Genomic DNA, 72,089 nt, shown 5'->3' on the forward strand with positions numbered 1-72,089 from the left:
GAGCGCGCAAGAGCGAGCGCGACAGAGAGAGCGCAAGAGCGAGCGCGACAGAGAGAGCGCAAGAGAGAGCGCAAGAGCGAGCGCGACAGAGAGAGCGCAAGAGCGAGCGCGACAGAGAGAGCGCAAGAGCGAGCGCGACAGAGAGAGCGCAAGAGCGAGCGCGACAGAGAGCGCGAGCGAGCGCGACAGAAAGAGCGCGAGCGAGAGACAGAGAGCGCGAGCGAGACAGAGAGCGCAAGAAAGAGAGACAGACAGACAGACAGACGGAGCGCGCAGAGAGACAGGTCTAAACGCAGAGATTATAGCGCGTTCCTCCCTAACTCCGCCCACTAACGCATCCGCTCGCCCCACATAAAACACACTTCCATGTCCTTGTAACGAACACAGTTACACGGAAAAGCCTGAACACCAAGTAAAAGTCGTTCCTCACTGAAATGCGCCCTAAAAACACGTCCTCTACAGACCACGCGGCTAAATACGGCACTTCACCGCAGTTTATTCATTTGCAGAGATAAAATTAAGCAGATAAATAGTAACTGTGTATTAATAAAAGGTAAGAGAGCATCAAAAAGCACTGATGTCACACAATCGCGCCACAACTTCCGAGTTCACTTCGCCGGGGAAGTCCGTCACGAGAGAAAGCCAAAACATCTCAAAGCCAAAGTTTAGGGTGACTCCTGGCTTAGAACCATGTATTCAGGTAGATTAAGTCTGGTTCCACTGAGTTCCACTGACTTGCATTAAAAGGACAGTGTGGTTTTTTTTCCATTCTCCTGTAAAGTTTTTTTTTTTTTTTTTTTTTTTTTTTTTTTAGAGATGAGCAACGACACGCTTCCATTTCTCGTTAGCTACATTAACCTCGTAGCTCCAGCGCTAAAACTAAAGAAGCAAAACTCGTCTTGGCCACTCGACTACATTTAAAGAGAGGAGCACTGTAAATAAACTTAGTTAAAAAAAAAAAAAAAAAAAAATTATATATAAATATATAATAATAATAATAATAATAATAATAATAATAATAATAATAATAATATAATATATATATATATATATATATATATATATATATATATATATATATAAAAATTCTCCTCGCAGAATCACCTTTTTTGTCGTCTCCCGTGGCAACCTCCGCCAGGTACCGGTAGTAGTCTCCCTTCATCTTCAGGTAGAACACCTGGCTCTCCGCCGGAGACGTGGTGCGGATCAGAAACTTGTCCAAGAGATGCTGCAGATGGAAGAACACAAACCAAGTCACCATAAAACAAGAGTCTAAACTGCGAGTAAACAAAAATTTACCTTGTTTTTATTTTTGATAAAAGAAGTAGAGTTAAAGTCGAGTTCCTCCCTTTAGACCTCCACTTGAGTAAAAGTACTAAAGTATTTCCCTTCAAATGTACTTAAGTATAAAGTAAAAGTACTAAAAGAGGAATTCTGGCTCTGATGTCCTGTTATCATTTTTATAACCAGACTGGCTTCATGAACTCATTTCAGGTGAAAGTCCTCCAGCGTCTCTCTTGGTAAACCAGTCTTTTAATAGAACGTCATTAATTAGTGACGCTGACGTCTATTAAAATGATCAGAAGCACAAAACACTGAAGGTAAACAGTTTCCATCAGGGAGAACCGAGTGGCTCTGAAATCACTTTTTACACACAAGCAAAGTTTCAGTTTCAGATTTATTTACAACTTAGTTCCAAGTTTAAGTTGAATAAAAACTGGCTTTAAACTCAGGATCACAGATGAGCTCCTTTTCACTGCCTGATGACTGAGACGCTGTTTTATGAGAGTTTAGAGAACTTCAACTCCATTCATGGTGGAGGGAGACATGCAGGGCGCTGTGCGGCAAAATAGTCCCCAAAGAAAACTCATTATTCCAGATTTTCCACTGTTCTTCATCATCAACATTCCATATGAGCTCAGAAGACTCGTGTAGGTTCTCTGGTGGTTCTGGATGGTAAATAAAGTGTCTATATCTGTGTTGTAGTCATGGCGACGCCTGGTTCCCATCACCACCACTGTAAAGACGTCTGGACCAGTTCACACTAAACCCTCTGAATCTCTGTTCACAGCTCACACTGAGTTACAAAGTTTTTAAAAATTAATGCGGTTCTGATTTAAGTAGTTAATTTTTTTTAGTTTTATACAACAGTGTGTAGCCATCTGTGCGTAAGGAAGACTTTACACCCCACAGCAGAGCGGCGCCTCTGACCTCTCGTGGGCTTTATTTGCATGCTTATGTAAGAGAGAGGAGATACTGGCAGATTACAGAGCTTATAAGGACGCGCAACAAAGCCACAAGCACTTAGACTGTCCTGGTCATTCAGCAACACTGACCGCCCTGTCTCGCTGTTAACAGGGACGCATTCAGCATGGAGGAACTGTTCTGAGTGCTGTTTTGCCTTCAAATGACGCAATAATAAAATAATAATAAAAAATGACCGACATGCCAATCATCAATCATCAATCGTCAATCATAATCTCAAAGTGCAACTTCCTACACAACAAACCTGCAGTGAGAACGGCAGCGATAGTAAATCAGTCAGAATCAGAGTAAGAATGGAGGTCAGGGAACCAGCCTCGTGACCGGAAGGTCGCCGGTTTGACCCCCAGAACTAACAGCACATGACTGAGGTGCCCTTGAGCAAGACACCCAACCCCCCAACTGCTCCCTGGACACCGTGGATAGGGCTGCCCACCGCTCCGGGCGAGCGTGCAGTAAGAAGAGCTGTCAGTGAGTCAACGACTAAACTAATTACGACTGTAGAGTTTATTTTTATGCTTTTATTTTTTCATTCTTTTCACTGTATTTTACTAAGAATGGCGTCAGTGTACTAACGTATATCTATTTTAATCAGTCCAGTTTAATCTGACTGATTTATCAAGATTACTGTCAAAAGGTCATTGTTAACCAAGTGATCTTAACAGGGCCTCATTCATCAATAGCCATGTTTACATGGAGCCTAATAATCCTTTAATAATCAGATTAAAAACTCGCTTGTGTAAACAACTCAATCGGGATAGTCTAGTCTGATTGAGGCCTTTCGGAATGCAGTTTCTATCAGATTGATCGAGGTGGGTAATCCTGTAAATAATCCGTTAAATAGAAGAATAATACCTGTGTAAACGCCTGTATCCGATTACATTCCCTATCGGAAAGTTTCAGTCCGTTCTGCTTGTGCGTCGCGTCACAGTGAGAGTTTATACCGTTCAACACGGCGGAGCAGAAACTGGTCTGCAGAGGAGACGAAGTTCATGCTCTGATCTTTAAAAGACGGCGGTGGGACGGACGTCCAGCTTGTGTCTCAGAACACGACGTCTTCCTCTCGGCCTTCTTTAAGGACGTTTTCCTGAGTCTGATGCCATTTTAAAGCAGTTAGAAACACAATCACTGCTCACTGCTGCTCATCTCACTCTGACTGGACTCGTGTGATGCTCGCTGTCATGGTAACGTCTACAATAAGCGCTACTCCATCAGATTGTTGAGTAGAGTGAATATATAAGTGTGTGCTCACAAGTTTGTATGTGGTGTTTCACTGCACGGATGGGTTTAACGCGGAGGTGAAATTTCCAAATTATGGGACTATTTCACAAAGCAGAGTGTTTACAAACATTTTCCTTGTAGAAAACTTAAACATCACGCCCACAGTGGAAATATCAAGAATTAGTGTGGGGTATAAATGCACTGAAGTGCATCATTTGAGGTTTAACTACATTTTTACCTTCATACTCGATTATAATGAACTGTAATTAATGTTAAGTAAAGTACACAACTGTGCAGAAAGTGTATTTTTCCAGGAGAAACACCACATAAAACAGAATAAACACAAAAAATACAAATTAAGATTATGTGACCCTTATTAGACACACACTAGGGGGCAGTGAGCACACTTGCCCGGAGTGGTGGGCAGCCCTATCCATGGCACCCGGGGAGCAGTTGGGGGTTAGGGGTCTTGCTCAAGGACACCTCAGTAATGGACTGTCTGCTCTAGGGATCGAACCGGCGACCTTCCGGTCACGAGAAGAACTCCTGACTTCTCGCTGCACTTCAGTCATCACATAGATTTGATCAATTCATTCAGCAGCACGACGTGTTCTCCTCGTTTTACCCGTTTCAACCACCAGGACGGATAGTAATGAGCAGCTGCTGGAGCTGAAGCTGCTGAGATAGCGTGAGGAGAACAGCTATACCATCACCACCATCCTGGAGCACGGCTCAGTGCCAGCCACACCCATTACCTCATTACCGAAACATTCAGCACTGCATACTTCTAGTAACACAGTCTAAGCAGCAGCGCGGGAAATGACAGGAATTTCACACGCGTGAGGAATTTTCTTGTGCCATTTTTAAAGCCTCCTCTGAGCCGTGAGTCACTGGAAACAGCGCAGCAGCAGAGAGAAACTCACAAGAGCCCAAGTCCATCTGCACCAGCCTGTACAGTAAGACTGTAGAGATTAAATAACATCAATTCTTTTTTCACAAAGCTCTATAATGTTCATATGATCCACACAGTCGCTCTGACAGACTGTAATACACTACAGGAAGCGTAGGGGGCGATACGGCTTCTACTGTTTCATTTAAAAAGCTCTATAATGTTCATATGATCCACACAGTCGCTCTGACAGACTGTAATACACTACAGGAAGCGTAGGGGGCGATACGGCTTCTACTGTTTCATTTAAAAAGCTCTATAATGTTCATATGATCCACACAGTCGCTCTGACAGACTGTAATACACTACAGGAAGCGTAGGGGGCGATACGGCTTCTACTGTTTCATTTAAAAAGCTCTATAATGTTCATATGATCCACACAGTCGCTCTGACAGACTGTAATACACTACAGGAAGCATAGGGGGCGATACGGCTTCTACTGTTTCATTTAAAAAGCTCTATAATGTTCATATGATCCACACAGTCGCTCTGACAGACTGTAATACACTACAGGAAGCGTAGGGGGCGATACGGCTTCTACTGTTTCATTTAAAAAGCTCTATAATGTTCATATGATCCACACAGTCGCTCTGACAGACTGTAATACACTACAGGAGGCGTAGGGGGCGATACGGCTTCTACTGTTTCATTTAAAAAGCTCTATAATGTTCATATGATCCACACAGTCGCTCTGACAGACTGTAATACACTACAGGAAGCGTAGGGGGCGATACGGCTTCTACTGTTTCATTTAAAAAGCTCTATAATGTTCATATGATCCACACAGTCGCTCTGACAGACTGTAATACACTACAGGAAGCGTAGGGGGCGATACGGCTTCTACTGTTTCATTTAAAAAGCTCTATAATGTTCATATGATCCACACAGTCGCTCTGACAGACTGTAATACACTACAGGAAGCGTAGGGGGCGATACGGCTTCTACTGTTTCATTTAAAAAGATCTATAATGTTCATATGATCCACACAGTCGCTCTGACAGACTGTAATACACTACAGGAAGCGTAGGGGGCGATACGGCTTCTACTGTTTCATTTAAAAAGCTCTATAATGTTCATATGATCCACACAGTCGCTCTGACAGACTGTAATACACTACAGGAAGCGTAGGGGGCGATACGGCTTCTACTGTTTCATTTAAAAAGCTCTATAATGTTCATATGATCCACACAGTCGCTCTGACAGACTGTAATACACTACAGGAAGCGTAGGGGGCGATACGGCTTCTACTGTTTCATTTAAAAAGCTCTATAATGTTCATATGATCCACACAGTCGCTCTGACAGACTGTAATACACTACAGGAAGCGTAGGGGGCGATACGGCTTCTACTGTTTCATTTAAAAAGCTCTATAATGTTCATATGATCCACACAGTCGCTCTGACAGACTGTAATACACTACAGGAAGCGTAGGGGGCGATACGGCTTCTACTGTTTCATTTAAAAAGCTCTATAATGTTCATATGATCCACACAGTCGCTCTGACAGACTGTAATACACTACAGGAAGCGTAGGGGGCGATACGGCTTCTACTGTTTCATTTAAAAAGCTCTATAATGTTCATATGATCCACACAGTCGCTCTGACAGACTGTAATACACTACAGGAAGCATAGGGGGCGATACGGCTTCTACTGTTTCATTTAAAAAGCTCTATAATGTTCATATGATCCACACAGTCGCTCTGACAGACTGTAATACACTACAGGAAGCGTAGGGGGCGATACGGCTTCTACTGTTTCATTTAAAAAGCTCTATAATGTTCATATGATCCACACAGTCGCTCTGACAGACTGTAATACACTACAGGAAGCGTAGGGGGCGATACGGCTTCTACTGTTTCATTTAAAAAGCTCTATAATGTTCATATGATCCACACAGTCGCTCTGACAGACTGTAATACACTACAGGAAGCGTAGGGGGCGATACGGCTTCTACTGTTTCATTTAAAAAGCTCTATAATGTTCATATGATCCACACAGTCGCTCTGACAGACTGTAATACACTACAGGAAGCATAGGGGGCGATACGGCTTCTACTGTTTCATTTAAAAAGCTCTATAATGTTCATATGATCCACACAGTCGCTCTGACAGACTGTAATACACTACAGGAAGCGTAGGGGGCGATACGGCTTCTACTGTTTCATTTAAAAAGCTCTATAATGTTCATATGATCCACACAGTCGCTCTGACAGACTGTAATACACTACAGGAAGCGTAGGGGGCGATACGGCTTCTACTGTTTCATTGAGGAAAAAAAACTTTGTACATTCTTAAAAAGAGGGTTCTTCAAGGCTTCTTTAGCAAAGAAAATGGTTCTATATAGAACCATGAACACTCAGACACTTTGAATGATGGGATCTTCAGACTGATGGAAAACGTGCTTTAGATGGTTCTATAAAGAACCTTTTTTGAAAATGGTCTATTGTTAACGTCAAGCTTGTAATAACAGAAGAGCCCTTTTGGGTTCTATATAGAACCCTTTTCAAAAAAGTTCTATATAGAACTGTCTATAGCACATTCATGCATATTTCCCATCAGTCTAAAGAATCCGTTCACGACGCAAAGAACCATGTAATCATGCAAAGGGTTCTTTGAGTGTTGACGGTTTTATAAAGAACCACTTTCTTTGCTAAAGAACCTTTATAGTACCACGTTCGCCCTTTCTACTACTTTCATTAAATAAATATAAAGAAATGTAGCCTCATGCACGTCCAGGCTTTTGTTGCTTTTCCCCCCCTGGTGTACGCTCACGTTTCCAGGCTGAAGCGGAATTTCAGATTTCAGAAATCCGATTTCCTGCCTTGATGTGGCTCAGATCTGGTGTTTTCAGGGCGGTGTGGACACACATCTGATCTTTTCAAATCCGACCTGAGCCGCTTTCATTTGTGGTCCTAGATCGGACATGTATCCCATTTGTGGCTACGTGACCTTAATGTGACGCTCAGATCGGAATTCATCTGCTTTTCCACTGCGCCATCACTCAGCGTTGCCATGGCAACGGCGCCGAACAGACGTTAAAGCCTGTAAACGATGGAAAAGCAGCTCATCTCACCTTTTTCTCCTCCGTCTGGCTCTAATAATGAAGCTGAGAGCTGATCAGAGTTAATGATCTTCTCAGTGAAGCTCGTTCTGCTCGTTAGTTTGTGCTGATGATGCAGTGATTCAGTCACGTGACGTCACTGAGTAGGAGGAGCTCATGAGGGTCAGTTCAGGCCGGTTCATCACATTAATGACCGATTTGAGTCTCTTACCTAAACGAGTCTGAACCATCGAGTCAGAGAGATCGGATTTGAGCAACGAGGCCTGTAATGTGAACGCAGCTTAATATCAACACTGAACTCACCAGCACGTCTTTGCAGATGGACTGCAGCTCCGACTCGATTTTCTCCCGGTACTCTTTGGCCATCGCCTGCTTGTCACTGCCGTCCGTCTTCTGCTCGATGCTGGAGATGACCCTCCAGGAGGACCGGCGGGCACCTACCACATTCTTATAGGCCACGGAGAGCAGGTTCCTCTCCTCGTCCGACAGCTCCTCTCCCAGCTCCGTCACGGCCTTCATGGACGCGGCCATGTCGTCGTAGCGCTCAGCCTGCTCCGCCAGTTTGGCCTTCTGCACATGCTGACTCTTATCCATCTCTGCTCAGGGTCTACACAGAAGACACACACACACACACACACAAAATTCAGCTATGATTAGGAAACGATGCAGTTCTCCATGCAGGGGAGGGCAATATGACCATCAACTGGCGCAATTTCTGAGCATATTATGGATGTTGCTGGACATTTCGCTCATTTCTGCATAACTACACAGTGGTTCGGTCATCCTCTAGTCCATCAGTGGTCACAGGGCGCTGGGTCTGATCCACTCGTACCAGCGCAACACACACTAACACACCACCACTGCGGTGTCACTGCAGTGCTGAGAATGACCCACCACCCAAATAGTACCTGCTCTGTGAGGGTCCATGGGGGTCCTGACCACTGAAGAACAGGGTAACAGAGTATCAGAGAAACAGATGGACTACAGTCTGTAACTGTAGAACTACAGAGTGCAGCTATACAGTAAGTGGAGCTGATAAAGTGGACAGTGAGGTGGTCATAATGTTATGCCTGATCGGTGTGTGCTCCCCATTAATGATCAGTGCAGTCGGTTAGCGGTTTTAAGTACTGATGACATCAATGAAATTCCCAGAAAAGCATATTATACATCATAAGAGAACTCATCATTAAACCGAGACGTCGTCACATCGTCCTCCGCGCTTCCGCACCTTCAGCTCGTGTGTAAACATGTGGTGACATGTGGATTTAAGCGTTGAGGTAATGGTGACACAGCCGGACAGGAATGTTCCGGATACTGTCGTCACGTGTCCATCATGCTGGCTACAGTCAGAGAACGTCATGCCAGCTCGCACGTTTCCGACAGCCGAGGACGAGACGACACCCTGAACATCAGCTGTTCCGCAGCCCTTCCGTCCGGTTCCTTCTAAATATTCATATCAACTGTTTAATGCAATCGAATATTCATTTGCTTATTAAGAACGGTTTAAGAAGACAAAATATCCTTCAAAATTCACTGGATTCACTCTGCTGTTTATTGTCTTACAGACAAAAACACACCGACTGCCCGAGTAAACGCAGCTGTACGCAAAAGTTTAAGCGCCCCGTCAATTTCCACGTATTTGGCGATTTTCTCAGAGTAAATAAGCCACATATCCACTACAGAGACACGTCTGCACGTTTTAATACACAATTACTGTTTATTTACTGAAATTAAATAAAAACACTAAAAGTGCCCTTTGCAAAAGTTATGACACTTTATGGTTTGCACAGTTCCCAATGCATTTAACTCAGCAAATAAATAGAAACTGCACGATTGATTTGCAGAAAAAGGCCAAGTGTAGCTGTGCTCAGCGTAGCGGACGCGTTCGGGTGCCTTCACACAGAAGACGTCCTACACGATCCATTTTCTCGGGCGTGTAAGACGGTACAGCACTGGATGGGCGTCTAAATCAGATACAATTCTTCTTGCAGGGTTTAGAGCAGCAGCGTCAAAGGAGTCTTACACAACCGCAAGTATAGATCAACAAAACTGGATCACGCCTCGATTTCATTTTCATGTATTTGTGCAAAAACTCAGAAATTTGACCATAAAAATATTATCTAGCCGTTCTAAACGCCATTTCGTCATCGCAACGTTCGTGCCTGTGAAGCCCACAGGAGGAAATTTCTACCTATTAAAATTTACCCATCCCATTAAAGGGCCCGTGTCAGGTGAAACTAGAGGTGGGCGATATGGCAAAAAACTAAATATCACAATATTTCAAGAAATTTCCACAATACATGATGTCAATATTTATTTTTGGAGACGACTGATCCGTTGGAACAGAGAAGTATAATAATCGTATTAATAATAACAATAAAAATATTCAAGATGAGTTTCTCCACTACACTGAAGACCGTAAAATGCATGTTACATCATTTACCAGTGGTTCCACAGGAGGGCAGTAACGACCCAGCAGCGCTACAGTTTAAAAAATACCAACAAAAGTTCTGAAAGGAGCGATTTTATTAAGTATTTGGCCCTAAATCCAGTTAAATTTACTAACTTTGCTCTCGTTATAATGAAACATGCTGTTGGTCAGTGTCCGTGAGGACTGACCTCATTCAGAAACGCATTATATTGATCTAATTTTTATATTATTGACAATCAGAATCACAACATGCACTATATTCCCAAAAGTATTCGCTCGTCTGGCTTCACACACATATGAACCTGAGTGACGTCCCATTCTAATCCATAGGGTTTAATATGATGTCGGCCCACCCTTTGCAGCTATAAAAGCTCCAGCTCTTCTGGGAAAGTTTTCCACAAGGGTTAGGAGTGATTATGGGAATTTCTGACCGTTCTTCCAGAAGAGCATTTGTGAGGTCAGACACTGATGTTGGACGAGAAGGCCTGGCTCACAGTCTCCACTCTAATTCATCCCAAAGGTGTTCTATGGGGTTGAGGTCAGGACTCTGTGCAGGCCAGTCAAGTTCTTCCACACCAAACTGGCTCATCCACGTCTTTATGGACCTGCTTTGGGCACTGGTGTGCAGTCATGTTGGAGCAGGAAGGGGCCGTCCCCAAACTGTTCCCACAAAGTTGGGAGCAGGAAATTGTCCAAAATCTCTTGATCTACTGAAGCTTTAAGAGTTCCTTTCACTGGAACTAAGGGGCCGAGCCCAACTCCTGAAAAACACCCCCACACCATGATCCCCCCTCCACCAAACTTTACACTCGGCACAATGCAGTCAGACAAGTACCGTCTCCTGGCAACCGCCAAACCCAGACTCGTCCGTCAGATTTCCAGACGGAGAAGCGTGATTGGTCACTCCAGATAACACGTCTCCACTGCTCTAGAGTCCAGTGGCGGCACTTTACTCCACTGCATTCCACGCTTTGCACTGCGCTTGGTGACGTAAGGCTTGGATGCAGCTGCTCGGCCATGGAAACCCATTCCATGAAGCTCTCTACGCTGTTCTTGAGCTGATCTGAAGGCCACATGAAGTTTGGAGGTCTGTAGTGATTGACTCTGCAGAAAGTCGGTGACCTCTGTGCACTATGACCCTCAGCATCCGCTGACCGCTCTGTCATTTTACGTGGCCGAACACTTCGTGGCTGAGCTGCTGTCGTTCCCAATCACTTCCACTTTGTTATAATCCCACTGACAGTGGACTGTGGAATATTTAGTAGTGAGGAAATTTCACGACTGGACTTGCTGCACAGGTGGCGTCCGATCACGGTACCACGCTGGAATTCACTGAGCTCCTGAGAGCGACCCATTCTTTCACTAATGTCTGTAGAAGCAGTCTGCAGGCCTAGGGGCTCGGCTTTATACACCTGTGGCCATGGAAGTGACTGGAACACCTGAACTCAATGATGTGGATGGGTGAGTGAAAACTTTTGGAAATTTGGTGCATGTCACTGTTGGCGGATCAAAACCTCGTATCTTTAAAACGGTAACTAAATATACAGCTAAATATAACTGAAGTTATAAGGAGCGTTTCAGCCCAGACTGCTCATTTACATATATCAGGCGTAAAGGCACAGCAACAAAAAACAGCCTGTTTAATTGTAAATGCTAAAAAAATCTGATTATTTTATTTTTTAAGCCAATGAGGCGCATTAAGACTTTAAAGAGACTGGAAAGAAATCGTGACGGTCTTCAAGACGTCACTTTAGTGTTTTACAGATACAACCGGACGTGAATCCTAACGTGAAGCGACTGGCCACGCCCTCTACCACCCACTGAAAACTACATTTCCCACAATTCCTGCCCCCAGCCATCACTTAGAGCCTTTATTTCCTTTTTTAATCACTGTTTAATGTCTAATGATCAACAGTTGAACCTTAATAAACGGGTAAAAATGCTCCTCAGAAAACAGAGACTAACGCATGTTAGTCAAAAAGAGAAAGGTAAGAAAGAAAGAAGTTACCACACTAAAGCAAGAGGCTCGGAAACGGGGCTCTGAAGTGAAAAGCGGCTCATCAGACACTTTTTTTGGTCCGAATAAGAAAGAAAAACTCGGAAAAAGCACAAAATGGTGGCAGTAATGCACCGAAACCGTTCCCAAGTCTGAAGTATGTGGATATGAGTCGGCCCACCACGCCCAGGAGGGTCTACCTGCTGCAACAGGAGAGCCCGACCTGAGGGCAGGGTTGATCCGGGAAACGAACACATTTTGCAACCTGAACCAAACCGAAGGCGCGCCAAACAAAACGACATCAAATCAAATTAAAGGAAAACGTGCTGCGGGCAGATCCCAGCACGGATCCCAGCTGGGCCTCACGGGTTAATCCCGGTCCCTTTCCTTCCTTTACAACACGCACTGCTTTTCCTCCTACGGAAAAGAGCTATGGGAACACTACAGGAATTTCTAGAGGATTCCTATAGGAATGCCTGGGATACTATAAATCTATTTATGAGTGCTACAGATTCCCAAAAAATGAGAATATCATTTATGGATTAAAGCATTCCGTATCACTATAGAATTATTACAGTTTCTTGTAGTACTACACTCTCCAAAAAAGATCCTCAAAGGGAACGGTTCTATTTAGAACCATGAGTTCTACACAGACCCCTCTGCATGCCTGAACGGCTTCTTTGCATCCTGGAATGGTTCTGGACGGAACCAAGAAGGGGTTTTCTATTGTTACGACACCAAGGAAACCTTTTTGGATAGAGCCATTTGAAAAAAGGTTCCATTGAGAACCTTACAGCACACTCTCCATCGGTCTGAAGAACCGTTTCACCACGCTCGGTACCGTATAAGCACGTAAATGGTTGATGGTTCTACACAGAACACTGGAAGAACCTTCTGAAGTGTGCTCCACAGACAGTCTTGTGTGGGTTAGCTGTGTCTGTGCATTGCAACACCACACAGGAATGAATGGAGGGACACTGAGCAGCAAGAAGCAGTGGTTTACAACACAGGAACATAAACAAAGACTGACTAATTAATTAATTGATTGATTGATCACTGTGAATTGGATTAATTAGCTATTTAACAAGGATTCAACTGCCAGCGCAATGTGAAAGCAGACAGAGGAGAACAATGTGGAGCCTGCAGTCAGACCAGACAAGATCAGATCAGATCAGATCATATCGAGGTTCTGGACTAAGACAGAGAGAAAGCAGTTCTCTCCTCTTATAGCTGCGTCTGATTATCTACTGCAACCGACAGCTCGCCAGTCTCATATCTGCATTTTAATCTGATCATCACGCCCAAGAGCAGAGCAGAGCCCCCGCCATAAACCCACCCACACTGAGCTATAACAACCTTACAGGCCTTATAAGACGCTACACACACACACACAAAAGGGAGAAGCTGAAGTCAGCTTCCTATTCACCAGCCACCATTTCGAATTTCCCCGTTCCACCTTAAATGCGGCAGCAGCTATTATAACGCCCGAGCGCCACAACGTAACGCCGCACCGTTTAAGGTGGAACGGGAAAATTCAAAATCGAAGCTGGCGAAAAGGAAGCCAGAAAAACCGAAGACAATAAAAACTGACCCGGGAATGGCGAAGAGAAGCAAAAAAGCGTCCTTAATCCCAAAAGCAGAAGCGAAAATGAGGCGAAATAGCTAGAAAAGTTTGCCCACCTCACAACCAGGGCGTGTATGCGTGTCTGCAGACCTGCTTCCCAGCTGACAGTCACCAAGAGCTGCTGCACGGATGTACGGGGTTTCCCACCCGCTCACCACCGGCTTGTAGCAGGGGCGACATTGGGAGGGCGTTGCTTTCTGCCACACCCGTATTCCGACAGGTCCCGCCTCCTGCACCAGGATTGGCTAAAAATGCGTACTCGCAAGCTGTTCGCCAATAGCGAGCCGATGTGTAGGAACTATAGCCAATCCTAACGCTTGCGAGTACACTTACTATCCAATTAGAGCAAGGCGGAGAGACTTACCTGATAAGGGGCGGGAAAAAATAACGTACGCGCTGCGGGGCCTGACGTCAAACGCTGCCGAGGCAACGGCGCTGCTGATTGGCTGGGGAGAGTTTTAAAAGTCCTTTTTGCTGTAATGTTCGTTTCTGACTGATCTCAGTTTAACATGTTTAAGTAATATTTACTCTTATTTGTTTTACAGTCATCAGGGATTGGAAATATTTAAGTAACTGTACTTCATTATTATTCAAGTGCTGTTCTGGAAACCGAAAGCTACTCATAATTACATTTCCGAGATATTTTTTTACTCTTCAGAGGGGAAATCAGTTTGACAAAGTATCTGCATTAAATGAGGTGTAAACAGAGATTCTGAAAGCGGTTTGGTGTGAAACGGTTCCGACGTCTTTACAGTGGTGGTGATGGGGACCAGGCGTCGCCATGACTACAACACAGATATAGACACTTTATTTACCATCCAGAACCACCAGAGAACCTACACGAGTCTTCTGAGCTTTATGTGGAATGTTGATGATGGGAAATAGTGGAAAATCTGGAAGTTCTCCAAAGTTCTCTACATTTTTCTTATTTTGCCCATGAGGTCCATTTCTAAAGTGTGGTTGTATTCATGATTACTTTCTCACTTTCACAGCTTGTTTTTTTTTGCAACTGCGATTTTAAGACTCATATATGTAAATGATCCCTGGTCTGATAGGCTGTCCATACTTCAGCTCAGAGCGGGTGGGGCTAAACTGCACGCCGAAGGGGCCTGATTGGGCTGTTCGTTTTTGTGACATAACAAAAACAATCAATTCGGGTTTGGTGTGAAGTTTGTGTTGAGCCTGTCAAGTCTTTCTGACCTGATGCAAAGTCTAAAAGATATGCACTGAATATTCTGTAATATTTTGAATTGTGCATTGTGTGTTAGTGTGTGTTGCGCTGGTCTGAGTGTCCACTCACTGTCCACTCTATTAGACACTCCTACCTCGTCGGTCCACCTTGTAGATGTAAAGTCAGAGACGACAGCTCATCTGCTGCTGCACAGTTTGTGGTGGTCGTCCTCTAGTCCTTCATCAGTGGTCACAGGACGCTGCCCACAGGACGCTGCCCACAGGACGCTGCCCACAGGACGCTGCCCACAGGATGCTGTTGGCTGGGTATTTTTGGTTGGTGGACTATTCTCAGTGTCTGATCCACTCAGACCAGCGCCACACACACTAACACACCACCACCACGTCAGTGTCACTGCAGTGCTGAGAATGATCCTCCACCCAAACAGTACCTGCTCTGTGAGGGTCCATGGGGGTCCTGACCACTGAAGAACAGGGTAACAGAGTATCAGAGAAACAGATGGACTACAGTCTGTAACTGTAGAACTACAGAGTCCAGCTATGCAGTAAGTGGAGCTGATGAGGTGGTCATGACATTATGCCTGATCGGCGTGCGTCCCGTGTTTGTGTCGCCCACATGGCGAAATAAAGCGGTTCTCATTCTGATTCTGATAAAGATGATGTTTCTGAGAGCCGCTGGCTTTGTGCCATAAAACCGCTGCCCAGTTGTTGTCATTGCGTCATGCGGACGGAAGGCTGCACAGGAAGGAACGAGTGGGAGCGGAAAAGGCCCGAATGCGATTCAGCACAGCCGACGCAGTAGCAGCTTGTTTTTTTTGTCTTCTTTTTAGGATGTTGTGCGGACTGAAAACTGACCAATCCTTCCTTCCCGTCTCGCAGGCCTCCTGACCAGCCGAAGGGCCACATCCTCTATAGGTCACTCTGATATGAATGGAGTTCCTGCTTCAGGATGAAAGCCACTATCACACACAACATCACTAGAAATGCTAAATTAAGCAGAGGAAACTCGCCCTGCGGCTACAAGGCTAATGCTAACGAGTATTGGAAGCTGACCCCTCAATTAGCATGATGCTAACTGCAGGCCTAAATCATGACACAGCTGCCTCTGACCGTGTGGAGGTGCTCAGTGTCTCTAACAGTCCTGATTACGAGGTTTCTGACCCTGTAAGACTCACTGTGACCTATAAACATGGACGGAAGTACATTAGCAACGGCAACAACAGTAGCAACTACCTGGAAGCCTGAACTCATTTTTATAGACAATGAAAGTTAACGAAGCCAAACAAGCAAATATGCCAGTCATAGTGACAAATTTCAGGAGTTCAAAGAGAAATTCCACTAATCTTTCAAAATTCCTCCATAACTCCGTGTGTGAGGTGTAATCAGAGGTTCAGAGGGTTTGGGGTGAAACGGTTCAGACGTCTTTACAGTGGTGGTGATGGGAACCAGGCGTCGCCATGACTACAACACAGATACAGACACTTTATTTACCATCCAGAACCACCAGAGAACCTACACGAGTCTTCTGAGCTCATATGGAATGTTGATGATGGAAAACAGTGGAAAATCTGGAATAATGAGTTTTCTTTGGGGACTATTTTGCCGCACAGCGCCCTGCATGTCTCCCTCCACCATGAATGGAGTTGAAGTTCTCTAAACTCTCATAAAACAGCGTCTCAGTCATCAGGCAGTGAATTCAGAACCAGTTCATGTAGGAACTTTCTGTGAGGAGCTTTTAGAGGGGGACGTCTGGTTCCTATCACCACCACCGTGAACAGCTCTGACTCAGTGAGTTTATCTAGAACGGAGCGCTTCACCCCAAACCGCTCTGAACGGCTCTGTTTACATCTTAACCAGTTAATTATGCAGAATGTTAAAAATCAGTATGTCTGAGTAAGTTCTGATGGCCACTGTAGCTCAGCTCTGCTAACGTCTGCACTGACCTTGAGATTGTTCAGAGCGCCTAATAATAAATCTTCACTGAAATACCGAATAAAGCAGCACCTCACTCAGACTGGAGGCTCTATGAACCCATGAACCGCACTGTAAAGTGGAAGTGAGGAGACTGGAGATTGGAGGTGCTCGGAAACTGGAGCAGAGGACACTGGGATGCTCTAATAAAAGCACAGCTTCTATTATCTTCTGTTCAGTCTCCACGGGGGGTGGGGTGGGGTGGGGGGGCTGTTCTATTTTTTAACTGTCACATGTTTCCTCCACGGACCGAACTGTTGATGAAGTAACCCATTTTACACACACTGCCACGCTGGCAACTGAGTCAATATGATTTTCCTGCTAGTCAATTCATTAAAGGGCCCATATCTTCCAAAAACAAGTTTTCCTCATTATCTTAGACAACAAGAGCTTGATATACATAGTTAAAGGGCCCATATCATACGTTTTTCTTGTGTTGCCCCACCTCCCTCACCCACCTCAAGGCCCATTCATGATGTTTATGAAGGTCATTTTCAGCCTCTTTTTATCCCTTTAAAAGTGATCTGTCTGGTGTCGGAACAAAACCTCAGATCTCCAAAACGGTGACTTTACAGGAGAAGGAAAAAACCTACTCTACTTTTAATGGAAGTCAATGGAACCAGAATGTTTTACAAGTCACTTTGGGCCGTTTCTTTGGGTCCATTCATCATGAAATGTACACACGATGTAAAGATCAACAGGCATTTTCAAAATATGTCAAAACTAAAAAAACGACAAAAACAGACATGTGAGGTTTTGTCCTGACAGCAGTGATATGCAAATGAGCTCTGATTTATTCAGAAAGCAGTACGGCCTGAAACGCACCTTATAACCTCGGTGTGAGTGGGCGGGGCTAAACTGCTGTAGGCTGAACAGGCAGATGTATGTACAGCACTGTGTGAAAGTCTGAGGCACCCAACACTTATTTTCAAAATCTGCTTATTTGTGTAATTTGTGTTTATTTGCTGAGAAGAGTGTTAATATTAGAATAAACAAAACTTATTAATTATATATATAAACAGTGATGTTCCGGATGTTGGTGTGTTTGTTTACCCATCTCCAAGCCTCTCCTCCTCGAGGAAGTCCAGTATTATATGTAGTTAAAAAGCAGCTCCTGGTTTGACCAATCAGTGCTCAGTAAATTGAGCTCATGATGTAATTGATGATATTAACGAGTCTCTGTGGCGGCTGTGAAGGTGTCCAGGAAAAATATGGACCCGAGAAATTCTTGTTACTGTTTATTGTTTTTCTGTTTATTTGAATTATGAATACGACTTTATTCTAATGGATATTGTGATAAACTCACTGCTGAGGTCAAAAGTTTAAACATTCGCTTAGACGCCTGAAACCTTCACACAGTGCTGATATATTATTCAGTTTTTTTTATGACATCACAAAAATGACGGCTTTCCCAGCTGGGTTTGCGTGTGGTTTAAGGAGTGAGATGTACATTTTGAAACTTTTTTAAAGAGCAAAGACACGTGTCTGCCATGATTATGGGCCTTCTAAGGTTTCAAAACATGGCGTATAGAAACTCAACAGCCTATTGGAGTTGCTGGGATCTAAACAGAACCGTTCCCTTTACTAAAGAACCCTTGATGAACCACCTTCCTTAAGAGTGTAGATAAAAGTGAGTCATACAGAGTTAAAACCACATAAATCTATTAGAGATACTGAACAACTGCACACAGTCTGAGATGAGAGAGTGATGGTTTAGGTATGAAGTTAGTGCCGTGCTAAACGCAGTGGAGGACAGTAACTGAGTAACTGAGTAAATGTAATGAGTTTCTGTACTTTAGTATTTTTGGTGTATCTGTACTGAAGTTTCTCCGTTCTGGGCGACTTTTTCCTTTCACTCCACTACATTTCAGAGTCTAATATCCGACTTTTTCCTCCTACATTTTGAGAAATCTGTCGTTCCTTTTGGTTTCTGTGTGTATAAAAACGTAACATGTCAAAACGAAAGAAGCGCAAAGCCAGAGCACCAATCAGGGCCCAGCGGTCACTTTGTTTAGAGCTGGTTTTGACCTGTTGGTCAGACCGACCCAGTGCAGCACGCGGTTCAACGTCAGCGCAGCAGCGTAAAACTTTGGGAGAGTCTGTTCAACATAAATGATGAACTAACCTAACTTTGTGTAAATAGAGCTCAATATAGAAATATGTCCACATATGCAGTCGAGACTGACGCGGCTTTTTTCTGAATTTCTACAAACACCAGTTCATTTTATAGTAAATGAGTTTGGGCTGGTTTATGTTTATGACCAGACGCCTACAGATCAACATAGTAAAGGAGCTCATCTGTGATCCTGAGTTTAAAGCCAGTTTTTATTCAACTTAAACTTGGAACTAAGTTGTAAATAAATCTGAAACTGAAACTTTGCTTGTGTGTAAAAAGTGATTTCAGAGCCACTCGGTTCTCCCTGATGGAAACTGTTTACCTTCAGTGTTTTGTGCTTCTGATCATTTTAATAGACGTCAGCGTCACTAATTAATGACCTTCTGTTAAAAGACTGGTTTACCAAGAGAGACGCTGGAGGACTTTCACCTGAAATGAGTTCATGAAGCCAGTCTGGTTATAAAAATGATAACAGGACATCAGAGCCAGAATTACTCTTTTAGTACTTTTACTTTATACTTAAGTACATTTGAAGGGAAATACTTTAGTACTTTTACTCAAGTGGAGGTCTAAAGGGAGGAACTTCTACTTTTACTGGAGGAAGATTTTACTTTGGGGGTCTCGACTTTAACTCGAGGACAGGGTTTGTGTTCTTCATCCACTGCTGGCTAAATGATAAGCTCCAGGGTGACTTTTACTCTGAATAATTTAGCATTTTTAATGATATTGATTTTACTGATATTGCTACTTACTAGCTACATTAGCCTCATAGCCCCAGTTCTAAAACTAAAGATACAAAATTTTGACACTAAGCATGTCTTGGCTGGTGGGCTGTATTTGGGTTACGAGGAGGGAAAAACGGGTTAAATTAGATTTTTGCCGTAGCTACTGCTTTAAAACGGGGCTGGGACAGAGCGCAGTATCCGTCTTTTCCCAAATCCAGAGCTTGTGATTCCAGTATTTCCAGGCCGACTGGCAAGAAGTGGCATGAATGTGTACGCAGGCCAGGATGTTACATAAGAAACACAATACGGATCAGAACCTACTTTAAAAAAAAATCCAGCTTCGTGTCTGGATCAGAGTCGAGGGGGAGGGTCTCCGTGTGGATCCGTTGTTTTAAAGGTGCCTGAACTGAAGAAAACTGACTACAGCCCCCTTGTGGACAAACTCAAAAGCAACAGTCCTTTCTCAGTGTTAAAGGGGGACTCCACTGATGTTTCAAAATTCCTCCATAACTCCGTGTGTGAGGTGTAAACAGAGATTCAGAGGGTTTGGTGTGAAACGGTTCAGACGTCTTTACAGTGGTGGTGATGGGAACCAGGCGTCGCCATGACGACAACACAGATATAGACACTTTATTTACCATCCAGAACCACCAGAGAACCTACACGAGTCTTCTGAGTTCATATGGAATGTTGATGATGGAAAACAGTGGAAAATCTGGAATAATGAGTTTTCTTTGGGGACTATTTTGCCGCACAGCGCCCTGCATGTCTCCCTCCACCATGAATGGAGTTGAAGTTCTCTAAACTCTCATAAAACAGCGTCTCAGTCATCAGGCAGTGAATTCAGAACCAGTTCATGTAGGAACTTTCTGTGAGGGGCCTTTAGAGGGGGACGTCTGGTTACTATCACCACCACTGTGTGAACGGTTCTGACTCGGTAAGTTTATCTAGAACGGAGCGTTTCACCCCAAACCGCTCTGAACGGCTCTGTGTACATCTTAACCAGTTAATTATACAGTTTGAAATGCAATTAAAAAAAAAAAAAAACAGTGGAATTTCCCTTTAAACATGCGTTTAAGCTCGTAATTATGATTCCGAAACAAAACGTCTGCTCACTTACACGAGATTAAATATCTTGCATCATGTACTTTACAGTAATTGTTCTGAACCCGTTAACCATCATGGTACCCAACTAGGCCAAAAAGGAGGAAACTCTGTAGACCGCCGAGGTAGAAAGTGTCTTACTAGGCCGTTGCCATGGTAACGGTGCACGGTAACGCCGCCCTAGAAACACCCCCATCCTTCAAGTCCTGAGGACACATTTTCAAACACAGTTAAGGGTCTTTCTGTAGTATAAAGGACGGAGGTAAAGAAGTCACACACTCACACAGAGAAGACAGAACCAGGCCAACACACCGGGCTACGTCCTTTAAAGGGAAGGTCCAGCCAAAAACGTAATTTCACAGCGCCTGCGGCCCCTCGCTTACCCTGAACGCTCAGCCAGCAGGTTTGGAGACGTTTGCCTCTTTGCGCCTTGCCACAAACTACACCCTTAACGAAGATGGTTCTTCAAGGGTTCTTTAGTAAAGAAAAGGGTTCTAAAAAGAACAGTGAAGACTGAAAGAACCCTCTGAATGATTACGGTGCTCTTTGCATTCTAAAAGGGTTCTTCAGACTGACAGAGTGCTCTATAAGGTTCTTTTATAGAAGCCTTTAATCACGCACAAGGGTTTTTCAGAGTTCATGGTTCTATATAGCACCAAAAAGGGTTCTTCTACTGTTCTACAACTGTTCTATCAAGCTTCTACATAGAACCACATAGAGCACTTTCTCCATCAATCTGAAGAACCATTTCACCACACAGAGAACGATTTAGTCATGCAAAGGGTCCTCCCAGTGTTCACGGCTCTATATAGAACCATTTCCAAAAGGGTCCTTCTACTGTTACAAGCGTGACATCGGAGCAGAAGAACCCTTTTGGATTTCATGTAGAACCATGAACTCTGAAAAAACCCTTCGCATGATTAACAGGTTCTTTGCACAATGAAATGGTTCTAATTATTGATGGAGAATGTGCTGTAGATCGATCTATCTAGAACTTTTGAAAACGGTTCTACATAGCACCAAAAGGGTTCTTCTATTGTTATAATGTTAAGCCGGTAACAATAGAAGAACCTGTTTTGGTGCTATACAGAAGCCTTTTTGAAATTGGTTCTATGAACCATATAGCAATCTGATGATCTATTAATCATGCAAAGGGTTCTCTGAGTGTTCATAGTTCTATATAGAACCATTTCCAAAAGGGTTCTTCTATAGCTCCAAACTTGTCATTATAACAGTAGAACCATTATGGGCGCTATATAGAATGCTTTTCAAAAAGGTTCGATATAGAACCACCTACACCACATTCTGAAGAACCTTTAATCATGCAAATCAAGGCTTTATTAAAGAACCCTTGGAGAACCATTGCTTTAGGAGCGTATGCTTTAGTTGTTAAAGGGGATTCCACTCATTTTTCTGAATTTCACACCAACCCACTCTGAATAATGAACATCTTTCCGATTTCGTTACACAGTGTTTGAAACACTGGTGGAATTCCCCTTCAGGTAATCTGTAAGGCTCTGTTCACATTTCCAGACTGAAGCGTCACGAATCCGATTTCCTGCCCTGATGTGGCTCAGATCTGGTGTTTTCAGGGCGGTGTGGACACACATCTGATCTTTTCTAATGCGACCTGAGCCGCTTTCATATGTGGTCCTAGATCGGATACGAATCCAATTCGTGGTCATGTGACCTTAATGTGACACTCGGATCGGAATTCATCTGCTTTTCCACTGCGCCATCACTCAGCGTTGCCATGGCAACAGCGCCGAACAGATGTTAAAGCCAGTAAACGGTGGAAAAGCAGCTCATCTCACCTTTTTCTCCTCCATCTGGCTCTAATAATGAAGCTGAGAGCTGATCAGAGTTAATGATCTTCTCAGCGAAGCTCGTTCTGCTCGTTAGTTTGTGCTGATGATGCGGTGATTCAGTCACTTGTTGTCACTGAGTAGGAGGAGCTCATGAGGGTCAGTTCAGGCCGGTTCAGCACATTAATGACCGATTAGAGTCACTGACCTAAACCAGTGTGAACCATCGAGTCAGAGAGCTCGGATTAGACCAAAACATCTGATTAGAGTAACGAGGCCTGTAATGTGAACGCAGCCCTAATGGTCTCATTACGTGGTTTCCGGCACTGTATGACACACTATGATCTAAAAACACGGAAGTGTAAATTTATTTTTTTGCCAAGCTACTTGTTTTACAGCAAAAGGCGAGAGATGCGCGAAATACAAGTCATTAAACAAAGTTAAACTTTATTAAAACGTTATATTACATTGGTGCAGAAACCAGGTGACAGAAGCATGAATCTTAATCTTAAATATTGATGCAATATCTCTCGTTGAAACATCTCCAGTGATTGATCAGAATTTCTGCAGCGAAAAAAGAAAATTAAAGGATTTACAGTCACTCCTGGCTACGTCCAGTGATTTCAGATAAACACCTTAAAACACCTTAAAGTTTATTCAATCCAATCACCGCTTTGATCACAGAAACGCCGTTATAAACGAGCCTTTACCACAGGAACTTTAGCTAAACCAACGGAGCAATTACTACAACCAAAAAACAAAAAAACTAAACAAAACACAAACGCCTTTAACATCAGACCCACTGGAATCAGCGCAGGGCTGCGGTTAGACGGATAAAGGCTGAAAGCGTGGAGCCGCTCAGCGTTTATCCATGAAATCCACCAGAGACGCTAATAAAGGACAGACTGCAGATTGAGGTAATACATTGATCTGACGTTTTTGCCAAGGCTGGAGCCATCGTTCTCAAACAGTGTACCAGTGAGGAGCGGGCCGGGGGGCTCAGGGTCAACAGTCTTTGATCCGACGGGAGTAGTGCGGGGTCCGGTACCGAATCAGCGGGTTTGCTTTAGGCCTCAACGCCTTCCAGCTCCGGGGGCAGAGGGTTCTTGGGATGTTTGCTCTCGAAATGCTGCTTGAATGTTTTTGGATCGGGCATCTGCGACTAAAACGACAAGAAGACAGGAAGCGTCAGTTCATTCGGTTTATTACACAATGACTCAAACACGCCTAGAACATTAGAACATGCCTGACTCAGAGAATTTACAGCGATGGTTCACCACCCTCACCTCGGTTCCACCACACACCCACTGCAAATGTCAATCAGCCAAGACATCTGGTGTCTGAGGTTTGCTGAGCCAATGCACACAAGGGTTTCTTTTGTGTATATCAGTTACTGCCCTGTCACGGCTCCACAGCTGAATCTGATCAGCAGGTAATAATAAAATAATCCTCCTCTACAGTAAAATAAAGCTCTGTTGATCCTTCAACACAGTTTAACAGTAAATGGTCTTAAACGCTGGAGTTAATGTAGAACTGCTGATTCACCCTTTAACCCTGAAGATCAGCGCAGACGGCTGGTCACCATAGCAACACAGACAACAGCCTCTCCCAGCTAGTAGCTATGAAAGTGCTAAGAGAGAGATTTAAGACGAACATCGATAATTTGGAGACGAATGGGCTTATTAGTGTCTGTAGTCACTCCAGCTGGTTTCCTGATACGTTTAATCTGCAGTGAGAAACGGACAAAAGTCGCAAAAGCTGAAGTCGCTTCTCATTCGCCAGCTTCTTGTTCGAATTGTCCCGTTCCACCTTAAATGGTGCAGCAGTGACATTCTGACATTTAAGGTGGAACGAGAAAATTCAAACACGAAGCTGGAGAACGAGAAGCAACTTCAGCCTCATAAAATCTCAAAAGTTGAGAGACGTTTTACAAGAATCTGCTCTACTGTTGTGGAAGAGTTTCCTGCTGGAGATGTGAGAAAAGCGGCTATAGCTGAGCTGAAGTTTAAAGCAGAGCAAAGTGAGTTATACTTTTAGTCTAAACCACTACATTAACACACACTGACAGATTTAGAGCAACAATGGCAAAATGGACATAAAATGCTGTGGTTTGATTTTTGTTGAAAGGACAAAATGACTTAACATTTGGGTTACTATCCCCTGGTGTAGACAGTGGTTCTACCTGAAACCTTGAGCACTCAAAAGAACCATTTGCATACTCAAAGGGTTCTTTGCACAGTAAAATATTTCTTCAGATTGATGTCGAAGAACCCAAAAAGGGTTCTTCTACTGTAATGATGTCGAGCTTGGAACAAGAGAACACCACTTTCAGTGCTGCACAGAACCCTTTCCAAAAAGGTTCTACATAGAGCCATCCACAGCACATTCTCAATCAATCTGAAGAACCATTTCACCAAGCAAAGAACCATTTAAGGGTTCAGGGTTCTATATAGAACCACTGTCTTTACTAAAGAACCCGTAAAGAGCCAGCTTTAAGAGTGTAGCCAAGTTTGAACTCCACCAATCAGCATCGAGCTTGACTGTGTGGTTTCTGACTCTGTAGGACACACAGATGTTTACAAACACACAATTAGGCGCCGATTTAAAGTCTTTCTTTTTATAACTTCACGTCATCACGACTGCGTGAGATTACACAACTCGACGTGTGATAATTTAGGCCGTTAGCGTCCACAATGCTATTCGTTGGGGTACACACACTTAAAAAGATGGTCCCTTGAAGGTCCCACCCCAGTGACCGTTTCATACCTTTATTCCTGAGAGCGTGTGCTATCAATCCTAAGCACGCGTTAGAGAGAACATCTAATGTTCCTGTTACACTATACAACAGTGAGTTCCGGCCAGGCGAGCTGATTGGTTGAGAGGCGTTCTAACGGTGCTGTTACTTCACCATAACATCACAAACACTGTATCACTCCACTGAGACGCCGTTGCTAAGCAACGACTCTGACAGCTGTAGGAGACGCTCGAGCCATCTGAACGTTTTTACTTCTGACTTTGCCACAAACAGAAAACGGACACTGTTAAGACCACATCTGACCGACAGCCGATTTGGTCCGACTCTGAAGACGAGGCGACACTAAATTCCCAAACTGTCGTCGCCACCGAGCAGCTTTTCAGTCGGCAGCTGAGACAGAAGAACAGCTGAACAACCTGGAATCAGCCAGAAATGAACCCAACACCATTCGCCAAACTAAACGGGCTGTAAGAAGCTTTACAGACCGGCTGGAACAAAACAACATTAATACTGATCTGGACAAACTGACCAAACTGAGCTGAACCTGATATTGGCTCAGCTTTACGGCTCAGTCTGATTTGGTCCGACTCTGAAGATCAGACACGTCTGGCGAATGGTGTTGGGTTCATTTCTGGCTGATTCCAGGTTGTTCAGCTGTTCTTCTGTCACAGCTGCCGACTGAAAAGCTGCTCAGTGGAGACGACAGTTTGGGAATTTAGTGTAAGGAGCTGGAGAACGAACTGCCGGCTGAGCAGCGAGTGGGCGGAGCTCGTTACTCTGACGTGGCAACAAGCTGCTCGTTAAGGAGCTCTAATTAGGAGGAAGGAACTGAACATTAAAACTTCACGGCCAGTTTATTAATTTCTTACTGTATTTATTTAACTGCTGTATTAAAGCAGTAGAGACACTCGAGGAGGGAGTTATCACCAATAACATCACGGCTGTGATGATCTACGGCCACCAGATCACAGCCGGGATGGTATTCCGCGATAATGCGCTCCCCCTCGGGTTCTACTGCTTAAATCATAACTTTTTGTGTGAAATCAGGAACCAATACTCAAAAGTGATAATTTTTTGAAATTCTGACACAGTAAGGATGGCTTTATAAAGCTTTTGATTCACACGTTGGCTACAAAAGGACGAGGATAACGTGCTTTGGTAAGTTCATGAAGTTGGAAAGAGTCTGTGGAGCCCAACTCTACTGTTTTCACCCACACCTCGTTGCATTCAAAACAGCCGAAACTTGAGATTAGCCTCTCCACTCCGGGAGAAGTGAAGGCGTTGGTGCTCAAACATGCTTGATCTTTTCTTTAGAAAGCAGTAAATGTCAGTGAGCGTGTTTACGCACGACTGAGACGCAGAACATGCGAAATACTGATCCTCACCCAAAGGCTGTGAAGACTACGCAAGTACACAGATACTCGGCATTGTTAGAAGTAAATTCCACCAACGTCCAGCTTTTAGACGGTTTTCACTTCAGGAATAAACATGTTAAGAGTCCCGAGTGAAATGCTTTAGCAGTCTGATCGTCTTTCTTAAACATAAATGAAGCTCAAATGCTTTCCCGACCTCACGGTGCATGTTCAGTCTACGCTGTGTAGCTCCAAACACAGAAGTCCATTCTAAACAGCGCTGACAAAGAGAAATAAGGGCTAACAGTCACAATAAACAGTGCTTTTAACCCTTAGAAACAAGATGAAGAACCTCACCTAAACAAGAGGAGAACCTGTTAGGAAAGTGCAGCTTCTAAACTTTTAATCCAGACCACATTTGTGTTTGGAAGTAGAAGAAAATACATTTTATTATTTATTACTTTATTATAAAAGTCAGAATGTAAGTCACTAATTATGTAAATCGGTTTAAATTGTATACCAAAAAGACCAGTACCACAAGAGGGTTCTTTTAGAACCAAAACTAAGACTGTAAGGAAACAGAGCTGTTCAGAGTGGTTTGGTGTGAGACGCTCTGTTCTAGAGAAACAGACTCAGAACTGTTCACAGTGGTGGTGATGGGAACCAGACGTCCTCCACTAAAAGCTCCTCACGGAAAGTTCCTACATGAACTGGTTCTGGATTCACTGCCTGATGACTGAGACGCTGTTTTATGAGAGTTTAGAGAACTTCAACTCCATTCATGGTGGAGGGAGACATGCAGGGCGCTGTGCGGCAAAATAGTCCCCAAAGGAAACTCATCATTCCAGATTTTCCACTATTTTCCATCAACATTCCATATAAACTCAGAAGACTCGTGTAGGTTCTCTGGTAGTTCTGGATGGTAAATAAAGTGTCTACATTTGTGTTGTAGTCATGGCGACGCCTGGTTCCCATCACCACCACTGTAATGACGTCTGAACCAGTTCACACCAAACCTGCTCTGAAAACAATCTCAAACACTGAATTAATGCAGAAATTTATAATTTATTAATTTAATACTGGCGGAATTTCCCTTGAAGTACCAGTGTGTCACACCAAACCATCTGAATCTCTCTGATTACACCTCACACACGGATTATGCAGAAATATTGGAAAAATACATGGAATTCCACTTTAATCACTTAGGCCAAGTTTCTAAGCCTTATCCTACATTCTCAGAAATAAAGGTTCTAGACTGTCTCCAGTTCAGTTCCCCTCTTGTCACTGGGGTGGGACCCTCAAGGCTCCATCTCAGTGCCTTCAGTCAGGGAACATAACTGAACCATAATCCACTGAAATGATCTGTTCTAAGCTGGACTGACTCCACACACCCCGCCTCGCCTCGCCTCCAGGCTTTTACTCTACTGCTCTGTTTTAAAACATTCGGTTATGAAAAGGAACAAATACCAAATTTTCACCTGGAGAACCTGATTTAAGCTCCACAATCAGACCTTAAACCCACTGTTGCAAGACTAGGTTTAATCCATGTGATCAGGTAATCCGGCCCTTAAAATAATTACATTTAGATGCAGTTTTTTAATCTAAAATGTCTTTTTCCATTTCCAAACATCAGAGACCGGATCTCACAACGTACTAACACGATTTCCTAAAGTTAAAAGGTGACGTGTCCTGCTTTTCAGGTGTTTGAGCCAACAATGCATGCCAAATCCTGACCAGTCAGTGTCGTAATGCAGTAGGTTTAAGTTTGTTTCAGAGACGGTGTTTTGATAAACAGAACGAATTCTGGGAATACGACTGCATCACCATCATCAGCAGAACCCGCATCCAACAGAACAGGCTGCCAGACTCATTATACAACCTGCAAAACGCAGTAAATACCCTGTAAAATAACACTGCAGGGGAAACGGAGAACTGGTAATACGTCTTAAGGATAAATTCTTGGCTCTGCTTCTTTTACAGTACAACAGTGGACGAGATCATCCACCACTGAAAAGCATCTATACAGCGCTTTTTACAACAGGCGTGGTCCCAAAGCAGCTTTACAGAACAATCAGAATTACAGAAAGAAAATCCGGGTCCGAGCCCCCATGAGCGTCGCCAGCGGCAAGGAAAATCTCCCTGAGAGTGAGAGGAAGAAACCTTGAGAGGAACCAAGACTCAGAATGGGAACCCGTCCTCTGGTCGACACTGGAGAGCACACATTGTTCGTATAAAGTACGATAGTACAAAGTGGGAAAAACAGGTGGGCACTGGTTAATCTGATTAGTTTATGATTAGCAGCGGCAGCAGCAGCATCTGAGGGTTTGGACTGCACAGCGTCGTTCAGCATGAAGCTCAATGCTGGTCAAGCAGGTCCAGAAGGCTGGCGAGCAGTGTAGAGCAACTTCAGAAGGAGGAGCCACCAGAAGGTCTAATCTGTTCAGAGCTTCCAGACTTGCTAGACCAGGCGTCGCAACCCAAGTGGTAAGAGCCATTTGGACCTTCTAACAGGAATCAAACCACTCCTGGAAGCCACAACATTGAAAGTCCATTTTACCACCGTGGCTGTAAATCTGCCTCAGTGTGTGCTGATGTTCTGGTATAGACTAAAAATACGATATAAGGGGAAACTCAGACTCACCTCACTCTGCTTTACGCTTCAGCTCAGCTACAGCTGCTTTTCTCGCATCTCCGGCAGGAAACTTTTCCTCAGATGTAGAAGAGATTTTTGTAAAATTTTTCTCAACGTTCAGCTTTTTACGAAGCTGAAGTCGCTTCTCACCCTCCAGCTTCTTGTTTGATTACTCCCGCTTCACCTTAAATGGTGCCTGAGGTGCCAGAATGTAACTGCTGCACTATTTAAGGTGGAACGGGAGAATTTGAACAAGAAGACTTCAGCTTCGTGACTTTTTAGTGTTGGTCAGTTTCTCGCTGCACATTAAACGCATCAGGAAACCAGCTGGAGTGACGACAGAGGCAAATAAGTCCATTCACTCTTTCAATCTTTCTTTGCCGTTTCACAGCTACTAGGTAGGCGAGGTACTAGCTAGCTTGTCTGCGTTGCTATGGTGACCAGCCGTCTGCGCTGATCTTCAGGGTTAAAGGGTGAATCAGCAGTTCTACATTAACTCCAGCGTTTAAGATCATTTACTGTTAAACTGAGTTGAAGGATCAGCAGAGCTTTAGTTTACTGTGAAGAAAGATGACCTAATGTTTTTACAGAAAATCTGATTCAGCTGGAGTCGCAACAGCGCAGTAAAAGGGCCGCATGTTGCCGACCGCTGTGATAGACAGAGAAAATCATTACGAATAAAATGGCTTAGGGGGTTAAGCGTTGGCCGTGTCAACAGAAGGTCGTGAGTCTGATCCCTGGTGATGCTACAGTCATCCGTAGCCGGGAGTCCAAGAGAGCACAATGGGCCTCGTTATCTCTGGGAGGGGTGGGGTGAGGTGCCCCCCCCACCCCCTTCTCCCCCAATCACTGAACGCGGTACTAGTCAGCGCAGGCGTCTGTTAGCTGGTGCAACAGATCTGGCGGTTGGCGCTTTCCTCTAAGCGCGTTTGACTGTCCCGTGACGCCGCGTGAGCGGCAGTTCGAAAGAAAGCGGTGGCTGGTTTCACAGGTTCTCAGCGGAAGCCTGTGCTGCCCTCACCCTCCCAGCGCTGATAGTATCATGTAATGGGGGGGTCCTAACTAGTGGGTGGAATTGGAGACGAATAAATCGGGGAGAAAACGGGGTAAAAATAAAAAACAACAAAACACACCCAAACACACACACACACACACACACACACACACACACACACATATATATATATATATATATATATATATATATATATATATATATATATATATATATATATATATAATAAAATAATATTTTTACAAATTTTACAGTTAAAAGTTAAATTCTGAAAGATTTCATAATAATTGCACTTCTTTCGGCTGCTCCCTTTAGGGGTCGCCACAGTGGATCATCTGCCTCCATCTTGCCCCATCCACTGCCTCCATCTTGCCCCATCCACTGCCTCCATCTTGCCCCATCCACTGCCTCCTCTACTTTCACACCAAATGTTATAATAATTGCACACCACTCCTTATTGCAGCCTTGTCTAGTGCATTAGATTTCGTGGGTGTGGGTGGGTGTGGGTGGGTGTGTGTGTGTGGGTGTGGGTGTGGGTGTGGGTGTGGGTGTTTATTTATTTATGTTTTATCGTTTTTGACAGGGAGGAACATTGAGACCACGTTCTCATGGGTTTGTGGGTTTGGAGGTAAGGGGAGACGAGAGCACCACATCAGAAGCCCCTGCAGCAGCTCTAGATGCGAGTGCCACGCTCAGGGACACTGTAACCACAACAGACACTATTCCGGTGATTATTTCAGTCAGTACAGACATTCATTTTGGTGAAATTGTTGTTGTAAGTAGTTCTGTAGCCAATTACTGCCCACAGACAGCTTCTTTTTCCCCGGAGCTTCGCAAACTAATGTTCATGTTTGTCATTAACTACTGCGACACTTGATTAGCTGCTGATTTTTAACATTAATTTCTCATATTAAAAAAAACTTGCAACTCCAAATCTACGGAACATGTGGTACTGCGTGTTCTCACTACAGTAGTCTGCATAATTACATGGTTAAGAGCCGTTCAGAGCGGTTTGGGGTGAAACGCTCTGTTCTAGATAAACTTCCCGAGTCAGAACAGTTCACAGTGGTGGTGATAGGAACCAGACGTCCCTCTCTAAAAGCCCCTCACAGAAAGTTCCTACATGAACTGGTTCTGAATTCACTGCCTGATGACTGAGACGCTGTTTTATGAGAGTTTAGAGAACTTCAACTCCATTCATGGTGGAGGGAGACATGCAGGGCGCTGTGCGGCAAAATAGTCCCCAAAGAAAACTGATTATTCCAGATTTTCCACTGTTTTCCATCATCAACATTCCATATAAGCTCAGAAGACTCGTGTAGGTTCTCTGGTGGTTCTGGATGGTAAATGAAGTGTCTATATCTGTGTTGTACTTTGTTGAACTTCTGGTTTTGGGAGCAACTATTGTGGCATTTGGTTAGCTGCTGATTTTTAACATTAATTTACAAACTCTCGACTGTGGAATTTTGTGCTCCATCTATAGTTTTCTTGCCTTGTCACTACAGTCATGAATACGCTGGACAGGTCTGGGTGGAATAAAAGGAACCCCGTTCTTCTAGTGCAGTTTATTAGGACCAGTGGGAACATCGCTGTTAGAACCATGGAGTGGCCCAAATCCATACAAACAAAAATATAGATTTTTTTTAATTTCTTGACGTTAAAGCTGTAAGCTGCTCGAGGCTCTTTGTTTTAGGTGGGGGGGGGGTCTAAGTTAATTTAATAATAATAATAATAATAATAATCATAGTAACATGCCACTGATTTTACCTGTAAGTGTAAAGGTCACTCCCAATAACGTATCATGAAAAAACATGATAAAAGTGGCATTTAATGCATGTTGGAACTAAACCCTCACAATATAATCTCATTTAAAGTGACTTAATTACATTGTATTTTTAAAAGGGGGTGAAATCGAGCCGGTTTATCTACTGTCTGAGTTTTTCAGGGTTCTTAAAAAAGCCACGTTAACCTCACAGCGTGCTTCTTAATTAGCTGATGGGTTGAATCTGTTTGTACTGACCCTGCAGACCCCGCAGGTGAAGACCAGAGCGGCCTTGGCTGCCGTTTTCTGATCGTGTCCTTTAGACTTCTTGAGCTCCGCCTGCTTCTTGGCATTTTTCTGCTGGGACTGAATCTTCTGGTGTCCGCGGGCCATGCTGACTCTGACAGAGAAACGACAAACAACAGACACTTTCACTGACGAGAAGACGGAGCTTCCGAGCAGCTCCGACCAAGACATTCAAAGGGGAATTCCAACGATCATCCAATGTTTCTGTAAATAATCTGTGGCCACGGCCTAGTAAGACACGCCCCACCTCGCCGGTCTACAGAGCGTCGTCCTGTCCGGCCTGGTTGGTTACAATAACGGGCAACAAGGACTGCACAGATCATCATGCAACATCTTTGATTTCATGTTTTTGAGACATGTTTTGGTTGGAATCGTTTTTATGAACGTAAACAGATGTTTAAAGGAGAATTCCACCAATTATTAAAAAAAAAAAAAAAAAAAAAAAAAAAAAAAAAAAGCACTTCAAACTGCATAACATATATAAATGATTAAGGTGTAAACAGAGACGTTCAGAGTGGTAAACTTACCAAGTCAGAGCTGCTCACAGTGGTGGTGATGGGAACCAGACGTCCCTCTAAAAGCTCCTCTCAGAAAGTTCCTACATGAGCTGGTTCTGAATTCACTGCCTGATGACTGAGACGCTGTTTTATGAGAGTTTAGAGAACTTCAACTCCATTCATGGTGGAGGGAGACATGCAGGGCGCTGTGCGGCAAAATAGTCCCCAAAGAAAACTCAGTATTCCAGATTTTCCACTGTTTTCCATCATCAGCATTCCATATAGACTCAGAAGACTCGTGTAGGTTCTCTGGTGGTTCTGGATGGTAAATAAAGTGTCTATATCTGTGTTGTAGTCATGGCGACGCCTGGTTCCCATCACCACCACTGTAAAGACGTCTGGACCATTTCACACCAAACCCGCTCTGTTTATCTGAATGATGGGGAAATACTGGACGATCTGGTGGGAGTCTGAAAGCCCACCTTCTTGCCTTTCTGTCAGTAAAACCTGCACATCAGAACCAACAGTCTGACAGTGAGACCAACGCTGTGAGCTCATTTCTTCCAGCCAAAGGCCGGCTTATCTCGGCCAGTCGCACAGAACTCCCAGCTCTGCTCTCTCCAGCTTCAGCCAGATTCATTAACCCACCGAAACCTGAAAACAACAGCTGCTTTCCCTGAGACCTTCACAGGCGGTGAGCGTGAGCAAACAGTGGTCTGACTGGGACGGCGGTGAAATCATGGGAAAATCTCATGGTGGTTGGGCTTACTGCTCAAACCACCCAGCTGAATAAGAAAGCTCACAGCAAGGCATAGGAATGACAACAGGAATAACACCGATAACAATCCATTAGTACATAGACTGAAATTCAAAGGTTCTGTATGTTACGTGATTTCCTAGCGGATCTAGAGGTGGGCAAGGCGGCAAAAACACAATATCACAAAATTTCAACAGCTTTTTATGGTAAACAGCATATCACAGCGTCTGGTTTTCCAGACATCTGATCAGTCGGAACAGAGAAAATGAGCCAGTAATGCTCCGCTTTTAAAAAATACTACAGAAAACTGTCAACGTTATTTTTTATATTAAATATTTGGCCCTAAATCCAACTAAACGGGACTAATTTTGCTCTTTTTAATCACGAGACATGCAGCTGGTCGGGGTCTACCAGTACATACAAATAACATATATCGCTGTTGTCAGATCAAAACCGCGTATCTCCGAAAATAGTAACTTTACAGGAGAAGGAAAAAACCTGCTCTACTTTGAATGGAAGTCAATGGAACCGGACGTCTTTCTGATCAATTCTGGGCCGTTTCTTTCGCCCCACTCGCCATGAAATTTACACACAATGTAAAGGGTGACGGGTCATTTCAAAAACTGAAAAATGGAGATACGAGGTTTTGTCCCGATAACAGCAACGTACCTAAAGCTCTCACTGTTGTCGGGACAAAACCTCGTATCTCCATTTTTGACGTTTTTCAGTTTTTTGCATAATCTGAAAGCATCTGTTCTCCTTTACATTGTGTGTAAATTTCATGGCGAATGGGGCGAAAGAAACGGCCCAGAATTGATCAGAAAGACATTCGGTTCCATTGACTTCCATTAAAAGTAGAGCAGATTTTTTCCTTCTCCTGTAAAGTTACTAGAGGTTTTGATCCGACAACAGCGATATATTACTATATTAATATATATGTTAATATTTACCGATACTGATCATATTTTATTGTCATCGTGAACAATTACATCACAATAGGTACCACAGTGCGGTTCTGTAAGGATATCATGGACACTGACGGTACTTTAAAGAACACGGACTGCGTGTTTGATTCCAGACCCCGTTTCCACAGGACCTGCGGCGGCCTAGTGCGTGAAATGGAAACGAGAAATTACTGGACTAGAATACTTTTTAAAGGTGGCGCTGCTGGAGGGTTCTGTCTGTTCTAGCTAATCAAACCCCGATACTATAATACTGAGAAAACATTTTCAGGTATTGTGATATTGCATTTCCATCATATCGTCCATCTCTAGACGGAACATCTGAGCACAGTCTGAGAAGCGCGCTCGCAAAAAAACAAGGTTCTCCACGGGTTTAGTAAAGAGAGTGGTTCTATTTAAAACCATAAGCTCAATGTGGAACCAGAGCATGCTTAAACAGTTCTTTGCACGGAGATTGATGGAGAAAGTGTTGTATATGGTTCTATATAGCACCAAATAGGGTTCTTCTATTGTTCCAAGCTTGACGTCATATCAATACTCCACACTCTGTTCTAGATAGAACCAATACCACACGCTGAGAATGTGTTCTATATAGCACTAAATAGGGTTCTTCTCTTATTCCAAGCCTGAGGTCATATCAAATCAACACTCTGTTCTAGATAGAACCAATACCACACGCTGAGAATGTGTTCTATATAGCACCAAACAGGGTTCTTCTATTGTTCCAAGCCTGAGGTCATATCGAATCCACACTCTGTTCTAGATAGAACCAATACCACACGCTGAGAATGTGTTCTATATAGCAGCAAATAGGGTTCTTCTATTGTTCCAAGCCTGAGGTCATATAAAATCCACACTCTGTTCTAGATAGAACCAATACCACCCGCTGAGAATGTGTTCTATACAGCAGCAAATAGGGTTCTTCTATTGTTCCAAGCCTGAGGTCATATCGAATCCACACTCTGTTCTAGATAGAACCAATACCACACGCTGAGAATGTGTTCTATATAACACCATATAGGGTTCTTCTCTTGTTCCAAGCCTGAGGTCATATCGAATCCACACTCTGTTCTAGATAGAACCAATACCACACGCTGAGAATGTGTTCTATATAGCACCATATAGGGTTCTTCTCTTGTTCCAAGCCTGAGGTCATATCAAATCCACACTCTGTTCTAGACAGAACCAATACCACACGCTGAGAATGTGTTCTATATAGCAGCAAATAGGGTTCTTCTCTTGTTCCAAGCCTGAGGTCATATAAAATCCACACTCTGTTCTAGATAGAACCAATACCACACGCTGAGAAGGTGTTCTATATAGCACCAAATAGGGTTCTGCTATTGTTACGATGTGTATACGATAGAATATGCGATACTGAACACATTCCCCATCAATCTGAAGAACCATTTCACCACGTATGGAACAATTTAAGGGTGAAATGGTTCTATATAGAACTCATGGTTCTAAATAACCACAGAACCCTTATGGAACCCTCTTTTTTGAGCGAGCAGGATTACGCAAACATCAACCTACTGCTCGAAGCAGACGTCCGCTTCAACTTCGCTAGAATTTCCCCGTTCCACCTTAAACAGTGCAGCAGTTCCAGCAACGCTACCTGAGGCGCCAGAATGGAACTGCTCCACTATTTAAGGTGGAACGGGGAAATTCGAGCAAGAAGCTGGCGAAGAGGGACAACTTCAGCCTCGTAAGGAAACTAAAACTAACTTACGTCGCTCTTAAGCAGGTCTGTTGGTTGTTTTAACATTAATGAAGCGAATTTCCATCAATTCGGTACAAAAAAAACACGAGAAAACAGCGGTAGTTTAATTCCTCGACGCGAGTAGTTTAACGTTAGCTGGACCGCTAAGCTAGCGTTAGCTTCACTATCAACAACTTTATTTCGACAAAATTCCGCTTCAGACTGGCTTCCCTTAAAAAGGAATAACAAGGAATAGTCTAATTCGCTTACTTGGCGACCGGAGAGCAAATCCAGCGGACAGTTTTAAAGTTTGAAGGCTGTTTTTTGTTGACAGCTGTTCGCTGTTTCCTGCGGTTTCCCACTCGGGTGTGTTGGTTTAAATCAGCGCCCTGCTCACTTCCCCTAGACACTCCCACTAGGGAAAGTCCACGACGGAGCCTAGATGGGGGTGTTCTCAGTGTTAAAGAGGAAATCCACCAGGATTTATCCCCTAAATTTCTTCATAATTCAGTGTTTGAGAGGTGTAAACAGAGAGATTCAGAGTGTTTTGGTGTGAAATGGTCCAGATGTCTTAACAGTGGTGGTGATAGGAACCAGACGTCGCCGTGACTACAACACAAATATAGACATTTTATTTACCATCTAGAACCACCAGAGAACCTGCATGAGTCTTCTGAGCTTACATGGAATGCTGAAGATGGGAAAATAGTGAAAAAAGTAATAATACACAAACAATATATTTTCTTTAGGGACTATTTTGCCGCACAGCGCCCTGCATATCATGAATCCCTCCACCATGAATGGAGTTTAAGGCCAAAATCTTCTGAAAACTTTCATAAAACAGCGTCTTAGATCATCAGGCAGTGAATTCAGAACCAGTTCATGTAGGAACTTTCTGTGAGGAGCTTTTAGAGGGACGTCTGGTTCCCATCACCACCACGGTGAACAGCTCTGACTCGGTAAGTTTATCTAGAACACATATTACATATTTAGTATTTAATTACGCAGAGATTTTTAAACATTCCCCTTTACATGTGAATTGGGATAACAATTGGCGAGCATCCATCAGTTTGGGCCCGTCTGGCAATCAGAAATAAAACATCGGTTTTAACTGTGCATTTTAAAAATCATTTATTCAGTGGTAACTGATTGTATGGAATTGGGGGGCTCAGTACAGCACTGAGAATTTTGCTGTATCTGACTTCATCAGATGAACTCCAATGGGGAGAAGGGGCACATGGTACTGCTGTATTTTTGCCTGACAAAATCAAGACCAAGGCAGCATGAATACCTGCCTACTCCCAAATCACCACCCTCCTCACTTCCCCTAGACACTCACACTGGGGAAAGTCCATTATGCTGCCTTAATTGGGGGGATCTCGGGGTGTAAAGTTCAGCATGCGCAAATGTGTAATCAAGTGCCAGAAGCAACTAGAATATATTTTTATTTAAATATTAGAAAATATTTTTTTTAAATATTGAAGAAAATATACAAAAAAGTCCACTCACAGTGAAATTTGGCCATATAATTGTGGCTAATTGATCCGGATGTGATCAGATTTGCTCTGGAAATGGTCTTTTTGTTCTACTGGTTCTGCACAAGTACCCTGACTCTTTTTATTATTATAAATAATAAGAAATAAAAGGCAGACTCTGCTGCTGATCCTTTCTTTTTTTATTTTATTTCCTTAAAATGTGTTTTTGTGTGACACTCTGGCCTAAAATCAGCATTTAATATCATTGCTGCTCAAAAAAACTCCATCTCCATTAAAAAGTAATATTTCTTTGTTGATTTTTATGCTTTTAAAACAATGAGGAGAAAGAACAAGAGAAGACAGAAGCAAAAAAGGGGGGGAAATTAATTAAATAAAGTGCTAAAATAAAAATTTAATTATAGCCGGCACAGTAAATATCACAGCAAACAACCGTCCAAGTAATATTTAGTGTGTAATAGGCATACAGTTGGTCGGCGTAAGAGTTTGAGAGCTTTCGTATAGAAGGCTTTTATTAAATGTTGTATGTTTACTGTATGAGGAAAGGACTGTTAGAACATCATAAAAGGATCCCAAGTTTATACAACCCCATTTCCAAAAAAGTGCAAAATGAAAATAAAAACAAAATTCAAAGATGTGCAAATCATTTAAACTATATTTCATTGAAAATAGTACAAAGGTAATGAATCAAATGTTGAAACTGAGAAATTGTATTGTTCTTTGAAAAATATTTGCCCGATTTTAATTTGATGCCAACAACATGTTCCAAAAAAGTTGGGACAGGGCAACAAAAGGCTGAAAAAGTTGTGTTTAAAAAAAAAAAAACACCAGTTGATTGATTGGCAACAGTTCAGGAACATGATTGGGTATATAGAGAACTATTTCACCATGCCAGGAATCACCTAAGCATGCAAATGGTTCTATGTACAACAGAGAACCACTGTCTTCAGAAGAACTATCTTTTTTAAGAGGGTAGTAGACCAGCACTCACCGTTGTTGTGGGCAATGTGATGATATTTTTTTATTAATGTGATGAACTATGTCACAATAAACGGTTCTAAGCTGTTCTAAGCTGTTCTAAGAGTGCAAGTCTGACAGCTTCCTTGATTTTTTCCTCTGGAGGTCCACTTATGACATCTGTCTGCTTTTATGTATTAAAATAGTCCCAATTAACATCCATCCATCCATCCATCCATCCATCCATCCATTTCCTAAGCCGCTTCTCCGTCAGGGTCGCGGGGGGGGTGCTGGAGCCTATCCCAGCAGTCTTCGGGCAGAAGGCAGGATACACCCTGGACAGGTCGCCAGTCCATCGCAGGGCACCCAATTAACATCTACACGATCATTTCCTATCTCTTTTATCATTTAGAACTAACCAAGCTATTTAAGTTACTGCGCCTTTAAATACTGATATATGTAAATGAGCTATGTTCTGATTGGCTGTGCCTCATTCAAAAACAGGTCTGGCCTAAAACTCTTCTCAGTGTAAGTGGGCAGGGCTAAACTGCAAATATGTAAATGTTTTGGTTTTGTGACATCACAAAAAGACTGAATTCAAAACAGCCTGTTTGTGCTTAGTTTTCATAAATGGATTGAAACTTGATTAATGTTCACACTATTAAATTTTTTTTAAGAGCAAAGAAAATTCCATGGTTTTCCATGATATGGGCCTTTTAAAGATCAATAAACTTAAGGTGTGAAATAGAGGGGCTCCTGGGGGGTCCGGAACCCCTAATTAACCTCTTGTTCCCTGAAAATAAATGTAAAATGTTCTGCTGTCCGTTTGGGAAAAATAAACACTCAAATCCAGATTCAGGGAAGCTGATTGTTTATTTGCTTCACCCACAATCAGCTTCTGTCTCTGGCGATCTCAACTACCTAGAGCTGCAGCGCTGCTCTGCCTCAGGGTGGCGCTGTAGCAGACTGGTTCACCCAGTCGGTCCTTCATAGCCTAGAAACCGTAACTGTGCCCAGATTCCTCTGAAACACTTTCCAAAGAGCTGCAGCAGATCTGAAAATCGGAAAACTCGCCCAGTTTCCCAAGAGTTTGGAGCGAAGAGCGACTGTTCCTCATTCCTCACACTGAAGACAGAAGAGGAGACGAGGAAGATCTCAGTTACTGTGAGGAAGAGCGCAGAACCGCACTAGAACAGAGACTCGACAGAAGAGGAGACGAGGAAGATCTCAGTTACTGTGAGGAAGAGCGCAGAACCGCACTAGAACAGAGACTACAGAAGAGGAGACGAGGAAGATCTCAGTTACTGTGAGGAAGAGCGCAGAACCGCACTAGAACAGAGACTCGACAGAAGAGGAGACGAGGAAGATCTCAGTTACTGTGAGGAAGAGCGCAGAACCGCACTAGAACAGAGACTCTACAGAAGAGGAGACGAGGAAGATCTCAGTTACTGTGAGGAAGAGTGCAGAACTGCACTAGAACAGAGACTCTACGGAAGAGGAGACGAGGAAGATCTCAGTTACTGTGAGGAACAGCGCAGAACCGCACTAGAACAGAGACTTTACGGAAGAGGAGATGAGGAAGATCTCAGTTACTGTGAGGAAGAGCACAGAACCGCACTAGAACAGAGACTCCACAGAAGAGGAGACGAGGAAGATCTCAGTTACTGTGAGGAAGAGCGCAGAACCGCACTAGAACAGAGACTCTACGGAAGAGGAGGCGAGGAAGATCTCAGGTACTGTGAGGAAGAGCGCAGAACCGCACTAGAACAGAGACTCCACAGAAGAGGAGACGAGGAAGATCTCAGTTACTGTGAGGAAGAGCGCAGAACCACACTAGAACAGAGACTCCACAGAAGAGGAGACGAGGAAGATCTCAGTTACTGTGAGGAAGAGCGCAGAACCACACTAGAATAGAGACTCCACAGAAGAGGAGACGAGGAAGATCTCAGTTACTGTGAGGAAGAGCGCAGAACCGCACTAGAACAGAGACTCGACACAAGAGGAGACGAGGAAGATCTCAGGTACTGTGAGGAAGAGCGCAGAACCGCACTAGAACAGAGACTCTACGGAAGAGGAGACGAGGAAGATCTCAGGTACTGTGAGGAAGAGCGCAGAACCGCACTAGAACAGAGACTCTACGGAAGAGGAGACGAGGAAGAACTCTGTTACCTTGAGGAAGAGCGCAGAACCACACTAGAACAGAGACTCTACAGAAGAGGAGACGAGGAAGATCTCAGTTACTGCGAGGAAGAGCGCAGAACCGCACTAGAACAGAGACTCTACTGAAGAGGAGACGAGGAAGATCTCAGTTACTGTGAGGAAGAGCGCAGAACCGCGCTAGAACAGAGACTCTACGGAAGAGGAGACGAGGAAGATCTCAGTTACTGTGAGGAAGAGCGCAGAACCGCACTAGAACAGAGACTCTACGGAAGAGGAGACGAGGAACATCTCAGTTACCGTGAGGAAGAGCGCAGAACCGCACTAGAACAGAGACTCTACGGAAGAGGAGACGAGGAAGATCTCAGTTACTGTGAGGAAGAGCGCAGAACCGCGCTAGAACAGAGACTCTACAGAAGAGGAGACGAGGAAGATCTCAGTTAATGTGAGGAAGAGCGCAGAACCGCACTAGAACATAGACTCTACAGAAGATGAGACGAGGAAGATCTCAGTTAATGTGAGGAAGAGCGCAGAACCGCACTAGAACAGAGACTCTACGGAAGAGGAGATGAGGAAGATCTCAGTTACTGTGAGGAAGAGCACAGTACCGCACTAGAACAGAGACTACGGAAGAGGAGATGAGGAAGATCTCAGTTACTGTGAGGAAGAGCGCAGAACCGCACTAGAACAGAGACTACGGAAGAGGAGACGAGGAAGATCTCAGTTACTGTGAGGAAGAGCGCAGAACCGCGCTAGAACAGAGACTCTACGGAAGAGGAGACGAGGAAGATCTCAGTTAATGTGAGGAAGAGCGCAGAACCGCACTAGAACAGAGACTCTACAGAAGAGGAGACGAGGAAGATCTCAGTTACTGTGAGGAAGAGCACAGTACCGCACTAGAACAGAGACTACGGAAGAGGAGATGAGGAAGATCTCAGTTACTGTGAGGAAGAGCGCAGAACCGCACTAGAACAGAGACTACGGAAGAGGAGATGAGGAAGATCTCAGTTACTGTGAGGAAGAGCGCAGAACCGCACTAGAACAGAGACTACGGAAGAGGAGATGAGGAACATCTCAGTTACCACACAGGCCATTAGGAAACTGAGTTTGGCTGAAATTCTGAAATATCCGCCACTAGATGGCGCTATTACGCTTTAATTCTCAGCACTTAAATCCAAACTCCACTGCAGAGCCGAACAGAGAGGCCTAAACAACATACCCTGCTCACTCAGATGCGCTGACGGTACTTTATGTATTTCATGGATTCATGTACTTTTATTTCAAAGGATTTGTACTTTGCTGAGTATTTTTAAGTGATGCTAATTTTAATTTTACTCAATTGTTTTGGTAATTTTACTAATCAGTGGAGAAATCAATTTGCTTATTATTTTAATCAATTAGATTTTTTAGTCATTAAGGTTGAGCTTCTAATTTCTTTTTAAACTTTCAATAGTTTGTAAAAATCTTTTTATGTTTTGATGTATTTATTTATATATTTTAATACTGCTTTTAAATTATTTTGTTATTTTTTCCATTATACATTATTAGAAGCTTAATTTAAGTGTGCGTGGAAAAAAGTCTGTTGAAGGATTCAGACACTGATTTAATACGCTTGCAGTTCTTACATCCACTTCAAATTTACACACATAATACCTCTGACTTTATATCTATAACTATGAACAAAAAAAGTATATATACAAACATAAACATAAATATAAACAAAGCAATGTTTAAAAAACAACAACCATACAGTCCAAGTGAAAAGCGTTCACACACAAACTAATAGATAGATACATAGATAGATAGATAGATAGATAGATAGATAGATAGATAGATAGATAGATAGATAGATAGAGATAAATAGATAGATAGATAGATAGATAGATAGATAGATAGATAGATAGATAGATAGATAGATAGATAGAGATAAATAGATAGATAGATAGATAGATAGATAGATAGATAGATAGATAGATAGGTAGATAGATAGATAGATGTTTTGTGCTTATGATCATTTTAATAGACGTCAGCGTCACTAATTAATGACGTTCTATTAAAAGACTGGTTTACCAAGAGAGAATATCAGAGTATAGGAGAGTATATGAGTGAATATAAGAGTATATGAGTGAATATGAGAGTATAGGAGAGTATATGCGTGAATATAAGAGTATATGAGTGAATATGAGAGTATAGGAGAGTATATGAGTGAATATGAGAGTATATGAGTGAATATGAGAGTATAGGAGAGTATATGAGTGAATATGAGAGTATATGAGTGAATATGAGAGTACAAGAGAGTATATGAGTGAATATGAGAGTATATGAGTGAATATGAGAGTATAGGAGAGTATATGAGTGAATATCAGAGTATATGAGTGAATATGAGAGTACAAGAGAGTATATGAGTGAATATGAGAGTATATGAATGAATATGAGAGTATAGGAGAGTATATGAGTGAATATCAGAGTATATGAGTGAATATGAGAGTACAAGAGAGTATATGAGTGAATATGAGAGTATATGAATGAATATGAGAGTATAGGAGAGTATATGAGTGAATATGAGAGTATATGAGTGAATACGAAAGTATAGGAGTATATAAGAGAGAAAATGAGAGTATATGAGTGAATATGAGAGTATAGGAGAGTATATGAGTGAATATAAGAGTATATGAGTGAATATGAGAGTATATGAGTGAATATGAGAGTATATGAATGAATATGAGAGTATATGAGTGAATATGAGAGTATAGGAGAGTATAGGAGAGTATATGAGTGAATATGAGAGTATAGGAGAGTATATGAGTGAATATGAGAGTATAGGAGAGTATATGAGTAAATATGATAGTATATGAGTGAATATGAGAGTATAGGAGTGAATATGAGAGTATATGAGTGAAAATGAGAGTATAGGAGAGTATATGAGTGAATATGAGAGTATATGAGTGATTATGAGAGTATAGGAGAGTATATGAGTAAATATGAGAGTATATGAGTGAATATGAGAGTATAGAAGAGTATATGAGTGAATATGAGTATATGAGTGAAGACGAAAGTATAGGAGTATATATGAGTGAATATGAGAGTATATGAATGAATATGAGAGTATATGAGTGAATATGAGAGTATAGGAGAGTATAGGAGAGTATATGAGTGAATATGAGAGTATAGGAGAGTATATGAGTGAATATGAGAGTATAGGAGAGTATATGAGTAAATATGAGAGTATATGAGTGAATATGAGAGTATAGGAGAGTATATGAGTAAATATGATAGTATATGAGTGAATATGAGAGTATAGGAGTGAATATGAGAGTATATGAGTGAAAATGAGAGTATAGGAGAGTATATGAGTGAATATGAGAGTATATGAGTGATTATGAGAGTATAGGAGAGTATATGAGTAAATATGAGAGTATGTGAGTGAATATGAGAGTATAGAAGAGTATATGAGTGAATATGAGTATATGAGTGAAGACGAAAGTATAGGAGTATATATGAGTGAATATGAGAGTATATGAGTGAATATGAAAGTATAGGAGAGTATATGAGTGAATATGAGAGTATATGAGTGAATACGAGAGTATAGGAGAGTATATGAGTATATATGAGAGTATATGAGTGAATATGAGAGTACAAGAGAGTGTATGAGTGAATATGAGAGTATATGAGAGAATATGAGAGTATAGGAGAGTATATGAGTTAATATGAGAGTATATGAGTGAATATGAGAGTATTTGAGTGAATATGAGAGTATAGGAGAGTATATGAGTGAATATGAGAGTATATGAGTGAATATGAGAGTATAGGAGAGTATATGAGTGAATATGAGAGTATATGAGTGAATATGCGAGTACAGGAGAGTATATGAGTGAATATGAGAGTATATGAGTGAATACGAGAGTATAGGAGTATATATTAGTGAATATGAGAGTATATGAGTGAATATGAGAGTATATCAATGAATCTGAAAGTATATGAGTGAATACGAGAGTATAGGAGAGTATATGAGTGAATATGAGAGTATATGAGTGAATATGAGAGTATAGGAGAGTATATGAGTAAATATGAGAGAATATGAGTGAATATGAGAGTATAGGAGAGTATATGAGTGAATATGAGAGTATATGAGTGAATATGAGAGTATAGGAGAGTATATGAGTGAATATGAGAGTATAGGAGTATATATGAGTGAATATGAGAGTATATGAGTGAATAAGAGAGTATATGAGTGAATATGAGAGTATAGGAGTATATATGACTGAATATGAGAGTATATGAGTGAATACGAGTGTATAGGAGTATATATGAGTGAATATGAGAGTATATGAATGAATATGAGAGTATAGGAGAGTATATGAGTGAATAAGAGAGTATATGACTGAATACGAGAGTATATGAGTGAATATGAGAGTATAGGAGTATATATGACTGAATATGAGAGTATATGAGTGAATGCGAGAGTATAGCAGTATATATGAGTGAATATGAGAGTATAGGAGTATATATGACTGAATATGAGAGTATATGAGTGAATACGAGTGTATAGGAGTACATATCAGTGAATATGAGAGTATATGAATGAATATGAGAGTATAGGAGAGTATATGAGTGAATAAGAGAGTATATGAGTGAATACGAAAGTATATGAGTGAATATGAGAGTATAGGAGTATATATGACTGAATATGAGAGTATATGAGTGAATACGAGAGTATAGCAGTATATATGAGTGAATATGAGAGTATAGGAGTATATATGACTGAATATGAGAGTATATGAGTGAATACGAAAGTATAGGAGTATATAAGAGAGAAAATGAGAGTATATGAGTGAATATGAGAGTATAGGAGAGTATATGAGTGAATATAAGAGTATATGAGTGAATATGAGAGTATATGAGTGAATATGAGAGTATATGAATGAATATGAGAGTATATGAGTGAATATGAGAGTATAGGAGAGTATATGAGTGAATATGAGAGTATAGGAGAGTATATGAGTGAATATGAGAGTATAGGAGTGAATATGAGAGTATATGAGTGAAAATGAGAGTATAGGAGAGTATATGAGTGAATATGAGAGTACAAGAGAGTATATGAGTGAATATGAGAGTATATGAGTGAATATGCGAGTACAGGAGAGTATATGAGTGAATATGAGAGTATATGAGTGAATACGAGAGTATAGGAGTATATATTAGTGAATATGAGAGTATATGAGTGAATATGAGAGTATATCAATGAATCTGAAAGTATATGAGTGAATACGAGAGTATAGGAGAGTATATGAGTGAATATGAGAGTATATGAGTGAATATGAGAGTATAGGAGAGTATATGAGTGAATATGAGAGTATAGGAGAGTATATGAGTGAATATGAGAGTATATCAATGAATCTGAAAGTATATGAGTGAATACGAGAGTATAGGAGAGTATATGAGTGAATATGAGAGTATATGAGTGAATATGAGAGTATAGGAGAGTATATGAATAAATATGAGAGAATATGAGTGAATATGAGAGTATAGGAGAGTATATGAATAAATATGAGAGTATATGAGTGAATACGAGAGTATAGGAGAGTATATGAGTGAATATGAGAGTATATGAGTGAATATGAGAGTATAGGAGAGTATATGAATAAATATGAGAGAATATGAGTGAATATGAGAGTATAGGAGAGTATATGAATAAATATGAGAGAATATGAGTGAATATGAGAGTATAGGAGAGTATATGAATAAATATGAGAGTATATGAGTGAATACGAGAGTATAGGAGAGTATATGAGTGAATATGAGAGTATATGAGTGAATATGAGAGTATAGGAGAGTATATGAGTGAATAAGAGAGTATATGAGTGAATATGAGAGTATAGGAGTATATATGACTGAATATGAGAGTATATGAGTGAATACGAGTGTATAGGAGAGTATATGAGTGAATATGAGAGTATATGAGTGAATATGAGAGTATAGGAGAGTATATGAATAAATATGAGAGAATATGAGTGAATATGAGAGTATAGGAGAGTATATGAGTGAATATGAGAGTATATCAATGAATCTGAAAGTATATGAGTGAATACGAGAGTATAGGAGAGTATATGAGTGAATATGAGAGTATATGAGTGAATATGAGAGTATAGGAGAGTATATGAATAAATATGAGAGAATATGAGTGAATATGAGAGTATAGGAGAGTATATGAGTGAATATGAGAGTATATGAGTGAATATGAGAGTATAGGAGAGTATATGAGTGAATATGAGAGTATAGGAGTATATATGAGTGAATATGAGAGTATATGAGTGAATAAGAGAGTATATGAGTGAATATGAGAGTATAGGAGTATATATGACTGAATATGAGAGTATATGAGTGAATACGAGTGTATAGGAGTATATATGAGTGAATATGAGAGTATATGAATGAATATGAGAGTATAGGAGAGTATATGAGTGAATAAGAGAGTATATGAGTGAATACGAGAGTATATGAGTGAATATGAGAGTATAGGAGTATATATGACTGAATATGAGAGTATATGAGTGAATACGAGAGTATAGCAGTATATATGAGTGAATATGAGAGTATAGGAGTATATATGACTGAATATGAGAGTATATGAGTGAATACGAGTGTATAGGAGTATATATGAGTGAATATGAGAGTATATGAATGAATATGAGAGTATAGGAGAGTATATGAGTGAATAAGAGAGTATATGAGTGAATACGAGAGTATATGAGTGAATATGAGAGTATAGGAGTGAATACGAGTGTATAGGAGTATATATGAGTGAATATGAGAGTATATGAATGAATATGAGAGTATAGGAGAGTATATGAGTGAATAAGAGAGTATATGAGTGAATACGAGAGTATATGAGTGAATATGAGAGTATAGGAGTATATATGACTGAATATGAGAGTATATGAGTGAATACGAGAGTATAGCAGTATATATGAGTGAATATGAGAGTATATGAATGTATATGAGAGTATAGGAGAGTATATGAGTGAATATGAGTATATATGAATGAATATGAGAGTATAGGAGAGTATATGAGTGAATATGAGAGTATATGAGTGAATATGAGTGAATATGAGAGTATATGAGTGAATATGAGAGTATAGGAGAGTATATGAGAGAATATGAGAGTATATGAGTGAATATGAGAGTATATGAATGAATATGAGAGTATATGAGTGAATATGAGAGTATAGGAGAGTATAGGAGAGTATATGAGTGAATATGAGAGTATAGGAGAGTATATGAGTGAATATGAGAGTATAGGAGAGTATATGAGTAAATATGAGAGTATATGAGTGAATATGAGAGTATATGAGTAAATATGAGAGTATAGGAGTGAACATGAGAGTATATGAGTGAAAATGAGAGTATAGGAGAGTATATGAGTGAATATGAGAGTATATGAGTGAATATGAGAGTATAGGAGAGTATATGAGTAAATATGAGAGTATATGAGTGAATATGAGAGTATAGAAGAGTATATGAGTGAATATGAGTATATGAGTGAATACGAAAGTATAGGAGTATATATGAGTGAATATGAGAGTATATGAGTGAATATGAGAGTATAGGAGAGTATATGAGTGAATATGAGAGTATATGAGTGAATACGAGAGTATAGGAGAGTATATGAGTGAATATGAGAGTATATGAATGAATATGAGAGTATATGAGAGTATATGAGTGAATATGAGAGTATAGGAGAGTATATGAGTGAATATGAGAGTACAAGAGAGTATATTAGTATATATGAGAGTATATGAGTGAATATGAGAGTACAAGAGAGTGTATGAGTGAATATGAGAGTATATGAGTGCATATGAGAGTATAGGAGAGTATATGAGTGAATATGAGAGTATATGAGAGAATATGAGAGTATAGGAGAGTATATGAGTGAATATGAGAGTATATGAGTGAATATGAGTGAATATGAGAGTATATGAGTGAATAGGAGAGTATAGGAGAGTATATGAGAGAATATGAGAGTATATGAGTGAATATGAGAGTATATGAATGAATATGAGAGTATATGAGTGAATATGAGAGTATAGGAGAGTATAGGAGAGTATATGAGTGAATATGAGAGTATAGGAGAGTATATGAGTGAATATGAGAGTATAGGAGAGTATATGAGTAAATATGAGAGTATATGAGTGAATATGAGAGTATATGAGTAAATATGAGAGTATAGGAGTGAACATGAGAGTATATGAGTGAAAATGAGAGTATAGGAGAGTATATGAGTGAATATGAGAGTATATGAGTGAATATGAGTATAGGAGAGTATATGAGTAAATATGAGAGTATATGAGTGAATATGAGAGTATAGAAGAGTATATGAGTGAATATGAGTATATGAGTGAATACGAAAGTATAGGAGTATATATGAGTGAATATGAGAGTATATGAGTGAATATGAGAGTATAGGAGAGTATATGAGTGAATATGAGAGTATATGAGTGAATACGAGAGTATAGGAGAGTATATGAGTGAATATGAGAGTATATGGGTGAATATGAGAGTATAGGAGAGTATATGAGTGAATATGAGAGTATAGGAGTATATATGAGTGAATATGACAGTATATGAGTGAATAAGAGAGTATAGGAGAGTATATGAGTGAATATGAGAGTACAAGAGAGTATATGAGTGAATATGAGAGTATATGAGTGAATATGCGAGTACAGGAGAGTATATGAGTGAATATGAGAGTATAGGAGTATATATGAGTGAATATGACAGTATATGAGTGAATAAGAGAGTATAGGAGAGTATATGAGTGAATATGAGAGTATATGGGTGAATATGAGAGTATAGGAGAGTATATGAGTGAATATGAGAGTATAGGAGTATATATGAGTGAATATGACAGTATATGAGTGAATAAGAGAGTATAGGAGAGTATATGAGTGAATATGAGAGTACAAGAGAGTATATGAGTGAATATGAGAGTATATGAGTGAATATGCGAGTACAGGAGAGTATATGAGTGAATATGAGAGTATATGAGTGAATACGAGAGTATAGGAGTATATATTAGTGAATATGAGAGTATATGAGTGAATATGAGAGTATATCAATGAATCTGAAAGTATATGAGTGAATACGAGAGTATAGGAGAGTATATGAGTGAATATGAGAGCATATGAGTGAATATGAGAGTATAGGAGAGTATATGAGTAAATATGAGAGTATATGAGTGAATATGAGAGTATAGAAGAGTATATGAGTGAATATGAGTATATGAGTGAATACGAAAGTATAGGAGTATATATGAGTGAATATGAGAGTATATGAGTGAATATGAGAGTATAGGAGAGTATATGAGTGAATATGAGAGTATATGAATGAATATGAGAGTATATGAATGAATATGAGAGTATATGAGAGTATATGAGTGAATATGAGAGTATAGGAGAGTATATGAGTGAATATGAGAGTACAAGAGAGTATATGAGTATATATGAGAGTATATGAGTAAATATGAGAGTATATGAGTGAATATGAGAGTATAGAAGAGTATATGAGTGAATATGAGTATATGAGTGAATACGAAAGTATAGGAGTATATATGAGTGAATATGAGAGTATATGAGTGAATATGAGAGTATAGGAGAGTATATGAGTGAATATGAGAGTATATGAGTGAATACGAGAGTATAGGAGAGTATATGAGTAAATATGAGAGTATATGAGTGAATATGAGAGTATAGGAGAGTATATGAGTGAATATGAGAGTATATGAGTGAATATGAGAGTATAGGAGAGTATATGAGTAAATATGAGAGTATATGAATGAATATGAGAGTATATGAGTGAATACGAGAGTATATGAGTGAATATGAGAGTATAGGAGAGTATATGAGTAAATATGAGAGTATATGAGTGAATATGAGAGTATACGAGTGAATATGAGAGTATAGGAGAGTATATGAGAGTATATGAATGAATATAAATTCCCTGTGTGGCCTACGACACGCCTTGACATGCAAACACACCCCTGTTCTCCTCCTCGGACAAACAGAAGCATAAAGTTCCTCCAGTTCTCATTTCATATGACGAGAAGGAACAACTTGGCATGAAAAGAAGCTTTGACGTTTTGTGGATCGAACCAGCTCTATTTTAGGTCTAACTCTGATTTGTGCTTTATGAAACCCCCTGTCTTGGTCCATGAACTAATCCATCATACATCATGACAGCGTAACAGGTTCTCTTTGCCCTGCCTCGTTTTGTTGCACTGTATCCGGGTGGAAATGTTATCATTGTGAGAAAAGTTGTGTCCTGGTGTTGTGTTTCTTTTCACTCCACATCATAAGAAAGGAAGAGAATACGTACAGATCCATTGTTCAGGGTGCAGTTTCTCCAGAGAGAGGTAGGGACATGACTGTAAAAGCAGTACAGGAGTGAATATACAGGAGTATACATTCCTCAGTGCTTTATTCAGGCACACAGATGTGGGGTCAGTGCTATTCCTCTTTAATTCACTGTGTATGTGTATGTGTGTATGTGTGTGTGTGTGTGTGTGAATACGTGCCTGTAGACCTCAAGTGGTGTTTCATTCTTGCTTGGGTGGAGATGTCCAGCCCGCGGCAGTCTGAAAGGAAATCTGAGGCTCAGAATAGCAGGGCGAGAATTTTAGCCTGTCATCTTTTGTCCTCGAATAAAAGCAGGACTTTCCTCAGCCTGCCTTTGGGTGCTGGTTGGGTTAGAGGTTGCGACGTCCTGCATTCACTAAAATGAATAGAGAGTAAATGAAAACCTTGATTAATGCGTTAACATTCATTTATAGAAAAGGAAAAGAAAATGCTGTCATTTGTACAAGTGAAAAAAGGCAAATTTAAAATTTTATCTCCAACATCCTGACCTCAAAGGGCTTGTCAGAGTTTGACCACACTATGGTCAAATCATACTGTTTACTCCCCCGTCCATATATAGAAAACTAATCTGCAAAAACAGTCTATTTTGAATCCATTCATTTTCTATATTATATATATACCTATTCAGCTTTGGCAGTTTAGCTCCGCCCACTCGCACTGAAGTTATAAGGAGTGTTTCAGTCCAGAGTCTCGTTCAGCATTAATGGTGCCTTCATAGATGAGCATGTCACCCATGCCATGTGCACTAATGTCCCCACTAAACCATCATGAATACTGGCTTTTGAACTGTGCACTAATAACAAAAAGAATTTCAAATTTGAATTTGGACCGCCGGACACTTTTCCACTTCCCCTCAGTCCATTTTAAATGAGCTCAGGCCCAGAGAAGGTGGCAGCGTTTCTGGATCCTGTTTATATTTGGGTTCTTCTTTGTGTTTTAGAGTTTAACAGCGTTTGTGGATGCAGTGATGAACTGTGTTCACAGACAGTGGTTTTCAGAAGTGTTTCTGAGCCCATGCAGTGATTTCCACTACAGAATCATGTCTGTTTTTAATGCAGTGCTGCCTGAGGGCCCAAAGATCACGGCCAGCAGATCCTGGTGTTCAGCCTCGTCCCTCACAGACAGAGATTTCTCCACATTCTCTGAGTCTTTAATGATATTCTGCACCGTAGACGATGAAAAGCAGAAGCTCTTTGCTGTTTTATGTTGAGGAACGTTCTTTTTGAGTTGTTGCTCTATTTGATGGTGCAGTCTTTCACAGAGTGGTGACCCCTCCTCCTCTCCACTTCTGAAAGGCTCCGCCTCTCTGAGATGCTCTTTATACCCAGTCATGTTACTGACCTGTTGCCAATCAACCACCAGCTGTTTTTTTTTTAGCATTACACAACTTTACCAGTCTTTTGATTCCCTGTCCCAACTTTTTTGGAACGTGTTTTTGGCATCAAATTCAAAATGCGCACATTTTTTATAATGCAGTGCTGCCTGAGGGCCCATAGATCATGGCCAGCAAATACTGGTGCTCAGCCTTGTCCCTTACATACAGAGATTTCTCCAGATTCTCTGAATCTTTTAATGTTATTTAGAGCTGTACATGATGAACAAGCAAAGTTCATCACTCAGGGTGATCAATCTGTCTTGCTTCCTAAGTGGACAGTTTGATTTCACAGAAGTTTGATTTACTGGGAGTTATATTGTGTTGTTTAAGTGTTCCCTTTATTTTTTTGAGCAGTGTATATATCTAGCACCCAAAAGGGATCTAAGCCAAACGCCCTTTTTTGGTAGTATATAGAACTACAATATGTTTCATACTAATAGTGTAGCAGCACTACACACACACACTCACACACACACACTCACACATATATACAGTATGTGCCCTTTTTTTTCAAACAATAACTCTTTAAAATCCCTGTTTTTTTTACATGCTAAGGCTTATTCAGTAATTACAGGGACTTCATGCCAACTTGGTGGAGCTTTAGTTGTAATTTAGTTGTGTAATAAACCTTTTACGGCCATTTATGGGGTTAAATCTGAAAGCTCAGGAGAGCTGACAGTGTTATCCATAAAGGTTATGAAAACAGTTTTAGCATATTTAGCAATATACAGAGGAAGATTTCCAGCATTGTGCTGATGCACGTGCATGGAAACGGGTTTTAAAGCGCTTTAATTAAAACGCTTAATGATCAATATAAGAAATAAAATATATTTATATTATACACTTTGTTTAAACTAGCTTGTTTACACAAGATCTGTGTTGTACTGATGTGGCACATTGTACTGATGTGATGGTAATTAAGGGGGAAGCTATTCATGTTTTCCTCCTGCACTACTTCCTACCATTTCTCAAAGCAGCCAACCAAACCACGCAAACGCAAAAATCTCAACAGATGTCCAGATATTCACCACAGCGGTGCAGGTAGACTGTCTTGTTCCTGTAAAAGAAAAACAGCATCTTCATCATCTTCATCGTCAAATCACACAAAATATTCTGGGTAATGCAGACTCAGACTGGTCAGCACTAAAAATGCCTGCACAAAAATTACATCAGCACATCTGCATTTATCTGTTTTGCCTTTTTTTAGTGTATAAGCATTTAAGACACATTAAAATCACGTTTAACTGAAATCATGTCAATTCAAAATACTTTTTTATTCAGTGACAAGACTCAGAATGGTGCTGCAGAGCAAGAGCCCTCCCTTAGCCAACCCTCTGAACACCCTACTATGGATACAACGTGCCTTGAAGCCCTTAATATTCCAGGCTTATAACATACTTATTACTCAGTAACAACAGGGATTTCCCTAAACAAACAAAAACTCAAATAAACAAATGTCACTCACCGCCGCCCTCTAAACAAACAAAAACTCAAATAAACAAACGTCACTCACCGCCGCCCACTAAACAAACAAAAACTCAAATAAACAAACGTCACTCACCGCCGCCATCTAAACAAACAAAAACTCAAATAAACAAACGTCACACACCGCCACCCTCTAAACAAACAAAAACTCAAATAAACAAACGTCACTCGCCGCCGCCCACTAAACAAACAAAAACTCAAATAAACAAACGTCACACACTGCCGCCCTCTAAACAAACAAAACTCAAATAAACAAACGTCACTCACCGCCGCCCTCTAAACAAACAAAAACTGAAATAAACAAACGTCACTCACCGCCGCCCTCTAAACAAACAAAAAGTAAAATAAACAAACGTCACTCACCGCCGCCCTCTAAACAAACAAAACTCAAATAAACAAACGTCACTCACCGCCGCCCTCTAAACAAACAAAAACTCAAATAAACAAACGTCACTCACCGCCGCCCTCTAAACAAACAAAAACTGAAATAAACAAACGTCACTCACCGCCGCCCTCTAAACAAACAAAAACTGAAATAAACAAACGTCACTCACCGCCGCCCTCTAAACAAACAAAACTCAAATAAACAAACGTCACTCACCGCCGCCCACTAAACAAACAAAAACTCAAATAAACAAACGTCACTCACCGCCGCCCTCTAAACAAACAAAAACTCAAATAAACAAACGTCACTCGCCGCCGCCCTCTAAACAAACAAAAACTCAAATAAACAAACGTCACACAACGCCGCCCACTAAACAAACAAAACTCAAATAAACAAACGTCACACACCGCCGCCCACTAAACAAACAAAACTCAAATAAACAAACGTCACACAACGCCGCCCTCTAAACAAACAAAAACTCAAATAAACAAACGTCACTCACCGCCGCCCTCTAAACAAACAAAACTCAAATAAACAAACGTCACACACCGCCGCCCTCTAAACAAACAAAACTCAAATAAACAAACGTCACACAACGCCGCCCTCTAAACAAACAAAACTCAAATAAACAAACGTCACACAACGCCGCCATCTAAACAAACAAAACTCAAATAAACAAACGTCACACACCGCCGCCCACTAAACAAACAAAACTCAAATAAACAAACGTCACACACCGCCGCCCACTAAACAAACAAAAACTCAAATAAACAAACGTCACTCACCGCCGCCCACTAAACAAACAAAAACTAAAATAAACAAACGTCACTCGCCGCCGCCCTCTAAACAAACAAAAACTCAAATAAACAAACGTCACTCACCGCCGCCCACTAAACAAACAAAAACTCAAATAAACAAACGTTACTCACCGCCGCCCACTAAACAAGCAAAAACTAAAATAAACAAACGTCACTCACCGCCGCCCTCTAAACAAACAAAACTCAAATAAACAAACGTCACACACCGCCGCCCACTAAACAAACAAAACTCAAATAAACAAACGTCACACAACGCCGCCCACTAAACAAACAAAACTCAAATAAACAATCGTCACACAATGCCGCCCACTAAACAAACAAAAACTCAAATAAACAAACGTCACTCACCGCTGCCCTCTAAACAAACAAAACTCAAATAAACAAACGTCACTCACCGCCGCCCTCTAAACAAACATAAACTCAAATAAACAAACGTCACATACCGTCGCCCTCTAAACAAACAAAAACTCAAATAAACAAACATTACTCACCGCCGCCCTCTAAACAAACAAAAACTCAAATAAACAAACGTCACTCACCGCCGCCCACTAAACAAACAAAAACTCAAATAAACAAACGTCACATACCGTCGCCCTCTAAACAAACAAAAACTCAAATAAACAAACATTACTCACCGCCGCCCTCTAAACAAACAAAAACTCAAATAAACAAACGTCACTCACCGCCGCCCTCTAAACAAACAAAAACTCAAATAAACAAACGTCACTCACCGCCGCCCACTAAACAAACAAAAACTCAAATAAACAAACGTCACTCACCGCCGCCCTCTAAACAAACAAAAACTCAAATAAACAAACGTCACACAACGCCGCCCACTAAACAAACAAAACTCAAATAAACAAACGTCACACACCGCCGCCCACTAAACAAACAAAACTCAAATAAACAAACGTCACACAACGCCGCCCTCTAAACAAACAAAAACTCAAATAAACAAACGTCACTCACCGCCGCCCTCTAAACAAACAAAACTCAAATAAACAAACGTCACACACCGCCGCCCACTAAACAAACAAAACTCAAATAAACAAACGTCACACACCGCCGCCCACTAAACAAACAAAACTCAAATAAACAAACGTCACACACCGCCGCCCACTAAACAAACAAAAACTAAAATAAACAAACGTCACTCGCCGCCGCCCTCTAAACAAACAAAAACTCAAATAAACAAACGTCACTCACCGCCGCCCTCTAAACAAACAAAACTCAAATAAACAAACGTCACTCACCGCCGCCCACTAAACAAACAAAAACTCAAATAAACAAACGTCACTCACCGCCGCCCTCTAAACAAACAAAAACTCAAATAAACAAACGTCACTCACCGCCGCCCTCTAAACAAACAAAAACTCAAATAAACAAACGTCACTCGCCGCCGCCCTCTAAACAAACAAAAACTCAAATAAACAAACGTCACACAACGCCGCCCACTAAACAAACAAAACTCAAATAAACAAACGTCACACACCGCCGCCCACTAAACAAACAAAACTCAAATAAACAAACGTCACACAACGCCGCCCTCTAAACAAACAAAAACTCAAATAAACAAACGTCACTCACCGCCGCCCTCTAAACAAACAAAACTCAAATAAACAAACGTCACACACCGCCGCCCTCTAAACAAACAAAACTCAAATAAACAAACGTCACACAACGCCGCCCTCTAAACAAACAAAACTCAAATAAACAAACGTCACACAACGCCGCCATCTAAACAAACAAAACTCAAATAAACAAACGTCACACACCGCCGCCCACTAAACAAACAAAACTCAAATAAACAAACGTCACACACCGCCGCCCACTAAACAAACAAAAACTCAAATAAACAAACGTCACTCACCGCCGCCCACTAAACAAACAAAAACTAAAATAAACAAACGTCACTCGCCGCCGCCCTCTAAACAAACAAAAACTCAAATAAACAAACGTCACTCACCGCCGCCCACTAAACAAACAAAAACTCAAATAAACAAACGTTACTCACCGCCGCCCACTAAACAAGCAAAAACTAAAATAAACAAACGTCACTCACCGCCGCCCTCTAAACAAACAAAACTCAAATAAACAAACGTCACACACCGCCGCCCACTAAACAAACAAAACTCAAATAAACAAACGTCACACAACGCCGCCCACTAAACAAACAAAACTCAAATAAACAAACGTCACACAATGCCGCCCACTAAACAAACAAAAACTCAAATAAACAAACGTCACTCACCGCTGCCCTCTAAACAAACAAAACTCAAATAAACAAACGTCACTCACCGCCGCCCTCTAAACAAACATAAACTCAAATAAACAAACGTCACATACCGTCGCCCTCTAAACAAACAAAAACTCAAATAAACAAACATTACTCACCGCCGCCCTCTAAACAAACAAAAACTCAAATAAACAAACGTCACTCACCGCCGCCCACTAAACAAACAAAAACTCAAATAAACAAACGTCACTCACCGCCGCCCTCTAAACAAACAAAAACTCAAATAAACAAACGTCACACACCGCCGCCCACTAAACAAACAAAACTCAAATAAACAAACGTCACACACCGCCGCCCACTAAACAAACAAAACTCAAATAAACAAACGTCACACAACGCCGCCCTCTAAACAAACAAAAACTCAAATAAACAAACGTCACTCACCGCCGCCCTCTAAACAAACAAAGTCAAATAAACAAACGTCACACACCGCCGCCCACTAAACAAACAAAACTCAAATAAACAAACGTCACACACCGCCGCCCACTAAACAAACAAAACTCAAATAAACAAACGTCACACACCGCCGCCCACTAAACAAACAAAAACTAAAATAAACAAACGTCACTCGCCGCCGCCGTCTAAACAAACAAAAACTCAAATAAACAAACGTCACTCATCGCCGCCCACTAAACAAACAAAAACTCAAATAAACAAACGTCACTCACCGCCGCCCACTAAACAAGCAAAAACTAAAATAAACAAACGTCACTCACCGCCGCCCTCTAAACAAACAAAACTCAAATAAACAAACGTCACACACCGCCGCCCACTAAACAAACAAAACTCAAATAAACAAACGTCACACAACGCCGCCCACTAAACAAACAAAACTCAAATAAACAAACGTCACACAATGCCGCCCACTAAACAAACAAAAACTCAAATAAACAAACGTCACTCACCGCTGCCCTCTAAGCAAACAAAACTCAAATAAACAAACGTCACACACCGCCGCCCACTAAACAAACAAAACTCAAATAAACAAACGTCACACAACGCCGCCCTCTAAACAAACAAAAACTCAAATAAACAAACGTCACTCACCGCCGCCCTCTAAACAAACAAAACTCAAATAAACAAACGTCACACACCGCCGCCCACTAAACAAACAAAAACTCAAATAAACAAACGTCACACAACGCCGCCATCTAAACAAACAAAAACTCAAATAAACAAACGTCACTCACCGCCGCCCTCTAAACAAACAAAAACTCAAATAAACAAACATCACTCACCGCCGCCATCTAAACAAACAAAAACTCAAATAAACAAACGTCACTCACCGCCGCCATCTAAACAAACAAAACTCAAATAAACAAACGTCACACACCGCCGCCCTATAAAAACAAACAAAAACTCAAATAAACAAACGTCACTCACCGCCGCCCTCTAAACAAACAAAACTCAAATAAACAAACGTCACACACCGCCACCCACTAAACAAACAAAACTCAAATAAACAAACGTCACACAACGCCGCCCACTAAACAAACAAAAACTCAAATAAACAAACGTCACTCACCGCCGCCCTCTAAACAAACAAAAACTCAAATAAACAAACGTCACTCACCGCTGCCCTCTAAACAAACAAAAACTCAAATAAATAAACGTCACTCACCGCCGCCCTCTAAACAAACAAAAACTAAAATAAACAAACGTCACTCGCCGCCGCCCACTAAACAAACAAAAACTCAAATAAATAAACGTCACTCACCGCCGCCCTCTAAACAAACAAAAACTCAAATAAATAAACGTCACTCACCGCCGCCCTCTAAACAAACAAAAACTCAAATAAACAAACGTCACTCACCGCCGCCCTCTAAACAAAAAAAACCTCAAATAAACAAACGTCACTCACCGCCGCCATCTAAACAAACAAAAACTCAAATAAACAAACGTCACTCACCGCCGCCCTCTAAACAAACAAAAACTCAAATAAACAAACGTCACACACCGCCGCCCACTAAACAAACAAAAACTCAAATAAACAAACATTACTCACCGCCGCCCTCTAAACAAACAAAAACTCAAATAAACAAACATTACTCACTGCCGCCCTCTAAACAAACAAAAACTCAAATAAACAAACGTCACTCACCGCCGCCCTCTAAACAAACAAAAACTCAAATAAACAAACGTCACACACCGCTGCCCTCTAAACAAACAAAAACTCAAATAAACAAACGTCACACACCGCCGCCCACTAAACAAACAAAAACTCAAATAAACAAACATTACTCACCGCCGCCCTCTAAACAAACAAAAACTCAAATAAACAAACGTCACACACCGCCGCCCACTAAACAAACAAAAACTCAAATAAGCAAACATTACTCACCGCCGCCCTCTAAACAAACAAAAACTCAAATAAACAAACATTACTCACCGCCGCCCTCTAAACAAACAAAAACTCAAATAAACAAACGTCACTCACCGCCGCCCACTAAACAAACAAAAACTCAAATAAACAAACGTCACACACCGCTGCCCTCTAAACAAACAAAAACTCAAATAAACAAACATTACTCACCGCCGCCCACTAAACAAACAAAAACTCAAATAAACAAACGTCACTCACCGCCGCCCTCTAAACAAACAGAAACTCAAATAAACAAACATTACTCACCGCCGCCATCTAACCAAACAAAAAGTAAAATAAACAAACGTCACTCACCGCTGCCCTCTAAACAAACAAAAACTCAAATAAATAAACGTCACTCACCGCCGCCCTCTAAACAAACAAAAACTAAAATAAACAAACGTCACTCGCCGCCGCCCACTAAACAAACAAAAACTCAAATAAATAAACGTCACTCACCGCCGCCCTCTAAACAAACAAAAACTCAAATAAATAAACGTCACTCACCGCCGCCCTCTAAACAAACAAAAACTCAAATAAACAAACGTCACTCACCGCCGCCCTCTAAACAAAAAAAACCTCAAATAAACAAACGTCACTCACCGCCGCCATCTAAACAAACAAAAACTCAAATAAACAAACGTCACTCGCCGCCGCCATCTAAACAAACAAAAACTCAAATAAACAAACGTCACTCACCGCCGCCCTCTAAACAAACAAAAACTCAAATAAACAAACGTCACACACCGCCGCCCACTAAACAAACAAAAACTCAAATAAACAAACATTACTCACCGCCGCCCTCTAAACAAACAAAAACTCAAATAAACAAACATTACTCACTGCCGCCCTCTAAACAAACAAAAACTCAAATAAACAAACGTCACTCACCGCCGCACTCTAAACAAACAGAAACTCAAATAAACAAACATTACTCACCGCCGCCATCTAACCAAACAAAAAGTAAAATAAACAAACGTCACACACCGCCGCCCACTAAACAAACAAAAACTCAAATAAACAAACATCACTCACCGCCGCCCACTAAACAAACAAAAACTCAAATAAACAAACGTCACACACTGCCGCCCACTAAACAAACAAAAACTCAAATAAACAAACGTCACACACCGCCGCCCACTAAACAAACAAAAACTCAAATAAGCAAACATTACTCACCGCCGCCCTCTAAACAAACAAAAACTCAAATAAACAAACATTACTCACCGCCGCCCTCTAAACAAACAAAAACTCAAATAAACAAACGTCACTCACCGCCGCCCACTAAACAAACAAAAACTCAAATAAACAAACGTCACACACCGCTGCCCTCTAAACAAACAAAAACTCAAATAAACAAACATTACTCACCGCCGCCCACTAAACAAACAAAAACTCAAATAAACAAACGTCACTCACCGCCGCCCTCTAAACAAACAGAAACTCAAATAAACAAACATTACTCACCGCCGCCATCTAACCAAACAAAAAGTAAAATAAACAAACGTCACTCACCGCCGCCCTCTAAACAAACAAAAACTCAAATAAACAAACGTCACACACCGCCGCCCACTAAACAAACAAAAACTCAAATAAACAAACATTACTCACCGCCGCCCTCTAAACAAACAAAAACTCAAATAAACAAACATTACTCACTGCCGCCCTCTAAACAAACAAAAACTCAAATAAACAAACGTCACTCACCGCCGCCCACTAAACAAACAAAAACTCAAATAAACAAACGTCACACACCGCTGCCCTCTAAACAAACAAAAACTCAAATAAACAAACGTCACACACCGCCGCCCACTAAACAAACAAAAACTCAAATAAACAAACATTACTCACCGCCGCCCTCTAAACAAACAAAAACTCAAATAAACAAACGTCACACACCGCCGCCCACTAAACAAACAAAAACTCAAATAAGCAAACATTACTCACCGCCGCCCTCTAAACAAACAAAAACTCAAATAAACAAACATTACTCACCGCCGCCCTCTAAACAAACAAAAACTCAAATAAACAAACGTCACTCACCGCCGCCATCTAACCAAACAAAAAGTAAAATAAACAAACGTCACTCGCCGCCACCCTCTAAACAAACAGAAACTCAAATAAACAAACATCACTCACCGCCGCCATCTAAACAAACAAAACTCAAATAAACAAACGTCACACACCGCCGCCCTATAAAAACAAACAAAAACTCAAATAAACAAACGTCACTCACCGCCGCCCTCTAAACAAACAAAACTCAAATAAACAAACGTCACACAATGCCGCCCACTAAACAAACAAAAACTCAAATAAACAAACGTCACTCACCGCTGCCCTCTAAGCAAACAAAACTCAAATAAACAAACGTCACACACCGCCGCCCACTAAACAAACAAAACTCAAATAAACAAACGTCACTCACCGCCGCCCTCTAAACAAACAAAAACTCAAATAAATAAACGTCACTCACCGCCGCCCTCTAAACAAACAAAAACTCAAATAAACAAACGTCACTCACCGCCGCCCTCTAAACAAAAAAAACCTCAAATAAACAAACGTCACTCACCGCCGCCATCTAAACAAACAAAAACTCAAATAAACAAACGTCACTCGCCGCCGCCATCTAAACAAACAAAAACTCAAATAAACAAACGTCACTCACCGCCGCCATCTAAACAAACAAAAACTCAAATAAACAAACGTCACACACCGCCGCCCACTAAACAAACAAAAACTCAAATAAACAAACATTACTCACCGCCGCCCTCTAAACAAACAAAAACTCAAATAAACAAACATTACTCACTGCCGCCCTCTAAACAAACAAAAACTCAAATAAACAAACGTCACTCACCGCCGCCCACTAAACAAACAAAAACTCAAATAAACAAACGTCACACACCGCTGCCCTCTAAACAAACAAAAACTCAAATAAACAAACGTCACACACCGCCGCCCACTAAACAAACAAAAACTCAAATAAACAAACATTACTCACTGCCGCCCTCTAAACAAACAAAAACTCAAATAAACAAACGTCACACACCGCCGCCCACTAAACAAACAAAAACTCAAATAAGCAAACATTACTCACCGCCGCCCTCTAAACAAACAAAAACTCAAATAAACAAACATTACTCACCGCCGCCCTCTAAACAAACAAAAACTCAAATAAACAAACGTCACTCACCGCCGCCCTCTAAACAAACAGAAACTCAAATAAACAAACATTACTCACCGCCGCCATCTAACCAAACAAAAAGTAAAATAAACAAACGTCACTCGCCGCCACCCTCTAAACAAACAGAAACTCAAATAAACAAACATCACTCACCGCCGCCATCTAAACAAACAAAACTCAAATAAACAAACGTCACACACCGCCGCCCTATAAAAACAAACAAAAACTCAAATAAACAAACGTCACTCACCGCCGCCCTCTAAACAAACAAAACTCAAATAAACAAACGTCACACAATGCCGCCCACTAAACAAACAAAAACTCAAATAAACAAACGTCACTCACCGCTGCCCTCTAAGCAAACAAAACTCAAATAAACAAACGTCACACACCGCCGCCCACTAAACAAACAAAACTCAAATAAACAAACGTCACACAACGCCGCCCACTAAACAAACAAAAACTCAAATAAACAAACGTCACTCACCGCCGCCCTCTAAACAAACAAAAACTCAAATAAACAAACGTCACTCACCGCTGCCCTCTAAACAAACAAAAACTCAAATAAATAAACGTCACTCACCGCCGCCCTCTAAACAAACAAAAACTCAAATAAACAAACATTACTCACCGCCGCCATCTAAACAAACAAAAAGTAAAATAAACAAACGTCACTCGCCGCCACCCTCTAAACAAACAAAAACTCAAATAAACAAACGTCACTCACCGCCGCACTCTAAACAAACAGAAACTCAAATAAACAAACATTACTCACCGCCGCCATCTAACCAAACAAAAAGTAAAATAAACAAACGTCACACACCGCCGCCCACTAAACAAACAAAAACTCAAATAAACAAACGTCACACACTGCCGCCCACTAAACAAACAAAAACTCAAATAAACAAACGTCACACACCGCCGCCCACTAAACAAACAAAAACTCAAATAAACAAACGTCACTCACCGCCGCCCACTAAACAAACAAAAACTCAAATAAACAAACGTCACTCACCGCCGCCATCTAAACAAACAAAAACTCAAATAAACAAACGTCACTCACCGCCGCCATCTAAACAAACAAAAACTCAAATAAACAAACGTCACTCACCGCCGCCCACTAAACAAACAAAAACTCAAATAAACAAACGTCACACACTGCCGCCCACTAAACAAACAAAAACTCAAATAAACAAACGTCACACACCGCCGCCCACTAAACAAACAAAAACTCAAATAAACAAACGTCACACACCGCCGCCCACTAAACAAACAAAAACTCAAATAAACAAACGTCACTCACCGCCGCCCTCTAAACAAACAAAAACTAAAATAAACAAACGTCACTCACCGCCGCCCTCTAAACAAACAAAAACTAAAATAAACAAACGTCACTCGCCGCCGCCCACTAAACAAACAAAACTCAAATAAACAAACGTCACTCACCGCCGCCCTCTAAACAAACAAAAACTAAAATAAACAAACGTCACTCAAAATGCAAATTAGATCCTTTGACAAAATACTCCTTTAACCCCCCTCCCCCTTCCCCAAATGCTTCACCTGAGCCCACACCTGCAGCATGGCTGCCGTCCCACTCACTGCATTCCTGTCCCATTCCTCACAGCTGGCCGGTTCTGGGTCTTGCCTGCCAAACAGGTAGACAGGCAGGCCAGGCAGGTCCAGGCAGGCTTCCTCAGAAATCCCAGGCATGCACCTCTCCCTTCCACAGCCAGCGGGACACACTGCCACAAAGGAATGCCAATGTACAGAACACACACACACACACACACACACACACACACACTTGTTTTAATGCAATGCTGGGACATGAAATCATATATCATATATTTAATATCTGTAAACATCAATATGTAACTATAATACATCACATATGTACTATACAAACATCTATATTTACTAATAATGTGTCACATATACATTGCATATGTAGGTATCTACTGTCATCAGCACAATGTTTGTACACCATTGGCCAAAGCTCCCTGTTGTTGTTGATGTGTGAATAAGTTAACACACCCATTACCAAGACACACTTCTGCACAATTTAATGCACAATTACTGTTAATTTGCTGAATCTAACAAATTGGGAAAAACAAAAAAATGTGACCTGTGCAAAAGTTATGACACATTTTATGTATCATGTTGCATTTTTCATATGTGTTTTCAGTAAATAAACAGTAAATATGCATTAAAATGTGCAGAAGTGTGTCTCTGTAGAAGGTCTGTTAACTTATTTTTCAGCCTGTCAATTTGGCACAAAAGGGTGCACAAACACATAGCTGTATATGTAACAACATCATGCTCCATATTAATTTACATATATATAGATTGAAAAAACATGTCAGGATTACAATTTATTTATATTTTAAAGTTGAGCAATAAGTTATTTTAACAGTTGCACCTTATTGAGCCTCAATTTAGCAATATTGGTTTATAATCAATCACATAGAAGCACCACAGAAGAGCTCGTCCCTACCGTCGTGTGTGAAGGCCGAGGCCATATTTTGAGGTAGAAACATGTTTTTCTGCCACTTTATCTACAATAATCTATACATGGCTATGGAGAATATGATTTAAATGACATGCATATTCTAAAAAATACATCTATAATGAAAGTTCCCCAGGAGTCGTGTCTCTGGTGTCACTGCGTAACAAAAAGTCTCTTATTTTGAAATAAAAGTCACACCGATGACGTCACTCGACTCCTTTTGACCTGTTTTCTGAGGATCTATGAAGAAAAGCTCATGGTGAGTCCACTGAGTCTCTCAGTTCTCAGAGATCTTCTCACTCAGCTCATGATCTCATATGAAGCTTCTAGCTGACGTCACCGGTGTGACCGACTTTATTCTGAGGTCACTGTGAAAAAACAGAAACACAAATGGATTAAATTCCATATTTTAGTGGACGTTCCCTGATGGACAGCGTGTGGTTTGATGTTCTGTAAAATGCATCGATCATTAAAAACGTCTCTGGTGTTTCCTTCATTATGTGGAACACCAGAGACGATCGGTGACGCCAGTGACTCCTATGGAGAGACGGAGACGTGGACGTTTCTGCAGAATCACCCATTTCTATTAGTTTGTCATAAAATTTTAACAAACTAACAGAAAGCTGACATTTTCAAGAAAGTAAAAACTAAATCAACAACAGAGAGACAATGTTTTGTTTTCCGACAGCAGTGATTGTGCCTCATATACTACATTTCCAAAAGTATTCTCTCGTCTGGCTTCACACGCATATGAACTTGAGTGACATCCCATTCTTAATCCATAGGGTTTAATATGATGGCGGCCCACCCTTTGCAGCTATAACAGCTTCAGCTCTTCTGGGAAGGCTTTCCACAAGGGTTAGGAGTGTTTATGGGAATTTCTGACCGTTCTTCCAGAAGCTCATTTGTGAGGTCAGACACTGATGTTGGACGAGAAGGCCTGGCTCACAGTCTCTGCTCTAATTCATCCCAAAGGTGTTCTATGGGGTTGAGGTCAGGACTCTGTGCAGGCCAGTCAAGTTCTTCCACACCAAACTGGCTCATCCACGTCTTTATGGACCTGCTTTGAGCACTGGTGCGCAGTCATGTTGGAACAGGAAGGGGCCGTCCCCAAACTGTTCCCACAAAGTTGGGAGCGTGAAATTGTCCAAAATTTCTTGGTGCTGAAGCTTTAAGAGTTCCTTTCACTGGAACTAAGGGGCCGAGCCCAACTCCTGAAAAACAACCCCACACCATGATCCCCCCTCTATCCCTCTTTATAAAGTTATAATGAATTTTTTTGTTGCTAAGGTAAGTGAGTCCTGTTTTTCTCTACTTTTACAACAAAGTCAAAATTTCTGACCTAAAAAATTCCAAAAAAGCCCAAGGAAACAAACACACACATGCGCGCCGTGTCTGTACCTGTCCGCTATCTGCCCTGTACCCTGTAGAGTTGTCAGAGAGCTCAGCGTCAGTAACAGCAGCTACAGTGATGAAGTGCTCGGGTCACAGGATTATGAAAGAGACACAGCTAATGTCAAAGAATCCCACCTGTGCTGTCTCGTTCAGTACGTGACAGAGCACTCTGCGCTCAGCATCACATCGGTGCAGCACCCTGCACTCCACTTACTTCACTTTACACTGCACATTCGGACTCATTCTCTACCGTGCACTTTACTCTAGTGACTCCAAGTCACCTACTGGACTATCTCCGCACTCTCACACATACAAGATTATTGCACATGTACACAGCATTGCAGTATCTTATTTTATGACCCTCTACCTCACATTCAGTGCAATATGTCTGTGTATATTGTTTAAGTTAGTTTATTGCATATCTATATATATATATATATATATATATATATATATATATATATATATATATAATTTTTTTTTTTTTTCCCTCCTTCTTCTACTTATTATTATTACTATTTCCTGTTGTAAATACTGTCGCTGCATTCAGTGGGAACATGCACCCAAGTTTTTCACTCACCTGTACTCCTGTACTCTTGTGATGTGACAATAAATCTGATTTGATTTGATTTGATCATTTTAGGCTAAAAAACATTCGTTTAAAGAGATTTAAAAAAAAAAAAAAGCCTCTTCAGTTTTAGCATTACCTCCTTAAATGTCCAGGGCCCCCCGTTGTATTACACACTTCTATAACCTAAGAATAGCTCAGCTCAGTTTGCATCGCATCCCTGTAGTTACTGGATAATAAGCCTTAGTAATAAGCCTGTAATAAGCCTGGGATTTTAGGGGTTAATAAATCAGTACAATAATAACAATTTTATTTAATACAACTGTGGTTGTTTTTTTTTAGATTTAAACTCTGAAAATATTATAGTAATAATCTTTTTTCATTGTTTACATTTGTAAAAATTGTCCAGTCCGGACATCTAGGTAGATACAGCCAGGCAAGCTCTCCCATTGGTCAGGACTTCAGGAGCTGGACAGAGGGCCTTACATAATAGATTAACTACCCACATAATTAGGACCTAACAGAAGCAACCAATCATGCTTTAATTTAAAAAAGGACCAATTCCGTGAGAAGAAACACCACTCTAGTCCTTCTGGGGGTTCTAGATACGTCCCTGACTGTGAATATGAGTCGTAGGCTAAGCCGTGTTCCGGTTAGTTGTTATGAATGGAAAACATCTCTATGTCAGCTTGGCACTAACATACACACTTAAAAAGATGGTTCTTCAAGGGTTCTTCAGAAAAAAAAAAGGGTTTAAAGGGTTCTTTGCATCATGAAAGTGTTCTTCAGATTGATGGAGAATGTGCTGTAGATGGTTCTATATTGAACCTTTTTTGAAGGGTTCTTCGACTGTAAGAAGCCTGACATTGTGACAATAAACGAACCCTTTTTAGTACTATACACTCTACAACCATCTGCAGCACGTTCTCCATCAATGTGAACGAACCATTTAATCATGCAAAGGGTTCTTTGAGTATTCATGTTTCTACATAGAACCATTTTCTTTACTAAAGAACGGTTGAAGAAACATATTTTTAAGTATGAACTATTAGAAATCTCAGTGGGGTGCTGTCAGGAAGCAGATTTATTGTGGAGGTATTTTTTCCTCATTTTTGAAATTGTTTTGTCTTTATGGCAGGCGGCTGGGTTCGATTCCCCGGCCGGGCAGGGTCCTTTCTGTGTGGAGTTTGCATGTTCCCCCTGTGTCTGTGTGGGTTTTCTGGGTTCTCCGGTTTCCTCCCACAGTCCAAAGACATGCAGTCAGGCCGATTGGACGTGCTAAACTGCCCTTAGGTGTGGATGAATGTCTGTCTGTCTGTCTGCCCTGCGATGGACTGGCGACCTGTCCAGGGTGTATCCTGCCTTCCGCCCGATGACCGCTGGGATAGGCTCCAGCGCCTATTTTTCGATTCTCACTAAACTACTCCTTTAAAGTGTGTAAAGGCCCACTAGCTTCACAGTGACCTAAATGTGCACTATGTACGTGTCTGTACTGTATGTTGCAATGTCTTTTAGCCTGAGATGAATGTTACATGGTAATGACTGCTATGCCCCGTTTGGAAATGCGTGCTGGGAGAGCACCTGGCCTTTTCAGGGCTTTGTGCAAATGAGGTTGCTAAATAAATACAGGTGGGGTCTCTGAGCTCTGAAGGATTAGCCTTAATGCTACAACACCACAGTCTGAGACAACAGACACACATAAAGCAGGACGTACAGTCAGCTGACCAAAAACAAACACAGTCCCCATCCACTCTGCTGATTTTTATGCCTTGAGTATCTAAGACAGAGAATTAGTGCTATTTTGGATGATCCACACATTGTTTAATTTACATTCAGCCAAATATCTTTTAACCCACCACTTCAGTTCTTCAGTCTCAGAACTACAGAATAACTACTGAACAAGTCGTCACAGTGGCTGAAGAATTCATAGTAGATACTGAGTACTTAATAGCTGATACTAAATCATTCCCTGTAGATAATAAATGATTTAAAATAGATAATTCAGAGTAGATGCTGAATAGTTCATAGTAGTTAATGAATCATTCAGAGTGGATACTGAAAAATTCACAGTAGATACTGAATAGTTCATAGTAAGTACTGAATCATTCTTAGTAGATACTGAATTATTTTAGAGTAGATACTGACTAATTTATAGTAGGTACTGAATAATTCATAGTAGATACTGAATAATTTATAGTAGACACTGAATAGTTCATAGTAAGTACTGAATAATTCTTAGTAGATACTGAATTATTTTAGAGTAGATACTGACTAATTTATAGTAGGTACTGAATAATTCATAGTAGATACTGAATAATTTATAGTAGACACTGAATAGTTCATAGTAAGTACTGAATAATTCTTAGTAGATATTGAATTATTTTAGAGTAGATACTGACTAATTTATAGTAGGTACTGAATAATTCATAGTAGATACTGAATAATTCATAGAATATACTGACTACATCTTAGTAGTGACTGAATAATTCACTGTAGATGAAAAAGTATAATAGATATTTAGACTTAGACCAAATAAAGCCTTTCCACTCACTGGAAGCCCAGATAACCTAAATTAAACTCTAACTTTGGAAAAACTCTGAAAAAACTCTGGAAAAAAATTCTAAGAACCAATTCACTGGAAAAAAATCCTTATGCTTGGAAGTGCTGAAGGGGAAAGATGAAAAGGACGGCCAGCTTTAAGATGGATGGAGACAGTGAGGGAAACCATGAACCAGCCATTCAAAAGCCTGAGGACCCAAACAGAAGATGGAATATTCTGGAGAAACGTTATCCGTGTGGTCACCAGGAGTCGGAAACAACATGACAGCACTTGATAACCATAATAGTTACTGCATAATTCACAGTAGTTCATGAATTTTCAATAGTGGCTGCTGAGCATTTAGCAGTCTCCTCCAAGCGTGTTGAGCTCCAATGATGTTTAGCAGCAGTTTGGAGTTTCGACCTCCCAGCTTGGTAGCACTGCAAGTCTAGGCCTTTTATTGAAACGCCAAAGCTTTATTTCATTGTAGGTTGTCTAGTTGGGCCTCATATAAGCAAATAAAGTGCACGAGAGGTCACCGAGTGGTTTCCAGGAAGGCCAGAGTAGTCCAGATTTTATCTGGACCTCAGTAGGTGTAACTATCTGACCCTCCTCTGCTTAATGCAGGGCTCCATTGTCTGCAGCCGAAGCTCTTTACTGCCTCTCCTCAATGGCTGTGCTATGCTCAAAACAAAGGCCTGTGTTTACTTGCCCAAGGTGTCGATCACTGAGCCCGCAGACAATAGCTGAGTTCTGTTTACCACGTAATGAAGCGCAGCTCCAGAGGAGCCGCAGATGAGTTTATTTAGAGGGCTTTAATTGCGGACGTTTAAATCCTTCACAATGGCTTCATTAAGGCGACAATAGAATTGAGCAAACAAGTATTTAAACCCTTCCATGTCACTGCATGTGCTTAATTTCAGATTGAGGCCAAAGCATGTATTTATATTGGGACTCACACATGCATTATTATGATATATAATTATATAATTACTAATATATTCTCATTTTTCAATACAGTGCATCAATATGTTCATAAATGTGGATCAATAAAATGCACGGTTGATATTTTGTAGAGCTTATTTTGCTCGTTTTTAATACAGCGCATCAATATGTTTACAAGAGTGATTCAATATGCATATTAACAAAACGCAAATTTCTGATTTTGTTAATATGATACTTTAATCTGGGCATCAGTGTACACCAGTAAAGCATATGGTTCATTATCGACAGTAGCGCTTAATTTGTTTCATATTTATTAGTTTCACTACAGTTCACCAACACGTGTATGAATGCACGTTAATAAAAATGCAAATTTCATGGGGCTTAATTTATTTTAGAGATGCACAATGGTAACACATCCAGTACATTTATTATAAATAATCGACATCAAACTGATTTAATTTCAGCGGAAAATTCACTAAAAATGACTGACAGTTGATAATGACAACTTATACGGCTGCGTGCAAAAGTTTCAACACCCCCTGGTCAAACTGCATGTCGTTGTTGATTTTTCTGTGTGAATAAGTGTCGATCTTCTACAGAGACACACTACCGCACACTTTAATACACAGCTGTTTATTTACTGATCCACTCAGACCAGCGCAACACTCACTAACACACCACCACCACGTCAGTGTTACAGCAGTGCTGAGAATGATCCACCACCCAAACAGTACCTGCTCTGTGAGGGTCCATGGGGGTCCTGACCACTGAAGAACAGGGTAACAGAGTATCAGAGAAACAGATGGACTACAGTCTGTAACTGTAGAACTACAGAGTGCAGCTCTACAGTAAGTGGAGCTGATAAGATGGACAGTGAGGGTAGAAACAAGGAGGTGGTCAGAATGTTACGCCCGATCTACTAATACTAATACGAATACTAATGCAGGTAATTTACCCTCAGTTTCTGCATTTTATAAACGTTGTAACGTGAAAACTATCAGCATCAGCCCACAGTT

General features: G+C 41.1%; 2 protein-coding genes across 4 annotated transcripts in view; both read right to left on the reverse strand.

Annotated features, from left to right (window-relative positions):
* The window catches only part of ywhaz (tyrosine 3-monooxygenase/tryptophan 5-monooxygenase activation protein, zeta polypeptide), a 27,275-nt gene extending 13,533 nt beyond the window's left edge, over window positions 1-13,742 (reverse strand). Inside the window, exons 1-3 of one of the 2 annotated variants that reach the window (XM_037535448.1) lie at window positions 13,601-13,742; window positions 7,797-8,100; window positions 1,105-1,228 (exon numbers count right to left, since the gene is read on the reverse strand). In XM_037535448.1, coding sequence (XP_037391345.1) covers window positions 1,105-1,228; window positions 7,797-8,087 — 415 coding nt within the window. In that variant the 5' untranslated portion in view covers window positions 8,088-8,100; window positions 13,601-13,742. Of the gene's footprint in view, window positions 1-1,104; window positions 1,229-7,796; window positions 8,101-13,511 lie in introns of both variants that reach the window. The other variant, XM_037535447.1, reaches the window with a different exon arrangement.
* Window positions 13,743-22,883: 9,141 nt separating this feature from the next.
* On the reverse strand, window positions 22,884-36,580 carry znf706 (zinc finger protein 706). Of its 2 annotated transcripts, none has more exons than XM_017716930.2 (3): window positions 36,467-36,580; window positions 32,231-32,372; window positions 22,884-23,618 (listed from the first exon to the last, which is right to left on the reverse strand). In XM_017716930.2, exons 2-3 carry the CDS (start codon window positions 32,363-32,365, stop codon window positions 23,523-23,525), a joined length of 231 nt encoding a protein of 76 aa, XP_017572419.1. In that variant the 5' UTR covers window positions 32,366-32,372; window positions 36,467-36,580; the 3' UTR covers window positions 22,884-23,522. The 2 variants fall into 2 exon arrangements, with proteins under 2 accessions (XP_017572419.1, XP_017572420.1); XM_017716931.2 differs by lacking the exon at window positions 36,467-36,580 and adding an exon at window positions 32,806-32,862.
* Window positions 36,581-72,089: the final 35,509 nt, after the last annotated feature.

The sequence above is a fragment of the Pygocentrus nattereri genome, chromosome 27 (genome assembly GCF_015220715.1).
Source record: "Pygocentrus nattereri isolate fPygNat1 chromosome 27, fPygNat1.pri, whole genome shotgun sequence".
In the NCBI taxonomy this organism is placed as follows: domain Eukaryota; kingdom Metazoa; phylum Chordata; class Actinopteri; order Characiformes; family Serrasalmidae; genus Pygocentrus; species Pygocentrus nattereri.

Coding starts and splice junctions, on each gene's coding strand:
- znf706 (XM_017716930.2), bottom strand. CDS start 32,365: ATGGCCCGCGGACACCAGAAGATTCAGTCCCAGCAGAAAAATGCCAAG. Junction 23,619..32,230: donor TCACCTGCGGGGTCTGCAGG/GTCAGTACAAAC, acceptor TTGTCGTTTTAG/TCGCAGATGCCCGATCCAAA.